This window comes from Ciconia boyciana, chromosome 10 (genome assembly GCF_034638445.1).
Source record: "Ciconia boyciana chromosome 10, ASM3463844v1, whole genome shotgun sequence".
Taxonomy (NCBI): domain Eukaryota; kingdom Metazoa; phylum Chordata; class Aves; order Ciconiiformes; family Ciconiidae; genus Ciconia; species Ciconia boyciana.
This window is the reverse complement of record NC_132943.1, coordinates 9,256,812-9,328,900: the sequence shown is the minus strand read 5'-3', so window position 1 is coordinate 9,328,900 and position 72,089 is coordinate 9,256,812. Positions and strand designations below refer to the sequence as shown.

The window sequence follows — 72,089 nt, the reverse complement described above, 5'->3', positions numbered from 1 at the left end:
GCATGCCAGGCTCTCCCCTTGAGTAGGGACACCTCTCAAGGTTACTCCTCGAGGTTGAGAGATTCCTTGCTGCAACAGATCCTTGGTAAGTGACTAATAGCATGCTAAACTTTGAAACCTTAGCTAAGTGATATAAAGGATTAATTGTGCATATATGATCCTATATAATCCAACATAAACCATTGACCAAGTCTGGGACTAGGACTGGATCCAGCTGCACCTAGACTCCTCTCTGAGAAGTTTAGAAAGCAAGGGGGTCCTTTTCTGAACCTCATGACTCAACGGGAGGGTCTCCCTGACACTTTTGTCTTACCCTGTCCTCTATGCAGTAAATAATCAAGCGTACCTTGCCATCGAATCTTGTTAAACCACTGTCACATTTACCATTGAACCTTGTTAACTCACTGTTTTATGTCAATAAAATATATTTTTTTCTTCTCTCTTACGAGTGAAGTGCATCGCTCCATCCGCGACCCAGGGCAACATTGGTCTCCACCCTCTCTAACCTCCCTCTGCTTCATGACAGTTGTGCAGATCCCCCCTCCTCCCTTTGCCAGCTCCAGAGCTTCACCCTTTACCAAACTGTTTAATTTAAAGTAAGAGACCACTACCTGCTTCCCTCTGCTGGTTTTGCCTTTCTGCAGAAAGCAATGTAGTGATGACCAGAGCAGGTACAAGGCAGGTGGGGAGAGCACATCACCAGAAGCCAAACTCCCCCTTCCTGGTGGTGTGGAGTCATTGCACCTCCTCATCTCTTGAATCGGTATCCTCAGACTCAGGCAGCTGGCCCTCACCCACCCAAGGCACAGTGTATTTCAAGCCAGCACTGAGCTAACCTGAGCTCCATTTTGCACCTATGAAACCCAGAGCAGTGAAAGGTAAGTTTTTCATCCTCCTCCATGTCCCAGAACACAAAACACTTCTCTGTATTTCACATCCTTCCCTTCACATCTGAAGCAGCATCAGCCCACCTAGAGGTTCTGAGTGCATTCAAAAATAAATGTTTTCACAAAAGGCTTATTTGACCTCTGATGGATATTTCCCTTCCAATCATTCCCTTTTTCCAATTGCAATTCAGCTGAGGCTGCATTTGGTCTAAGTTGTTATTTATTGCTCAGCAACAACTCACTTAACAACAGGTGAGTTATTGACTATTGACTGACACCAGATGCAGTCTCATCCTCTTCTGTTAGTCATGCAGCCTGCATAAACCATTTCAAGAGTAACACAGAAAGGAGTGCAGAAAGGGTGCTATTGCATGGCAGAGCATCTTGACTCTCATTTATTTCATATTTGGAAATGAAACAATGATCAAACCAAGTCTGAATGCACAGCTCCTCATAAGAAATCAGTTCATAGCTAGGAGAATTGGTCTTAGAGGATTGTTTTCTGGAGGTCTGAAAAGCCTGCTCAGTGTTGAGGGATCTTTCAGAAAGAATTCCTGCTCCAAGCATATTAACATTTAAAATCTGCTTTCAGGAAAAAAAAAAAAATCACATGCAAAGTTGCATGAAGCTAGCCATTTTTTTTCTGCCATGGATGGATCAACTGTAATTGCAAGACAAGGTTCTCATAAAGCAATAAGCAGTGGAGACATCAAATAAGCGGTGTTTGCAGGGTTAAGATTGGTTCAAATTCTCTAAGTGGCTTTTATGAAGCATCAACTTTCCTTATCACTAACATACATGAAAATCATACACTTAAGAGCATTCACTATTAGGAAACTAGGTTTCAAGTTTTTAGGTACCCTCTTTATTCACATAGGGCAGATAAGCATTGGTGTTGGCTAATGCAAGTGATACATTCTGCAAGAGCTACCTGTACATATTGCACAACTCTAAATTCACGAAGCATCTTCCTGAGTAGCTCAATAAAAATCTCTGCTCCAGGCTATTGCAATGGTCAAAAAAATCTAATCAAACAATTGGATGCCTAGAAAATGTGATAGAAAATACTGAAATTAGAATAATGTTCTCAGATCAATATTACTCTTTCAGAATACAAAGAAAAACTGAAGAGCCTAGCTGCAAAGAAAGGTGAAGTTTTAAGCTTCAATTTTTACTCAGTCTACAGAAAGGCATAGAGCTTGCAGAAAAAAGTGCAAATTGATGGTGCCCTGGTTTTAAAATCGCTTGGTCCCCTCATTACGGCAATCAGTGTGAACGTACGCGAGGAACACAAACCTGAGGCTCTGTCAGCATCTGCAAGCTCTACTCACGCTCTCAATCTTACAGGCAGAACACTTTATGGCTCAAGCTGTCTGAAATAGATACTGTGGACAGCAGCACAAATACAGAATTTGTCAAGAGAGCTGACACTGCGTTCAGCACATCTGTAATTGCAATCTGGCCCCTACCAAAAGTAATTCCAAGCAACCACTTAGGAACAATATTTTTCTCCCCCTCCCTTTCTATTTTTAAAGAAACTCAGTGAAAGTCTCTTCAGATGACTCAGCGCTCCTTGCTGCTGCATCCAACCAGAGTAAGAAGCTGACCCATATATGCACGCACACCCACACACAACTGGAAGATATAGCAGCTGCTGCCCATGTCCCTGCTGGATAAATAGGGTCCTTTCAATCTCTGCTGCAGCACTTGGTGAATAATTTCAGAAGGAAAAGTGTTTTGCTGCAGCGATCTGGTAAACCCCTTTTCCCATTGCAATCCCGTTAGCATCCTGCCTTCCCAAGACTGTTGCACCGCCAGGGAAATGCTAACTGCTTCACCAGCCAGAAGAAGCTACAGAGCTTGTCAGAGGGTATAGATACCTAGGCCATCACTTTCATTAAAATCACAAAATAAAAGCATTTACAGCTACATTTATCAGCAGTCTCTGAAAGCACAAAGAGGAAATGTCAGAAGCTTTTCTCTCCAGAACTGCTTTTGGATGAATATACAATTTTCATTGAAGGAAGAAGAGTCTTACAGGAAAAAAGTACTTTTGCTATCACACTTGGCTAGCACACAATACACATTTATCTGTTAAGATATGGTCAAGAGGGAATTTTGGTATGGGTAACTTAATCGCCGTGTTACTGATAGAAAGGCAATCCCAGGCTATTAAGGCTCAGAGCAGGTGCCAGAGACTTGCTAGCTATCAGTACGTGCTTAAATCCTCCAGTACTCAGTGGCAGGTAGAGGTGTTTGCTGAATTGAGGTCCTCAGTATAATAGCATTCAAATGGTAGCAGACCTTAAACATATCTATTCATTTTAGGATAACATATAAAAAAATTTCTGATACCTTAAACATAAAATCTCTGCTTCCCTTCAACCAGTGAAATTGTAATCTATAGCTTGCATATTTAGATTCATGCATTCTGAAACCTGATTTTATTTTTATGCATCTTCATACTGGGTTTTGTTTAAAACTGCTTATTTACCGCCCCACTGCATAAGATCACAACTGAAGCTAAAGCAAACACTTGATCAAAGCTGAAGCTGTTTTGTAGACAATGGCAAGAACACTTAGAGATTTAAAGCATTTAAGAAAGAATAAAGTTACCCGATTAAAGAAAACAAAAAAGTATAAGCTAGAAAGTTGTTACCAGTTATAGTATTTTCTATTTGAATGGCATCCTGTTTTTTTCAGCTTTATGAAAAGAATTGCTGCCCTGGCCTATGCGGAACTGGGGCCACACTGCAGACACTCAGACCCACAACTTCTGGCACCACAACTGCCACCCTATCATAGAAAAAAAAAATGTAACATTTTTCAGGTAAATTGTTTTGCCAATGTTTTTATTTTTTAAACAAATACTACAAGTTTTTTAAAGACAGAAATCAATGACTACTATAATGAGTTTCAGTATAGCAGTCCCAATGCCAAGAGGTAATCATGGTTTATTAGATTTACTATTTTACTGGAAATGCCCACACTGATGATAAATTGTTACACTACTCTGTCTGGATGCTAGACCACATCCAACATTAGAAGAAATGACGAGTTTAATTAGACTAGCTGTGACATCATGCCGGCTCCTTGCACTCAACGGTACCATCTTCCCCACGATAAAACAGGAAATATCTGAAAGTTTAGATTCCATACAGCTAATGAAATAAATTAAGGTTCCAATTTTTCCCAGATAATTTTTTAATACAAATTTAAAGTTTAAAAGTCTTTATTGCTACCTTTCAGCCATATTTGCTCCACAGTCATTTTAACTGTGTATCTTTCGTAATTATGGACAAGTATATTTGATTCACAAAGATATTTTCTAATCATTTTTGTGGCCTTTTTTTTGCTGAGAGCATGGCATTAGCATCAGTGAGAAACACTGCAGTGCATACAAGTTTGAAACAAGTTGAGCAATCCTGAAGTAGTCACCTCTTCCACAACTTGCAAGCTCTTTCCCTTTGCTATAATGCAGAGATCCGCTTGAAGGAAGGGGTAGAAATGAAAGAGATAGCTATCGGCAACTGGGCATGCTGGCCGTGCCCAGGCCAGCTGCCCCCAGTCCCCCCACACCTCTCCAGTAACCGCACTGTGCGGCCCCTCTGGTGCGCTGCTCTCTCCAGTGCCCATGCAGCAGACGGTGCCGACCCACGCTGCCGTCTGTCAGCAGGAATTTGGTTGTCAGCCACACATGTGGCTGCAGATCTCTCTCTCTCCCAGAACCTTACTGACACCAGAAGGCCACTGACCACTGCCAACAGAAATCTCATGAGTGGCACAGTTCAACATTTGTTCAGAGGCTTTAAGGGGGGAGAGAGGCACCCAAAGCACACACACATACTTCCACCTCTCCATTTTGAGGCAGCGCTGCCATTCCAGACTTGGCTCAGCCCCTGCTGCCGACCTCCCAAGGCCTGACTGCACAAAGCTGCCTGAGAGGGGCCCATAAACCCCCCAGCCCTCCCCATGTTCCCCTCACCTATGCCACCCTGGAAAGCCCCAGTGCTGCTGGAGATGGGTAATGACCCAGCTGGGGTCAGCCCTCATGGGGCAGCCATAACCCCATCAGGGTGTTAGATGGCGTAACTTTAGGGATAACTGGGGAAGAAGAGCCCCAAGCTAGTCACAGCCACAGGCATGGCTGCAAAAGAAGCGTTGCTTTCCTAAACTTAGTTCCCAAAGAAAGGGGATGTCTGAGAATTATCAAATAACTGGAAAAAAAGGAAGTAAAGAAAAAAAAAATCACCTTACAGCAGAGGATGGAGAGGTGGTGACCTGCCAGGGGGCTGCTCCTGGCAACGCCTGGGCTGCCGGCTCTCGCATGCTCTCCTATCACCCTCTCTTTTTACACTTGTGACTAAAAGTTTGAGTCTTTTTATTCAAGCCTTGCACCGGGTGTGCATATCTGGATGCTGGCTGCAGGGGCTCCTCTGTGAGGAGAGGCTGGGGCTGCCCTGTGCCAGACACAGCCGGTTCCAGCCGGTTCCAGCCGGCTGCGCCATGGTCCCACCCCAGGGCACAGATGAGCCTATCAGCAACGCAGGCGGCCCTTAAGAAAGGGCAAAACACCACAGAGGCGGTGAGGAGTGAGGAAAAAAGTGTGAGAAACAGTCCTGCGAGTGCCCAGGTCTGAGGAGGAGGAGGAGGAGGAGGAGGGGACGGGTATTTCCCTGCAGCCTGTGAAGGGACCACGGGGGAGCAGACACCCCCACTGCAGCCCATGGAGGACCCCACGCTGGAGCAGGTGAACATTCCCTGAAGGAGCTATGCCTGTGGAGAGCCCACGCTGGACCAGGGGAAATGTGTCAGGAGCAAGGAGCAGCAGAAAGGAGCTGTCATGGACTGACTGCAACCCCCCATGTGTGCAAAGTACATCTTCAACATTCCAAAATGGTGGATATCTTACCTCAATTCATTGACTGAATTATTTACAGCACAATTTGTTTCATACCCCCCCACACCCCTCCCACCCCCCACTGTTAGAGACACACCGTTTAGGATTATTGGCCCTTCTGTCTTTACAGCAGGCCTTTATTCACTGCACCATAGGCTGCAGTTCTGGACAATTCAGAATGGAGAGGAGCCAGCTCAGAGTGTGCCTGGATGGCAAACCTCCAAGGAGCACATGCATTGTAGTGCCTCGGGGGTAGGAGTATTTCCTCTTATCAAAAACTCTGGCAGATTTCTAAGGAATTCAATGCTGTTAAATAATGCATTTCTGAGATTAGAGGTGAGAAACAGCTCATGCCATAAACTGGTCAAATTTAATCAGAAACATTCATCAGAAGATAACTATGGTCATGGAGGCTGAAATATTTCTCTCTAAACATCTTTAGCTCAGCAGACTTTTGCCGAATCTTCAGCTTGGCTCCCGGAGCAGGGCTGATTTCCAGGCAGACCTTGCCAGGATCCTTAGATCTAAGGCAGATCTGCCACAAGGCAGATTTCCTCTGAAAAGGGTTGTTGTCTCCAAGTCCTGTCAGCCTTTCCAAGAAAAAATGGAAAATGGCCTTCCAGCTCCACAAGTTAGAAAGACCCACGAGTGCTGAATGGAGTTGGGCTCCGACAGCTTCCAAATTCTTGCTGCAGAGGTGGAACTGAGGCTGGAAAGGAGCCTCCTTTATTTGGGTGTTTGGGTTTTTTCCTAGAATTTCCGGTTGGTAGGAAATTTTGAAAGTTTGCAAGTTTTTTTCAGTTGGGATTGAAACTACATATCAAACTCACACAGGCAGAAAAAATCCTGGCAAATCTCTGCCTAATCTGTCTTTAAACCTCAGCAGTGGAAGTCCTACAGCATTTTTCACTGCAGTTCAAATGAAAAACGGACATGGAGGAAGAAGAAAATCCTTGCCCCCTTCACCAAGGGAGAGTGACAGACTAGCCAGTTGCCAGTCTGAGAAGTGTTGAACTGGACTATATTTTAGCACACCGTGATGTATTTTGAGCATCGTCATAAAATCAGAGTGCCCTTGTGCTTAGCTAGCCCAGAAGTACAAACATCTTCCTAATGCCTAGGTCCCCCTTGCTGCAATTTAAGTCCAGCACTTCTTTCTTTACCTGTCATATCCCTGGAAACAGTTTCTTTCTTTTGCAACATTTTTCTCAGCTATATTTCAGGGCTGAGATCTTCCATCGATCCTCTCTCCTCTACAGGACGCAGATACAGCACCTCAGTCTTTGCTCATACATCTCACTTTCAGTAGCTCTGAACTCCCTTGGACAGGTCCACTTCATATTACTAAGGACAGCACTAAGTACACCAGTGAGACCTTCCCAGAGCACTGTGTACACACTACTTCGAACATTTTAAATGCCACACTCCTCCATAAATATTGCAGTATTTGCTATTTTTGGAGGGGAGGGAGAGGTGCAAGAGTATGATGTTCGTGATTTCCCTGACGTAGCAGAACAGCTGGAGGATAACTCAGTGTGGCTCAAAGATCCTTTTTGTAAGCATCGTTTGTCACCTGCTTTCCACTTTTTATAACACTTCCTTTTAAAATCTGAGGTCACTAAAAAGCTCACAGTTTAATGTCCTACCCCCTCTCCACAGCAGGATACTTTGCTCTTAAATTCCTCAAGGAACGGTCAAGCCTCCTGAGCACCTTTTCTGTGTAGATTTTTTTCCCATGAGGAAATCTTACCAATTATTGGAGGGAACCAGTGTGCTGTCTTGAATTCATCCTCTTTATTATTTTCTCCCCCTTTGCCTTCCCAAGAACACTATCACTATCATTTCATGATCACAAGGGTGCCTTTCACCACCCTATTCTTAATAAGTCCCCTGTGCTGATCAGTTCAAAGCTAGACAAGTCCTTCTCCCTGTTTTCTCTGCTTCTCTGTCCAAAGTTGTCTCCAGCTTACTCCTGGAACCTCAGTCTGTGTCCCTGAGCAGTCTGTTCCCTCCCATAAAGTGCTTCATCAATCCCAGTCCTCCCTTCAGGTGATGCTATCTGTTGTGGTTCAGGTCCCATACACCTGATGTGCTACCACTGACACCCTTATCCTTCATTCCTTTCACATTTAACCAGGGACTTTAAGTGGCTTTATTGCCTACTGCTTTCTGGACCTCAAAGTAGCTATACAGCTCCTTTCTTGGTTCTTCCTCATTCCTCATCCCCCAGGGTAGTATGCACATACCTAAGGTGCTTGGAAAATGAACCTCCGTTTTTCTTCTTGTCCTTCCCAATGTTGTGCCTCGACTATGCAAATTCACATCACCACCCCTCTTCCTCTCGTGTCTTTGTCCAGGGATCAGCTTGTCAGTCCCAAATCTCATTTACTAGTTAGCAACTTTACAACCGAAGATACTCATTGCAACATTTAGATTTTAGACCATCTTTTGATTTTCACATCACCTTTTTTCCATAGGCTGAATCACTCTACTCCAGATATTTGATGTAAGAGGGCAGGTTCTCACAAAAGTGTTGTTTAGCAAGAAGCAAACAATCACAGTGTTTTGCAATCAGAAGAACATACTTTAATAATTCCTGTTTTTTTAACATTGATGGAACAAGAACAGAAAACATCTGTCTATATGTATATAGATTTGTGTGTGTGTATAGACAGAGATAAACAGAGAGTTATACATTTATAAATAAAAAAATGTGTTCATCATCAGAATCTATTCCCTTTAGTGCATTTTCCTTTGTCTTTAGTATAGATGGCCTTTCTTTAGATCAAAGTCTAGCTTCCTGGAAGCACATTTTCATAATTTATTAGTTTTAGAAAACAAAATCCAAAAGTACTACAAAACTTCACATACATATCACATGACACTTTGAATACAGAAGACGAAATGCTGCTGATTTTGCAGCAGTAGAACACTCACTCAATGAAGTTACACTTTTGCCTAAGGAGGAATAACAGGTTTCAGTCCAGAATTGTATTTGTTTTGATTTTTAGAGATTTTTTTACTGCAGAATTTTACAGTGAAGATTATTTCTACAACACAAAGCTATGCAAGCATGTTAATCAACTTAAAAGTGGACACATCTCTGTCATAGAAAATCTGTTATCCCTTGAAGGTGAATAACAAAAAAAATTGTTTAACTAATGCTAAGAAAGGATCATGCAGCCCCAAGAATGCCGAGTGTTTTAAGAGAAATGGGACAGAAAAGAGAGAGGAAAGTGATGATCAGAAGTTCACTTTCAAGCCTCTGTAACACCTTATTCTTCACTAGTTTTTTTATTCATCATTTCAACTACACAGAAAACAGTTTCACAAATCATTTTTTGTAATTGAAGTATTTATGCTCATCCTATGGCCCACCCCTGATGCTGTAAACAGAAAAACTCTCCAAATCTCCTGCTGCTGCTGAAACTTTACACACACTGAAGGCTACTCACACCAAATAACCCAAAAGCCAATGCTCAGTGTTGCTAATGCGGCTCTGTGTGACTGAGACTCTCCGGGAGCCGAGGAGCCCCCCAGAGCTGCTCCCCAGCTCTGCAGAGCACTTGCACAAAGGCTTCCCCGGCTGCTCGGCTGAGACTGCTGCCACATCTTGCATGGTTCATGGCAAATGAGCGTACAAAACTTTCCTTGAAAGGTTCACAAATTACCAAGTTCTGGACTGTTTGCAGGACCAGGATGAGCTCTGTAATTGCTGCAGAAGTCAGCCAGATCGAACTGTTGAGATTGACAGCAGCTGAGAATATCAGAGGATTTTTCTCTCATCGTTCAATAGGAAATATCTCTGTGTACCTGCTCGGTAACTGCAGGCATTACACTGGGGCTTGGCAAACTCTCTACGTCTTGGCCCAGACCAGAGAACAGAAAGCAAATCCTGGCAAGAACTGCAGGGCAGCATCATACTAGCCACATCCGCGGGGTTAATGAACTCAAGGAGTGAAGCTCTTAAAGGAATGAATATCCCAAAATTAATGAAATTTTTCATTTCATTAGGAAGTGAATACTCTTTCTTTTTATTCCACATCACTGAAACCATAAAGACAGCCCCTATGGAAAGGGAAGGCTCATCTGAAAAACTGATTTCATCTTTATCCATTATCTTTCTAAACGCAGCATCTTAATGCCTGTGCTTTGAGTGTTCTCCAGAGAGCCAACGGGATTTCTTAATGGACTCTGTGCCAGGCTGTGGGAGGATGGCTCTGGCATTTATTTCCTTGCATAGCTTCACCTGATATTATAAATGTAGCACTGCAGCTGAGGAAAGATGGAAGTTGTCAGTTATTGCTTTGCATGTGGGAATCTCTTTTTCAGTGCATTTGGGTGGGTTTTCTGCCAGAGAGAGCTCCAGTCCAAATTTCTGTATAATATTAAAAACATAATTGTGTTTAACAAACCCAGCAAAAAGTGGCAAGCAATGCAACAGTGAGGTAAAGCCCAGACTTGTTTCCAAACAAGCACTGGGCTAGTTGAGCCAGGCAGCTCTCAAGGGCTGTGCCCAAGGATGTGTCTGGCAGGATGGGGTGGCACAGGGAGCCGCGGGTCGGCTGCGGGAGGTGCGTGGGGCCCTGGCAGGGCCAGGGACTGCAAGAGATAAGGTTTAAGGGGGGTTTTGGCAGCCTCTGCACTTGGTTCCAGCACTGTTGGTCTCACTGCCAGCCCCCATCCCTGGACCCCTCGCAGGAACAGGGAGGGCAGCCTGGTCCCGTTGTCCCCTATCAGCAGTGCGGTTGGGCACGTGGACATTTTGGTGCTGGGAGGAAGGAGGGAGACAAGAGTGGCCTCGCATCTGATTACAGAAGTCTGCAGGTCCAGCTTGGGCACTCATGCTGTGAGTAATTAAATACCACTCTGTTACCTCTCTATTAAGCCCAATACTTTTTGTTTAACCGAAGATGTCCACTCTGGGCTTAAGACAACTGGTTGTGATTTGAAAGCATTGAGAGACTGCGAATCAGCTGCTTCACTTGGTAATTTGTTCCAGTGATTAATCATCCTCACTGCTAAAAACTGTGCTGGATTTCTCATTTGAATTTATTTGGCTTCAGCTTTCTATTCATTCTTTTTATACCTTTTTTTTTTCCCTGAGCCACTTAACTCTATAGTAACCATTACTTTTTCCCTGTGGATTTCCACCGTAATCAAGTTACTTCTCCATCTTCTTTTTGATAATCTAAAGAATTTAAACTCTTTAAGGCTGCCGCTTTCAGATGGAGCCTAAACAATTCTGCAGCCTGAAATTCTGTGTACAGCTTTTTTTCTATATTCCCAATAGTGTTCTTCAGCATCCTTTTTAAAATATCAGTCTCATTAAAATCAGATTAAAGTGCTTTTTTCCCAAATAAGCCCTACCTCCCAAGTGATCTGCATGACTTTAATAGATTTCCCCTTCCTCGTGTTAGTTCTTGCTTTGCACCAGCCACAGGTTTATAAAGCAAGTTGTTATATTTACTTTGATGAAGTGCAGTAGTGCCGGGGGGTGCTCCTCTCTGCCGAGCCCGGGGCCACCTGGGGCAGGTGGCAGCTCTGCATGCAGCGCTGTAGCATTGCACGCTTAGTAAGATCCCACGTGACATCTGCCTTTTTCCCAGCCTGGTTCTGTGAAGCTGTGACCTATCCCTCCCATGACAGCGAGATGAGGGACTGCCTGGGGTTGGACCTAACCCTGCAGAGTGCAGCCAGCTGGGCCGTGTCAGCTGCAGCCCCCTGCACCCCTCTGGATCAGCTCCAGCTGTCCCTCCTGTCCCATGAGAGCCGTTAAGTGTATGTATGTCGTACAACAGTATTTACACTCCTCTACATTTGTCGAGGTATTTTCTATGCAGGCAGCATAATAAATAAAACAAGCAAGGCATGCAACACAGGTTTTTTGCTGATGTGTCTTTGTTGCAGTCAGAGCTCCCATTGCTGTATACCAATACCACTTCGTCCATGAGATGTGAAATGAGCAATTGTAAAGCTGAGATCAACTTCAGCTGTTCAACATTTTACAGATCTCCTTTTTTAAACCACCATAGGTATCATATTTTTTCATCACAGTACTTCTACAGGTGCCTTATCTATTTTCTTTCCAGCAGTGCTGGTGTGTCCAGCTCGTTCAAGATAAAAAGCTCAGAAGTAGTTCCTTGACCGATTTTAATAACCTAGCTAAAATTGCTATTTACAACACAAGAGTGACACCAAGAAAACGAAGGCTGGGGGATGACAGAAAGGTGGCAGCGAAAGCGTTGCTCTCTGCAGCTGCCATCTCTTCTCCATCCCCACTACCTCATGCAATCCTGCCCGCTGCACCTGGAGCCACGGTTTTTGCAGACCTGCTGATGGCCATGGCTACAAGCCCAACCTTCTGGACTTCAACTATGTAAAAGAGGAAATGTGGATTCTACACCCTGATGTCTCCAGGGCTGCAGACACAATCTCGATGTGGTTCGTATTTATAATTCAATGGAATTTTGATTGTCTCTGGGGGAATTAGGGAAAATGGGGTTACAATGAAAGATCTGTTTGTATTTTCAGAATGCTCCTTGTGAAATCCCTCTCAGGATTCACCTTTATGCATTCCTTGAGTCAGGAGCGAGTAATGTGATTTAGCTTCTATGTTTTATGGGATCTGCAGCTGCAGAATTAGAAATCAGAGCCAAAATAAATAATAAAAATAAAACAAGTGCCAGAAGGACACTATTGCCATTCTGAGCAGAAGGCAGCTCCTGTAAACAGGAGTGCCAGGCAGAGCCTGCTGGTCTTCCTCAGGGAAATAACAGGACAGCATCTTTTTATGACTGAAATCATCTGGGAAACAGCCTCTGTAGGAAGCTCTCTACAGCTCCTTGTTTCTGGTGTCGTCTTAAGTTAGGGCAGACGTTACTCAGGGACCTGCTATAGCTTATAATTTGGCAAATAAAGGATCGTGTGTGCACAGAGCCAAGTGGCTGGCAGAGAAGCAGGTACCGACAAGTGCAAAAATGGGTAGTGGTGGCTGGTTTCTGGCCACACATACCCTCCTGTGTGGTGCACAGGGGTCGACACTATGCAAAGCCTAAGTTAATATTTAGGTTTTTATAACTAAAGATAATAGAAGAGCCTCACCTGACCTTCTGGGAGGGAGGGAGTTAATACTTCAGGAGTTATTTTTTTGGAGGCGAACTTAATATCAGAGAAAGCCTCACCAAATGCCAGGTTTTCTTCATTGCATCTTCGCTGGCTGGTGTGATTGCTATGCGGCACAGCGCAGCGGGCGTGGGGTCCATCGCTCCCACCGTGCAGGGAAAGCACTGGTACAGTGCCGGAGGATACACGATACAGCCGACTCAGCCCTCAGTGCGGCAAGCAATTTTAAAGCAGATGGTCTGAAGTACCGTACAGTATTAACACATTTTAACTCTCTTTCTTTCCTTCCCTCTCCCTCCAACCACACATCTGTAATAACTGTACTGTTTTATTTGCTAATGGAATCAAAGCAACCGAGAGCAGCAGCTTTAATGGATGAAACACACCTCCCCTGGAGTGCTGAGTGTGTGAACCCACACAGGGGAGTGCTGAAAGTCAGGTCAGTCTTCCTGTAAGGTACCTGTGCAGCAAACTTGACATCCACGGCTAGAAACGTCCACAGCTAGAAACAGATAATATATTTTCCTTTTTCCTATCACTTTGCAATAAAAGTCTGAACAGTTTTAGTCTTTTGAATACCAATGAAACATATTTTTTTAACACTTTGGAAACTTCTTTCTGGTTTTATTCTTTTTCCCGGACAAGGACTCTTCTTCTGTCTGGTACTTACTGGAATTGATTTTTAATTCAAATTACTCCACCTCTAGGTCATCCTGTCAGCTTGAGAGGTACAGCCATTACATTTCTGCCTTTTCAAGTTTGGAACATATTTTTTATTTTGCAGCTATAGGAATTAGCTCGCTCTGCTCCCAGAAGAGCAGCGGTTACAAGGAATGCACATTTTGAGCAGCAGAAAAGCAAAAAGTGGCATTAAGCAAAGCCCTGGCAGAAAGCCTGGGGAGTGCACCAGTGCCCCACTGCTGTGTTTTGGGGCAGCTTGTTTGCTTGTAGCTAATCAGCCAAAACTCAGGGAGCTCCCTGGGATGGGGAAGATGGCTGTAGTGAGGGGAAAACAGGTCTGTAAAGGTGCAGCCACATTGCAGAGACACTGCTTTGCTGTGATTTTCCTTTGGATGCAAAGATCAGATCAATTCTTTGATGAGTTTGGGCAGATAGTTCCACTTCATTTTTATTTTTGCTTTTTTAATCCAGTCCAGTTTGGATTTTCCATGAAAATCTGATTTACATTTGGGATGGAAATTTCCATTTTCCATCAGTTCTGCTGAACTGATGAGCTTGGAGTTTCTCCCTTTTTTGTTTTTGAATGTGGCCAGAGCGCTGCCTCTCTGAACGCTGCATGCTTTCTCCTGTCTAGCTCCCATTTATTCTCCTGCCTCTGTGCATGCTGGTCACCTTTCACATTTTGGAAATTGCTTTAGATGCAAATAAATCCATTTGTGGCTCCACACTCAGTATTTTAACAGTTACTAGAAAATTCAAAGTAACATAGGACAGATCTGAGCCTTTGCTGCTGATTCACATAATTGTTTTTAGGGGTTTTGGTTTTCTCATTTTCTTCTTTTATTAACAGAAGTTCTCTTCCATTTTAAAGGGCCTCAAAATGTTAATTGTTTGAAATACCAAGCCTGATCATTCTTTATCTTCTCTATGTTTTTCTGCTTTTTCTTTCAGCAAGATCACCAACCAGTACACAGCACATTTAATTCACTCTGTAGACCTCAATTATAGATTAGTAGACTGACTCCTTTCACACAGCATGCTGAGATTTAGAGAAATAGAAGTAAGCAGAAGACATTGGACTTTAAATAGCAGTTCAGACACAAAAACAAGGCTTGGAAAGTTTACAAGGAGCAGCTGGGCTGCAGGAACTGTCTATGTCCATGCTTTTAGCATGAGTCAAACAGGAGGATATTGATTTAGTTTTGTCTGCAAGAGGGAAGGATGAGCAAAGTCCAACTATCTGGTATTTCCAGTGAGCTCAGACCATGCACACAAACCACAGGCACAGCTCAGCTTGGGCATGGCAACTTCTTCATTTATGGTCCCGTTTTGCTGCCCTTGAGCCCCACAGTCAGTGACTCAGAACATTTTGGATGGGCTATAGGGCATATTGACTTAATTGTGTTTTATCATTAAATACACCTTTGTGCTTGAGCTTCCTGTAGGTTTCTAGGCAGGTGAGCACTTCCAAGCTGAACCCAAATGAGAGGCTCTGAATGATCACCTGGGGGGTCCTGGCTCCAAAATATGCCTCCAGCCACAAGGCCCAGAGCCCCAGGACACTCTGCCTAATGTAGAGCCATGGGCAGGTGTCTACACTTGGAAAGGGTAAATATCTTCCCCTTCTCTCTTCAGTTACACTTCCCAGACGCATTCACCAGGGCCAGAGCACAGCGAAGGAGAGGCCACAGGGTAGCAGTTACACAGACATCAGCTTCTTCCTACTTAAGGGTTTTTCTCTAAGTATTCAGAAATCTCATGAAGAAATGATTTTGGCTGTTGAAAACTGTTGAAGGTGGCCCAGTGAGCAGGCACCAGCAATGATACTTTGCCCCTCTGTCTCCCCTCTGCTGCCTTCCCTGCTCCTTGGACACATCTGTCGCACATAGTTGGAAAATGAAGGGAGTTTCCTCACCCCTGCAGGCGTGTTTGTGGGTCTCAAATAAAGGTTTTGCAAGAGTTGCGTGGAAAGCACTAGAGAAATTCAACATCCTGTCAGTGCTGGGGCACAGGCTGACTTAGGCGATGACGCATAGCCCCAGGGCTGCCTCAGGGAAGGGTTTCTTGTGCCCTCATTCCCGTCTCTATCCATGTTGCAGCTCCAGCAAAGAGCCCTGGGATAAACACAACTTGGGCCTTTAATAATGCACAGCTTACAGCAAGCAAGACAGCAACCTTGTGTGCCATTTCCATTTCAAATGGTGCTTCTCCTCTGCTTTCTCCCTCAAGGTAAGGGGCAGAGGCAGGTTTAACGCTTCCCTGGCTGATAGCAGGATGGTTTGGCGATGGAGAGGGGCCAAGCACGAAGGCTCAACCCCCATCACTGGGGACAGCCAGGGCGATGTCAAACAGGGAGTGTCCTGGGAAGGTGGCACAGAGAGGCTTGGACCTGCTTTCTTCAGTTCTGCCAGTAATTCACCGCTCTCATTTCAGTGTAAACAGATTGGGCCTATGATGCACTGGCGTCTTGTCATCTTAGGAGGCTAGTCCATGCAGCAATGATATCAAGGGCTCCCTTCAGCTGCCTGAAGGGTGTTGCCATCTGAGGGGTGATTCAAGGGCATCTGAGACATCCTCAAGGCAGATGCGGCACAGGACCCAGGGATACCCACCCAGCTGAAGGCGTAGCAGGGTGCCCCATGGGGCATCTCAAATGGCACCAGGTACATGTATTTAAGCAACTGACCTGAGCGGCCGCCTTGCAGACGTCTGCCCCACTGGACTGTAACATGGGAGCGCAGTTCCCAAAAATGCACATTTTGTACCTTAACATCATTCAACAGTCATGTTAGGATACAAATTACAGATCCAAGTGATGACTTTGTCACTATTCCCAGGCAAGACCTTTCAGCTGGGCCTGTTAAGGCCCAGCCTGGTTACTGCCTGCAAGTCATTTCTTTTAGGATTTCAGCAATGGGCCTGGCTGCCAAGTGACATTTCTGAGCCCTTTTTACTAAGCTGAGGCATTCTCTGATGATCCAAGCCACTCTGTGAAGACATGAGCAGTAATCCGTTCAAAGACACAACCCTCCTTTTCTCTGAAATGTTGTTGGCGGTTTGTTTGTTTCTGAAAGAAAACAGCAAGAACTACAACATGTAATACAGTTTATTGCTATTAATTTTTGGACATATTATTTAAATAGATTCCTGAGCATATTCTATCTCTTGAAGGTTTTTATTAGCAGGAATAATTTTCACTATTTAAGAAAATCTGCATATTGAATTGTGGTTTTTTCCTAGTTATTTAAACTCCAAATTAATTTCACTGTTAACTTTCCTGATATCCATTTGCTTAGTATGAATAAATGGCACAGATGTCCTGTCAACTGTTCCCTGCTGCTATAAAATATGTGCAGCTTCTTTGTAACATGGACCAACTCACACCTTCTGTAAGGGTGAGGAGATATCCATAAGAGCGTATGTCTGAGTGACTAAAAGCCAAAAGCCTTCAGTAGCTGTCTCTAATCACCAGCACTGCGCTTGGTCAGTGTAGAGCTGGGAAAGAGGCAGGTAATAAAGAAAAGGGGACTTAACCAAGACACATGGTCCCAGCTGAGGTCTACCTTGAGCAAAGATCTCTCTTCATGCATTGCTTTCCAGATCGCCTTTTCAAATAAGTGGGAAAGACCAATGAAACTGCTTAGAGAAAAACCTGGAGGCAGAATAGGAATTATTAAAAATGGCACACCCTGCCCATTACTTGTACCTGCACCTAAGTCAGCCCATGCCACAGGCAGTGGTATCAAATGCTACAGTCACTTCTTGGGATTTTGTGGATGTTATTTCAGCTGGTTGTAGGGAGGGGAGTTCAGAGACAACTTTTCCAAATTCTGGAGGTGATCAGGTGTGAAGTTTGTGTCTGTTTCATAGTTGGGAGAGGGCAGAATAATATACCGCTTTCCATATAATTCTGCATAATAGAATTTTTCTATCTCATTCTGTCAGCTACAGCATCTCTCTTCATTATTACTGCAGCCCAAGAAATCCTCACTTTAAATCTTCCCCCATCACTCTTCTCTGTCATGTCTACACCAGCCTACATGTTATTGTCTCTTAAAGTTTGTTAGGCAGGACTTCATCATGCCTCACACAGTCCTACACATTTCTCTCATACTATCCTCTCATTTTATTTCACATCATTTATTTTGCATTTCCAGGCAGTTGCCATTTCTGTTAGTCCTGTTGTTTTGCATTATCCTCCTGACTTGACTATATGATCATCCTACTGATTACATTTTACCTTTTGCTTTCCCTAGTTCTTATGTTTTCCAACATTTTAATTTATTTTGCTGGCAAGGTTTTGGTACCAATTCACCAAATAATTCTTGCTGCCACCACCTGCTATTAACATCGGTTAGGTGACTACGTACCTTTGAGAACTTGAGCCCTAATTTCCACTGGTTTTAAGGGGAAACAAGCAGCTCAGGGCTGACCTGCCAGTTTGGGAGCCCTGATGTCTTCAAAGGATGCCTGTACTGGACTGGGCAGTAGAAATCTGAAGTATCTTGAATGAAGAAAAGGACAAAAAGCGCAAACATATCATGTTTATTACAACAGTAACAATATCACAGTCGGTATGTGTTGCCTTATTCCAGATTTATAGCTGGGATCTGTGAATGCCCCAGGGCTCGGCATGCAATCCCAAAGACACTTTATTTGCATGTACTCTGCATTCTATAAATAAAAAATGGAAGTGTCAGAGAAGCATTTTAAAACACTGTGTTATTAAGCAGTTACCAGCAGATCTTGTGCTTTTCGGTCATTAGTCTTCTACAAGCTCTCCCTGTATGTTGTGACAAGCTGTAGATGTTCTAGCTTTGGTGCCAGACTGAAAACCAAAGCAAAAGAAAAAAAAAGGAGGGGGAAAAAGTTATCTTTAAATCTGTGTGTCTTAAGATAAAATACTGCCTGCAGACAGACCCAGCCTGGCAGAAGGAGTGATGGCTAAGCCCCATTTCCTTCTGTGAACAGCCACTTCACTGACAACCTTAGACATGCAGCCCTGCGCACCAAAGGATGCTGATGGTCCATGAAATTTGAGCCTGTATCAATGATACATTTAATTTCCCATCCTTCACTCCAGTTCCAGATAGACATAATCCACAAAGGACAGGTTTTGCAGTTAGCAAACAAAGCCAGTGTTAACACAAAAAGGCCAATTTTTTACCCATCCACTCTTTCTCTACAGAGGTTCAGGACCTGAGAGATGATTAAAGCAACACAAGATTATTACTCGGGCAGAAAGCATGAGGATATTTGTTCCCTCTGAGGTGTAAAGCATGCAGAGGAAAGAGTGAGACCTCCAAGGTCTCTGAGCAGGGCCCTCTCTCACACCTCTGTCTCCTTTTCGAGCTGTCTGTGCCCTCCTCAGCCCGGCTAGCTCTTACGTCTGGCTGGGAGACACAGGACCATCATTCCTGCAGCACGTCTCTGCTTCCCCAAAAGCCCTCATGAGTGGGCTGACAACCAGCTCTCCCTCCCTTTTCCCTGACACCAGCAAGGTTGAAGCTTAACATCCCCTTTCATCAGAGCTGCCAGCTTGGAGGCGAAAACCAAGTGGCCCAGAGGGAGGTCCCTGCATTCTCGCTGATGTCCTCCCCATGGTTACCTGCCCCTGAAGCTGCCCACCCCCAGGACCTGTCTTCTACTTTGCTGCCCCTTTTTCTGCTGATTTGTCCCTTACCAGGATCTTCTGATTTCACTTCTGGGCATCACACAGGTTCATGTCAACTAGATGACCCAGGGATATATGATGTATTTAGCCACTACAGTCAGCTCCCTTACTTTTCACCCTCTAGAACATAACTTTTATTTTATTTTTTCTTTTCAGTAGAAGGCAGAGCATTGCCATGTGATGACCTCTCCCGCCCCTGCAAAGGCAAAAGCAAAAATTTAATTTGCTTTCCTAAAGCAGGACTCTTCGCACACCATTATGTTAGCACGCACTTACCCACTGTCAGGGCCACACTGCATAGTGTGAAAGAAAGAAAAGCAATGCCACAGTCACAGGAAATAAAATAATTTGTGCTGTAAGGCACCTCAGTCATTAGGTAATTAATCTGAGTTATTTTTGTCTTCAGGCTGGAATGGAAGGATGAGTCAGTGAGAGCTGAAGGTTTGTGTACCCCAGATTTGTTGCCTGTGGACATTTCACCATTAAGGGTCACACCTAGCACCTACACAGGTAACAACAAACACAAGCCCGTGTCTCTCACTTCCCCACCAGCTCTGCCAGGCTTGGTGACTTGGTCAAGATCCTGCTCTTTACCAAGTGCCTTGAAGCCATAGCCCCCAAAGTTGAGGTGTCAACAGGGAGATGGGTGAGCAGCAAGAAACTTGCCCCTAAGCACACGCTGGCAATCCCTCTGCTGCCATGTCCCATCTCAGAGGGGTTCCATGGTCCGACACATTCATGGCCTCCCCCTCTGGGGATGGGGCTGCAGCTGCCAGCTCTGCCCCAGCAGGTGGGTGGACAGGGCTTGTGGCCCCAAGGAAAAGCAGCTGAACCTGAAAGCCAGGGGCTAGACAAGTTCACCATGCAAACATCTTAGCAAGCTAAGTGCCTTTTTGCAAGCACGCCTGGGACTGGGTAAACATGAGCCAAATCCTATCCCTAAACCTGAGCTAAGCCCTGGGCTTCCCAGAGCAGGAGGTCACCAGGTGGGCAAGGCCACAGAGGCGGAGAGCTCCGACTCCCCATTTCCCCAAAATGAGAAAGCAAGAATTGCTCTTCATTTAAGCAATTTCAGGAGACGGTTTCCAAGGCAGCCCCACAAGCAGTTGCAGAGAGAGGACTGCAGGATTGGCAGCTGCAGCGAGTGGCAGGTGAGAGAGGAGAAGGGGGGAGTTTGCAAACTGCCTTTGTGTTTCATACACGTCCTCACACTCGTTTTTTTCACGTGTCAGTAGAGGGTCCTACCACATGTGCAATTGCCTGCACCCCCATGATCATTTTCCTGATTTACTGTTGGGTCATCCCAGAAAAAGCACCACTGCAGATGAAGCTGCAAGTTTGAAAATCGCTGGCTTGGGCTTTTTGATTATTATTCTGTTTCCTCTGTGAGAGATGAGCTGCACTCCCAGCTCTGTGTTCTTTATTTGCAGGTGATTTTTACTTAACTGCGCTATTGATCCCAAGATGGATAGGAAGCCTGGCAGCTTAAGCCCTGTCCCCCGAAGGTGTGAAAGCTTCATTAGATTTATGAAATCCTCCAGGATATACTGAGGCACTGCAGTCCATCTAGCAAAAAGGCTTTACATTTTACTCACGCTCCCATGATTTGTATTCCTTGTTGAATTATCATTTTATTATTATTATTGTTTAGACTCAAGGTTTCTCCTCTAGCTCAACTGCATGTGAAATGCGGTCAATTAGTAGATGCAGAGAAGAGCAGTCCACCCCCCATGAGTCTCAGATATCCCACCTCTTAACCTCATCCTAACGCTATGATCTCCCCTTCACGTCCCTTCTCTCTGGCAGGACATATTTGGCATTTTCCTCCAAGGGAATGAATGAGGCTTCAGGAGCTCCCATTGTTTTCACCTGGGATAAACGAAAGCATCTTTAGAAATGGTCAGAGAAAAGCAAGAAACAATGACCTAGGGTTAAAGATGCAGATAAAAACTGGCATTCCCTTCTGGCGGCAATGCTGAGGGAGCATCACCCGGCAGCGGGGACAGACTTGTGAGGCAGCACACCGCACACGGGGTTTCGTGAAGCAGTGCTGTATATGCAGTCCAGGGCAGCGGCTCCCCGGTGCCCTGCTCCAGGTCTCTGAGCAGAGTGTGGGTTTTAGACCTCAACTACCTATTTAAGAAAAGGAAAAGGACTGGCAGGCTGAGCTACATCAATATGCTGCCTCCTTTCCCCAGCCCCAAAAAGAAAGAGTTGCTGCTTTCATTGCATCTCCAGCATCTGCCGAGTTCCCACAGAGGGTAAGACATCCCTGGGTTGTTTCATTGCCTCTTATTTAATGCAATAACACTGGCTAAAGTGTTAGCAGGGCACCAAAGGGACCGCTTAGGACCAGAATTATTTAATACCTTCCCTCACCACGTGGCTAGGGGAGTTAGTGGCAGATTCATGACATTTGTAGAAGAGACTAATTTGGAAGCTGAGAAGTCCAGAGAGGATAATGAAGTAGACAGACATCAGCTAAATGAGAGTGGAAAAAGGCCACCTTTTATATATAGGAAATATAATCCAAAATGTGGAATTTTTATTCAGAAAGAAAGTGAAGCTTGGAAAGCAGTAACACAGAAGTAGTCCAAGGACAAGAATGGACAATAAATAAAGTAAGCGTAAGCAGAAACTGGTAGATGTCACCAAAACACGACCGTACCTCGGGGCTGTTCCCTGGCAGGCAGACAGAACCAACACTGCATGGGTACACTGGCAGGATCGGGGAGAAGGATGGCAAGGACTGTTGAGGACCAGCAAGAACAGCCTTGGAGGGGCCACACAGGAGACATGACAGCTACACACCTGAAGATTTTACAAAATGGGAGTATCCAGAGAAATGCAAGCAGGTTTCAGTATAGCTCTGTGTGGAGGGAATGTAAAATAGCCAGCTGGAAGAGCAGGAAACCTCCCTGACAGCCAGGTCAATCTGTCTGTGAAGTCCCAGCTTCCAAGGGGTGGGGTGGGAGCATCACGCACCCATTTTGGACCAGTGCGAGCCGTCTCCCCGCAGGTGCTGGCACCCGGGCATGGCCACAGCCCTGGCCCAGCCACCTCCTCTGGGCTGCTGCAGGGGTAACCTTCCGCCCCCCGAAGGCAGTGCTGCTCCGGCAGTTTCCCACTTATCTCACGATAAAATTCAAACATTCCTGTTTGCCCTTTTCCACAATTTTGGTGAAGCTTCAGCATGAAAAATCCTTACATGCTTTTCTTCACAAGAAACAGTGATTGTCCTCACCATTAAATGGCTGTTTGGATTGTCATTCCGTTTCCTACTTGCAAAAACCATTGGACATGGGCTTTTTTTTTTAAGCTAGCTCTAGCAGTTATAGTAGCAGTAGTAATGAAAATGCAGCTTTAAAAGACCCTCTACAGCTGTTTGATTTTCCTCATTTCTGCCCTTAGAGCATCAAAATTTTTGCTTGTTTGTTTTTTCAAGGCAGTATTTTTCAGGACTACTACTCATATATTTTTAAGGAGACATTTCACAAGCAACATCCCCAGGTCACAGGCAGTATCCATTTTGTACAAGCATAGTTTTGGCTGTACCCGGTGGTACCCCGGAGGAGCCCGGGGTCACAGGGATCACAGCCTGGCCAGAGCAGTCAGATGTGAGATGTAGGATTCATGTTTCCCAACATCAGCCCTCAGCGGGCTGCAGCCAAGGTACCCTCACAAACCAAGCCCCTCGTCCTCCCTTACAGTCGCTTTGCAGGCACAGTGTAAGATGGCTCCTTTAGGATGAGACGAGTTATGCCCTGCTTCTCTCCCTTGGCTGCAAAGGAAGCTGGCACGGGCACCCCGATGTCCCAGCCCCACTGCCGAAGGTGACATTGGAGCAGACAAATCCCCGCCATTGCATCCCCTTCGATGCAACCATACCCTCCTTCACAGTGCACGAGGCCACACAGGACAGTCAGTCCCAGCGCGACTTCATTTAATCACCGGTAATTAGTGGCAGCGCACCGACCTCGAGCGGGCTGTGACCAGGGATGATTCGTTAGGTGGAGAGTTTCTCAAGCTTCTCAGACAAAAAGCACTATCAGATGCACCAAGTGTGACTGTAATTGAAACCCCTTTGCTGAAAAACAATTGCAACAGGCAGTCCGGTGCTAAACGACTGCTTCCAAATGCAAGCCTCCACGTATAATTCTGGCTGACCTTTAAAGGGCCTTTCTGCTGTGCCGTTAATTTTCACTGGTCCCTTAGGTGGGCACTTAAGGGAGTCTTCACTCGCTTTGCACACTGCAGTTCCAGGGTTATGCCGTTCCCAGACACCGTAGCCAAAGACCCGTGCAGGCTTATTTTCTTCAATGGCTATTTTTATACATCCTTTTAATCAAATATTTGGCTGCTGCAATCATCTTGATTAATGAATGTGAGCAGGACCCCTCCTTGTTCAATGACTGGGTCCTTCTCTTCATTTCACATCCACATCACACCATTCCCCCTTTAATAGAGGGACAGATGTATATGGTGTCTTGTCAGAATCTAATTTATTATTTCTAAGAACTACTAGAATTTATTTCTTCCTCTTGAACTAGAATCTGAAATAGTGAATTATTTTCCTATAAGGTAGGCTACCTCAATGATTAAACCTGTGACCATGTTTTTTATTTAAATATATTATTTTTAAAAGCTATTGAAAAAGGTCCCCATCTCTTCAAGACCATTTTTCAAGATCCTGCTTTATTTAAAAGCACAGCCCTCATAAAAACCTCTGAATGAAAACACTACATGTATTTCAAAGCTGTCCAAGAGTTATTTGGGCTGATTTAACAATGTCCATGCATTACAGCTAATCAACGTGACCACTGCAGTGACAAAGAGAGGCCAGCCGGGTTAAGGTCCTGCTTTGGAAAATCACATCGCAAGCAGCAGCCGCTGCCCCCGAAGAGCTCACAGTAATTACAGCCCCACAAGAGGCGTAATGGGACGTAATCCAGTGCAGTTTTTGCAGTTCAAAGTACACCTGTGGTGCATCGCAATTCTACAAACAGCTATGGCAAACATTATATAGCTTTCCTTTGGGGACTAGTGAAAATTATACACATAGGGCCTAGAAATCTATTAAGTATTCAGCAGGTAATAATTCCTGCCAGATCAGGCAGTTACGTTAGCTGCTTATTAGCTGTATTAGATACCCACAGACAGAAGGCATCTGACATTGTTCTGCGGCACAGGATTATCCTTTGATTTGTTTCAAGCCACTTGTATTTGTCACCCACTCCCCCTCAGGAAGCCACCACCTGAAACAGGTTTGCTGTTGGCTTCCGCTCTGTAAATTGATCTGTGTGAATTACGGCAGTACAAGCTGTGGGCTGAATTACACCCAGCTGTCTACCGGGTTGTTTTAAGAGAAGATTGTGCTTTAAACTCGGGTTAGCCAAGGAAGGGATGAGGAAGTTTTGCTGCTGTAGTGCATCATATCCTGAAGGCTTTGTGGTCTTCCCCAAAACAGTGCTGCACAACGAGCACATACAGACGAATGACCCAAGCAGTATTAGCATTTGTATCTGACATAAGACTTAACAGATAAAACAGTCTGTGCTCCTGCAAGATAAGAGTAGAGAGAAGGTGCATCAATAGACATTTTATAGACAGAAAAGGTAAAAAGTAGACTTCTGTAAGTTATGTGGCTCCTTGAACAGTTATTGTGTAGTAATCTTGGGGAGCAATCTGATTTAAATTTCTATTTACTGTTACTATTTTATAGCCACTAAGAACAACAACAGCCCATTCCCTCCCCTCCTTTGCTCCTGACCGCCCTCAAGATTTTACTGTGGAGCTGCTTATCCAAAACTCCGTCTTGAATTCAGCTGACCCGGGAGCCCTTGGGCTGTTTTGGTACCTTGGGTGAGTTACGCGTCTGCTTTGTGTCGGGAAGCTGGTGCTTACCCGCTGGTGCTGGTGGGAGAGCGGAGCAGCAAGCACGGGGGACCCGGGGGAGCTCTCCTTTATCACTAGCGCATCACTGGCAATGTTCCCTAGCTTTTTAGTTAAAAATGTCATCAAAAGCAACAATATGAAAACAGATGAATTGCTGGTGCTAGCGATGCATTCTCCTTGGACAGATCTCCTTTGTAAAAATCTAAAACCTGGTTGTGATGCAGCATAAGAGATATTACAGAAATTTCCACCAGTGCTGCTGGGACACAGGAAAACATGCTGCTATTATTGGAGAAATATGAATTTCCTGGGACCCCTGAAGATAGATATGCAGCACCACTATCCAACCTCTACACTGAACAACCAAAAAGTAAAACAAACAAAAAAAGCCAACCAAAAATCCTACTGAAAAAAACCTCAGAAAGAACCGATGACCTGGTTTGGGCTTTTCCCCACATGCTGGCTTTTCTTAGCATTTCCTCCCAAAAGACCTCACTCAAGGTGCTGTTCAATACCAGGGCCAGGGCACACGCCGAAGCAGGGAGCAGGTCTCCGCTGTCACCCCTGCGGGGTGAAGCTCCTGTCAACCCTCTGGGCGTTTCCACCCCAGGTCCCTGTGCGGAGGCAGCGAAGCAGCAGGTCCTCGGGCAGACCCTGCCGGAGCCGTGGGCCGAGGGGCAGAGGACGGAGGCGTGCAGCAGCCGTCTGTGGGGAAAGCCCCCAGGCACACAGGCTGTAACCCCTGGGCCAAGAGCCGTCCACGCTGCAGGGTTAGCATCCCCACTCGCGTATAAAGAGCTCAGCCATATTAGTGCCATAAGTCACCCAGTCTTCTATTGTATGACTCATTCAAAAACCATACCGGCTTTTAATTACCACCTTATTTCTGTGTAATACCTAACAAATCATGGTAGAGAGTCACCATATAAATAAACATTATGCAGCAAGTCACAGAAGACTCATGCTCATGATGGAAAGACCTGGCTGTTTAATGGTCTTTTCCATCACAGCTTAATTTTTTAATTTAAAAGGGCAGATATAGAGTTATTAGAGTCACTTTTATCTAAAGTCTAATGTACATGATGGGTTTCATGGTGTGTGATCCAGCCATCAATGAGCAAAATGTCCTTTCACTTCAATACTGCCTGTATGCAGTTTTGTTTTCATATCAATATAAAGACAATATTGAAAAGTCAGTTTTGTTTACCTAGTCAACACGTGCATTTTATGTGCTCACTTAAGCCAGCACGCTATTTCAGAGGCAAGCCAAAGCTGTTATTAAGACAAATACTATAGAAAAACTTAATTCAGTTTTTATATCTTTGCAGTTGCCTCTTTTTTATATTCTCTTACTCCTTTTTTATTCCCTGTGTGAAGTGTTGAGCACCGTTCCTCTGCTGAAATACTGACACCTCTAGTTATAATCTCACTGCAGTGGAAAAGGCAAAAGCCCCAAGAAGGCGGCTCTGGATCTTGATAGCGAAGTGGTGGCCAAGAGGGTGGAAGGTGATCAAAGCCACTGGGCCAGGCCGGCGGTGCCACGCTAACGTGCTGTCGGGAAGCTTGACGCGTGCGGTTTGAGCGAGGAGTCTCCCGGATGCACAGTCCCTGCCCTCTGCTTCCTCAGCAGGTATTGATCGTTTCTCGGGTATTGGAAAAGTGCCTTTCTTGATCTACCATCCCAGTCGGGGTGAGCAGGAGCCACTGTACCGTTACCACCTTCCTCTTTATGTCTAGGCATTTGTTTGCCCCCTCAGGACGGTCTCTGGGAGTTCTCAGTCCCCCTCTTCTCTCCTCTGGTGCTCCAACACACGCAAAACAAAATATGTGAAGTTATTCCTGAGATGGGCAAGGAAAAAAACAAAAAAATTAACCAGTACTCAATGTAAATCAGGGCTTAAAGGTGAAGAAAGAAGATCCCAGGGGCTCCCACCGACTCTGCCGAAAGAGGGGGGTGTCTCTGCCCTGGACGCAGGGGTAAGTGTCACCTGCAGAGAGTCTCCAGCTCCTGGCGTGTGCTGCTGCCCCTCCAACCAAACCCAAACTGATTGCTCAGCTGGCATCTGTCGTGGTTTAGCCCCAGTTGGCAACTAATCCCCATGCAGCCGCTCGCTCACTCCCCCCTCACTGCGGTGGGGGAGAGAATCAGAAGAGCAAAAGCAAGAAAACTCATGGGTTGAGATAAAGACAGTTTAATAGGTAAAGCAAAAGCCGCACATGCAAGCAAAGCAAAGCAAGGAATTCCTTCACTGCTTCCCATGGGCAGGCAGGTGTTCAGCCATCTCCAGGAAAGCAGGGCTCCATCACACGTAACGGTGACTTGGGAAGACAAAGACCATCACTCCGAATGTCCCCCCTTCCTTCTTCTTCCCCAGTTTCTATACTGAGCATGACACCATGTGGTATGGAATAGCCCTTTGGCCAGTTTGGATCAACTGTCCTGGCTGTGCCCCCTCCCAGCTTCTTCTGCACCTGGCAGAGCGTGGGAAGCTGAGAAGTCCTTGACCAGTGCAGCAACAACTAAAACATCTCTGTGTTATCAACACTGTTTTCAGCACAAATCCAAAACATAGCCCCATACCAGCCACTATAAAGAAAATGAACTCTATCTCAGCTGAAACCAGGACAGCATCTTAAAAATCCTTTTAAGTGCCCCTTCCTTGGCTCGCAGTTTGCACAGACACCAGCTTTTGAAAGCTGTATGTCAGATATACTTGCATGTACAAGCCTTGCTCCCAGAGAAGGAAATTCTCCGATTTCAAACATTATCCATTCCTTAAAAAAAAGTTTTCACAATGGGGGCAAAAACCCCCCTGCATTTTCATTGATTCCCCTGAAGTTTTCCAACTATAGAAACAATAAAATAATTTTTCCTAGCGGAAAAAAGAGCAAAGAAAGAAGCAAAGTGACTTTCATGGCTTTTTCGCTTTAGCCGCAGGTAGGCAGGGGTCACGCTGAGCAGGCGGCTCTGGGGACTGGCTACAACCATACGGCCCACAGTCCCGCTGCATCATCCGGGCTTCCTCCGCCCAGATCAGGGCTGAGTCTGCCGGAGCAGCCAGCGCTGCCCACCAGAGAGAGAAAAATCCTGCTGATAGAATCAGATAGGTGCAAGTGTTTTCTCCCAACAAAATTTCAGGTTTCCAGTATGTTTTGAATGAAACTTTTAACAGCTTTTTTTTTTTCCAGTCAATATTCCTCAGTTTTTAAGCTATTCCAACTCGCTTAAGTGAGTTCCTAACACCAACCCGTCCTAAAGAACAAGGATTGCGTGAAACTTAATAAATTGTTACTTGGCTATTTATTTCCCAAATTTAAATGCCACTCCCAAGGACCAACAGCCTGCATACATAGCAGAAAGCAGGTATTTGGTCACAAAAGCTGGCAGGCGAGATGCTCTGATGGGCTGAGGAGAGAGCAAGCAAAGCTGCCCCTTCTTCCCAGTAGCAATCATTCCTTGCAACGTCTTAACCTTGCTTGAACTGCTGGGCAAACACTGCCAGGGCCAAGTAGCTTTCTCATTTAAAGGATAATTAACCTTTTGGGCAAAAGCCAGGGGAACCGGGCTGCTGACAGTGGCTGCGGCCAGTAAAAACTGGAAACCCCAGCTGCCACGCTGAAGCAGGGAGCACTGGAGCTGTGCAGCTGTGGGGCTGTCGATTTAAATCCCATTTTACTGCATACCAACCTCTCTGTCTACACAAGCTCTAGCTATATTTTATCTGTCCTTCTAACACACCTGTTTACAACATGCTTAAACTTTCAGGGCATTGGAAAATAGCGTGTCATTCAGTTTATCTGTGTTTTAGAGGCTGGAAAAGCCTCCGCTGCATTTCTCATGAGGGTTGGACTGGGTCACAGCATGTGGTCTCTGATAGCCATTACCCGCAGAAAGTATTTAAATAGCTCTGCTATCCAGCAGGGTTTTCAGCGTGGGTAGGAGGTGGGGAGCAGACATGAAGGGGAACGCTGCATACGGCCAGTGTGCCTGGCCAGTGCCCATGGCCTGGACCTCACTACAAATGGCACAGAGGCCCCCAGTTCCCAGCATCGTCTCTGGTTTCTCAGCCTGGCGCTCAGCTCTGGTGCCATTGCCACAGCAAACCGACCCCGCTCGTTAAGGGACTGATGGGCACACAGGAAAAAGATAAAAAAAGAAAAACACAGAGGAAGGCATTTGCAGAGCACTACAAAATGAGACATCGACCCCACAGGTTGTGGAGTATCGTCTCCTGTCGTCCCTTCAATCATTAATTTTGACCTATTTAGCTCTGTAGGGCAAAGACAATAAATGAGAAAGCCTTTCCCTAGGTACAACAGGAGAAGGAGAGGGAGCGAGGGACTGTAGGTATTTAATGGGCAGTATTTGTGCCAGCAGAGATCTGCTGTTACCACAGTTTCCCAATGCACAAGCTCACTTGTTTTTGCCAGTGCAGCACGTCCATGCAGCGAGTAGCTGAATTAAGAAGTGACTGAGTCCACCAGAAAAACCCCTGTGGGCACCCAGAACCACCGGCATCACCCAGGGAAAGGCATGGGCTGCGCGACGGGATGCAGCTTTGTCGGCACCACGTCCCTGCAACTCCTGTTCGCCCATTCCATAACCCGCATTCAGCCCCTCCAGCTCAGCTGCCGAGGCACCGGGCACTCTCTCACCCTAACCTTGGAGACAGGCCCCTGTTCATCTCCCTTTGACAGATTTTGGCAACTTCCAGGGTGCTGCAGCAGCTGTGTCCTGCAGGAGGACCTGCAGGGCGAGCAGGGGAAAGGGGAGCAGAAGGACAATCGGTTGGATGTGGTGGCACAGATGTAGCAAAATCATACCCCACCTCAAGGTGCTTCATAGCTGAGGGAAGGTGTCTTTTCCAGTTTTGAACCTTGCTGTCAGCTTGCACGGTTTGGCAAATAAACCACGTTTGACATCTTGTAAGTCAGAGGAGTTAATGGAGGTGAGCGAGGAGCAGAAGGTTGTCAGGTCACAACTTTGATTTTATCAAAGTGCATTAGGCAATAATTAGAGGAGGAGTTCTAAAAATACTCAGAGGTCCATTAAAGGCGAGAGGCGCGCACGGCTGCTGCCCAGCCCCAGCCCAGGACCGCTTCCAGGGCGTCTGCTCGGGCTGAGCACTGTGACTACATCAAAACAGCCTGGCTATGGCTCAGCTCCCCAGAGAGGGCTGCAGGGTGAGGACTGTCTTGGCACGTGGCTCCTTAATGCCGCATTTCTTGTTGAGCAAATCCTAATGTAGTTTTGTAGACCTCTGACCCTCCTGCCCTCCCCTGCGACTCCAGTGCCTTTGCTCCGGCTTGGCTCGCAGGCTCGTGTGACTGCAGCCGGGCAAGCTCAGCTGCGCAGGGGCCACCAGCACCGGCTCCCCCTCACCGAGTCTCCTCCCTGCACCCATCAGGAGCATGAGGTTTAGCTGTGGCTTTGCAGCAGCTACGGCAGCAAGAACCTAGAACGGATTCAAAAGCAGTGGGCAGGGAGATACCTGCCCATCCCGCTCATGACATCCTTTCCAGCAAAGATAACTGAGCTGGCTTAGGCAGGCACAGTTTGGATGCATTTACACCACACCATGCTGTTTGCATTTGGGGGAGGCTCAGCACCGTCCCGCTGCCCACCTGCCCCAGGGCTTGAGCAACCCACCCTGCCTGCGGGACGAGCGTGCAGGCAGGCGGGCTGGTGCTGCCCGCCCCACCGGAGGCTCTCTGCAGCCTGTGCAAACCTGCGAAGCCTCACAGCTGCCCCACAAAACTTCTCAGGCATTCAGAGAAGATATTTAGTCAGGAACAGAACAACAGTAGAAATGACAGGTTCCCCACTGTTGCTTGTCAGCCTGGATGAAGAAGCATGGGGTCAGGATCTGGGTCCAGGAGTGCCCTAACCCCAGACCGGGGGCTGCACTGGAGGTGGATGCTGGCAGAAAATTTGACCGAGCACCAGAGAAACCTTCCTGATGAAAACATCATGCTGATGGTAAACTTCTGCAAAAACATTCCTCTTTTACAAACCAACTCTCAGGTAAAAGGACGTTTTGCTCAGAAATGCCTGACGAGCTATACCGACAACAATGCTGTGACATCCGTGCGGTAAGCGTCCTCACATTAGGGTAATACCATTATCTACACTTCGTGGATGACAAGTACAACGCCCTAATGGCACCAAGTTACAACAAATCTCTCTGATAGGGCAGAGCTCTGCCTGGCTTTATCTCTGCTGGTGGGTGCATCAGGTCTTACAAGACAGTGGCGTTGCCCCCAGCATCCCCAGGCTGTCTGCTGTGCACTCCCTATGACCAGGTGCAAGAAAAGGCTGAATTAATTCAGAAGTGAATTGCAATGAGAGTACAAAACCCTCCTCATAGCTATCTCCTGAAGGGGCTTCACACACTGTGTGTGACATCTCCCCATACATTGATTCCTCTCCAACGCATCTCTGACACCCCCTGCGTTGAGAGACTCAGTCCCGCTCAGCGTCCATAGGTAATCTCACACCACTTCTGTTGGCTGGAGCATCTTGCAGGTGTCTGAGCACCCACATCTGCAGGGAGACACCGATTTATTGGCTCCAGATAGGAAGACAAGGCTCTAGTCTTCCTCACTTTGATGTGACTAGAAGGCATCAGCCTTTCCATGAAGGTTTGCCATCAGATGCTTTCAGTTGATGCTTTTTTCCAGGCAGGTTTTCCAGGCTGCAGCCATGCAGGATTTCTTGTGGGAAAGTGCCATCCCGTGGCTAAGTGTGAAACCCTGACTGCATCGTGCCTGCAAACTCGCGGCAGGCAAAGCCTCCTCAGACAACTATACTATAACTACTAAATATACGTTTAAGCGCAGCCATGCTGCAATAAGGCCAATTGCCCACCTCCCATCCCCACGGTGTTTCAGCAGCAAATCTGCATTATAACAGACTCTTCCATCTTCCTTACTTTCTGGCTTCCTTGGAGTTTTACCAGATGCTTCGTATTTGTTATCCGTTAGTTATTATTCTTTGGGGCACAACTTTTGTTATTTTTGGAGAAAAAAATAACATTTTTTGTTATTTTTTGTTTTGGAGAAAAAAATAACATTTGTTATTTATGGTTGCATGGAGAAAACAATAAAAACAAACCAAAACTAATCACCACCCTGCCAGATAGAGCGTTTCAGGGGTTTTCATCTCAAGCCAGAGCCGCTGCTGACAGACCCCTTGCCGTGCCGTGGGCAGCAATGCCCGGCCTCAGGGCTCTGCCACAAGGGAGGGATGGGGAGACCTCTGGTACACCTGCCCGGATACACAAAGCTGGACACCTGAACACATTTTTGTCTTCCCAGCTCAAGCCAATTTAGAAACTCCTCCTCCCCTGGGCACTGAGCACAGCTCAGCAAATACATCATCTTCAGAAGAGCCAGACTGTCTTCACCTTGAATCACTAAACTTTAGACATCAGTATATCAAAAATTCCTCTCCTAAGACACGATACCTCTATGCTGCTGCAGAGTATTGAGCCCACGTCTACAGGATTTCCATCTGAAAGAAGGTCAGGAGGATGTCTTATTTTAATCTGACCTCCGTGCTTATTTAGACCTTGAAGCTACCTATGCTTGGAACCTTTCAACAAGTAAAACGACTAAACCGTCGCAACAGCGAACAGCGCAGACATGCCAAGGGTTCAGCAAAGCCTCCATCAGAGGCTGGCAGGACCTGCTAAAACACCAGTTTCCAGCAGCGCTCTACAGGAGAGAGAGGCAGCATCCAGCGTATGCAACCCAGAGAGGGTGAGGTTAGCCGGCAGGGCGCAGGAGCAGGGTCCAGCTGTGCAAGCAGGAGAGCTACGTGAGGCTCTGCAGCTCAGGAAGGGGGGCTGAGCCCGGGGTACCAGCAGCAGACACAGGCAGAGCTGGAGAGCTGCTCCCACCGTCCGTGTGTTTCATGCCTTGACAGAGGAGCGACTGCAGCGGTGAATGGAGCAGCTGTGGGTTGTTACTGCTCTTGCACTCCTGAGTTCTTAGATGCTGTCCCAGAGGGGAATTTGGATCCCCAAGGACCTGCCCAGGTTCATCCGTCCCCGTCAGCAGTGCCAGGCCGAGGCCCCCAAAGGCAGCAAGCGGAGCAGGGAGGTGCCTGCCCCAGCCAGCTGGGGAAAGGCAGAAGCAGCAGCTGGTCCCCCAGTTCAGCAGTGAAAAGGGATTAATCACCCAGTTCAAAACCAAGGGAGATGCAAGCCTGTGCTCTGAATCAGGAGGTGTAAGCTTTCTCCCAGGATTAGTCACCAAACAACAGGACTAGGGAGAAAACTTATCATATAGCATAGTAGCCAGGGCATTTAGCTGGGAAGGAGAGATGCATTTAAGCCCCTGCTCTAGTTAATATTCATTTATAAAAATTGGAACTGCAATAAGTTGTTAAAGATTTGTCCTGGGTGTCCACGAAGCAAGGTGTCTTCTGGGCTTTGAAGAAGTGAAAATGGCTTCTTCTGTGCTGGTCTCTTTCAAATGATACACCCTGCCTGGCTTTTCTTTTAATTCATGAAAAGAAGGGGGAGAAAAAAAAAAACAACACACACAAAAAAACCTCCACAACCTTGATTTTTTCTTTTCTCAACCATATCAGTGTTACATGTTCTATATCAAGCACTACATCTTCGGTGCCTGTAAACTCATTGCTGTTGTATTCTCTGGGCATCTCTCCGGCATTAAATGCATTTACACTAAAAACCCTGCAAGTTTGGGGAAAAAAAACTGCAGCCACTCTGCACATTACTCTGAATCAGAGCAGATGATGTGGCTTTCCAAACCACTGTGGCAAAACAGAAAACCCAGGATACATCTTGAACCTTCATCCAAAACATTATTCACAAGTCTCCCTCTTGTCCTGCTTCAGGAAAGATGCAGAAAGGCATTTGCCAGTTGGAGTAACACCACTTACGGAAGACATTTATGAGTAATGCACACTACAGTTACCAGAAAATTTATACAATCTATGTAATACAGGAAAAAGCAGCTGGGGTAGCAAGGGCAGAACACCAGAAATTGCCATGTCTGCTGGTACGGGGATTCACATCTGAGCAGCACGCCCAAACACACAGGGCATCGCCTCTTGTGCAAGTGAGGCACAGCCACAGCTAGCACAGGTCAGGCCATGCCTTCCCTTTGGTAATCAAGTTTTTGATAAAAATTTTCAGAGATGAAAGGGACATCTGCAATATCCACATAGCACAGAGCTGCCCAGCTCCTGTTTAAAACATGAAGGCTTATACTAAAACAGGGAGGGTGGCTGGCACTCGGAGCCGATTGTTCAGGCTTTGTTCAATAACTAAATCAGAAATGAAATCTGGACTACAGAACTGCTACCCTACGTCATTTGCTACTTCGGGGGGGGGGGGGGGAAGGAATCAACTAAGTAATGATAACAACTAACGTATTTCTCTTAATTTTACTGCCACAGAAGTTGAGAAAAAAGTTTTCGCCCTGCCCAAGTGACCACACAGTTATAAGGCAGTAAGCTGTAACAGTACTATCCCGCCAGCTGGCAGCAGCACACAGCTCAGCACGCCCAGCAGTTGCCTGTGGTCAGCTTTGCAAGTAATAACTCATTCATCCCAACAATACCTTAATGCTTGGTCACAAGTGTTTTCACAAAATGAAGAGATGAGCCTAAACTGACTTGGCAGTGGCCTTTGATTGATTCTAAGTTCAGCTGTATGAAACACAAGCTTCTAACCACACAGAGCCAGTTAAACCTGGAGTCCCGCTTTGTCTAGTGGAATAAATCAAACTCCTGGAGACCAGTGTGCAAGTTTTCAGTGCTCCTTACAATTTTCTGTGCAGAAACAGCACTGCTCCAGGTCACTGTCCAGTCGCCAGCACAATACAAATCTCCTTTATGCTGCTCTAACATCAGTCCCATTAAATCCTCCATTACACAATAAGCATAGTGTCTTTGCAGTACGTTTGATGATTAAGACGACCGACCAACATGGGGGGTTTGCCACCTCACGTTTCTACACGTGCATTTTGGATGCTTCGTGCCGGACCAGCTCAGTCGCCCGGCGTGTCCCACGGCCACAGCTCTGCCCCGGCTGCACCCAGCTCAGCGCTGGGAGGGGAAGGGACTTACAGCTGGGCACTGCATCCGTCCCCGGCCAGGTTATCCACATGCACTTTACCAAAGAAACGTGGAGAGATTAGGGAAAGGATTTTGTGTATTCTTGGGATGTTAATTACCAACACAACAGGATTTTGAAACTGAGAGAAAAGAAAAAGCTAAATTTGTATGCAGGTACAAATTGTAATTGCCTTCTTTATGTAATCTCCCCAATAATGAGACTTAGGAGAAGAAAAAATATCATTAAATTCTAACCTTCTCCCCCCCCCTTTTTTTTTTAATACTTGCCTTTGCAATTAACATTTTGGACACTTTAAACCCAACCCAGCACAGAACAACAATGGGAGATACAAGTTTAAAGAAAGCAGAGTGTTTTTCTGAAATTGCCTTTTATTCACCCTGTATGGTGTCTGTTTTACGTGATCCCTGGGATGAACCTACCCACAGGCTGCTCAGCCCCTCCATCGCCTCACCAGCAACGGCAGCTCAGATTCAGATCCGGTGTTACAGGAGCAGAACACCGATGTAAACCATTCCCAAAGAGTTATTCCCAGCATACGAGACTGTAATTGAGTGTTGTATCTGGGGTGTTTAAGTATTGACAACTCTCTGTTCAGTCCAAGTCATTAATGGGAGCTGCTCATAGATCTTTAGTTCCCTAACGCACCAGAAATCAGCCGTGGCTGTATAGCTTCTCTGAAATTATCTCTGCAATATATTAAAAAAACCACTAAAAAACAACCCAAAAAAACCCCACATTGCAAAAAACTCCCACTTATTTCATTCTATGAGAAGCTTAACATCATTTTAAATTACAGCTACAAGAAAATGAGTGTTGTGTGAGGGTATAGGTACTTTCCTCTCCTTTCTCTTCTACACAAATGACTAATAGAAGTTTAAAGCAACTTTCCTGGAGCCACGGGAAGATGAACACATATTGGAACAAACAAGTATAATGAAAGACTAAGGTCCTACATCCCTGATTTTGTAATTAACATGCAGGTAGCTAGATAAAATTGTACACGTCTCGCCTGAGCAAGTCAGGCAACGTATGGGCTGCTCAGCAGCACTTAAGGCACACATACACCTCCTCTTCCGAGAGCTGAGGCCCATTAGCGACAGTGAGGCAACGCTGAGACAACACCGCTTCTCTCTGGAGCATGAGATTTCTAGTTGTGCACACGGGATCGAGAGTTTGGTGCAGGAGGTGCCTAAAACCACACTGTCCTAGGCTGCTTAGCTATTCGTATTCTGTTTTGGCAGCAGGTATCCCTCAGCCTAGGAGAAAAACCTCCTGGCCTTACTCCTGAACATACCGAATTAATGATGAAACCCTGGTAGTACCTGCGCTTCCCCCACTGAACACAGCCGGAATGCAACACCCATCCTATTTTACACTCGGCAGCAACTCCTGCTCTCAGCCTGACAGCTTTCACACTCAAATGTCAACTCCTCCTCCCACCAGAGAGCTCATGTACGAGCTGGCCTGCTTCCTTGGCATACAAGCCATTTGCTAATCCCGTTACAACTGAGCCAGATCCACAGCCCAGCTCTAGAGGGCTCCCCACCACCAGGCAGTGCCTATTTCTGTAGAATACCAACCTACACCAGGCAGTGCCTACTTCTGTAAAATGCCAACCTGACAGACCCGCCTGAAGCAGCAAGTCCCTTGGACACCATCCCCGCCCAGTGCAGCCCGGTTCTTCCTGTTCCCACCTCCCCTCTCCTGCAAGAGCCCAGCTGCTGAAACACAGGACACGAGAACCGCCTGTCTCCCTTTGTCACCCACCATACCCAAAACCAGCCAAATTCTGACTATCTGGCTGTCACCTCTCTCTAATCCAGACAGCTCCTTGCAGAGCACATCCACCCAGCACCCAAGCCCTGGGCATCTCAATAACTTACAGCCTGTAAAGGATCTGTACAAAACCAGATTTGCTGAAGACAGCCTCTCTCGCACTGCCTCTCAGAGCCTCCCCAAATCGTCCGTGACCACTCACTCAGCTCCTGCACCCCAACTCCCATCCCTTGGGCTCCTTCCACATCAACTGAATTCCGCTGGTGCCTTTTCACTGGCTGCCCCAGCAACAGAGGCCTGAACGTGACGGCGAAAGGAAATGGGGCAAAACCATGTCCGATCAGTGTTCCACAAGATCCACAAACCAGAGCTGTAATTACATCTCGGACTAGCTGCAGCACAACTTTCAGCTAACATACACCAAGCCTGTCCTTCAGCTAAGAGCTTATCTCCATACCCATACATTCTGTGCATCTTTGCACATAATCCTAGAGATACACATATAGCTGCGTGAGACAGGAACCGGCATTCACTCCCTTTCTTTACATTTCCTCACTACACTATGTATCTATGTATCAGAAATTGAGTTTTTCAAGTGAATTTTTAAGACTCTACTTTCTAGAGGGGAAAACACACAACCTTGCCTTATCCTCAGGCCATTACAGTGTATCAGGAAATCCAGTCACTAGAGCACGACAGAACCAGTTGCAGAACCAGAGGACTGTTGGAAAAGCACAGCTTAAATTAACTTCTTTATTTTACACATATTTGCCTATCGGTCTTTCTTACCACATGAATCAGTCAGCAGTTATGACTCAAAAAGTCACTATTCGAAAAACTCTCAAATATTGTATTACTGACAGGGAGATGTTAATAATATAGTTTTGTAATACAATTATTTAACATTTTCTTGTTTGCACCAAGGTTCTATTTGATTCAAGCATGTGAAGTTTTATAATGCTTGCTGTAAAAATACTTTCCCATATTTATCCTCATTTTGGAGTCTCATTTATCATGCTTTGAAGCAACTAGAAGCTCTGGCAATTGATAAGCTTCTCTGAAAAAAATGTGAGGAATCTTTACAACTCAGGAAAAACCAAGACATCTCCCTCTTGTGGTCTTCTATGTAAACAACCTTAACTACATTTGTGAATTCAGAAGTGACTAAAGAGGAGTTTTCTTTCATCAAATATTAACAGAAATTGTAAGTAATTCCAGTAAATATATGAAGCGTTCTTCCTAGAAAGAATGAGAAAGAGATCGTTTTCACTTTATTTTTATCTACATGGTATTTTCTTGCAGAAAAACCACAGAGATTTAAAACGCAGTGCTGTCTGCTGTATACCACCACTTGAAAGAAAGTGTCGGGGGGGGGGGGGAAGTTACAGAACAAAGTAGATGAACAAACCTAACAATGGAGGTGGTGTTAGGTTTATATAGATAAGTGCTATCTAGATGAACATATAAACTGCAGTTCTAAAATGCTCACACTTCAGTTTACACAATGCACATAATGATCTCTACCTTACAGGCCAATCTTACTCTTCAAAAACCATAGCGGATATGTAGGAACCCATGCTCACAACTTCCCATGTAATGAGATTAACAAGTCTGACACAAACATAAAAAGAAATTTTGTGCCTTTATTGGAATGGTGTTAGGCTTTAAATACACCAATTTTGATAACCTGATTATTTGGTTTTAATTAGAAATGACACTACAGAACTGCAATACTGGTCCAACAGTCTTGTCTTTACTTTTTTTTGTGGTTTTTTTTTTTTTAAAGCAAGAGATAGTATGAAAATGCACCAAGTAATCAGAAAGCACTAGCAGGCATCGGTTAATCCAAGATACTAGCTTCTTAGTTCCAAAAGCACTCGCATTGTATGGAACCCAGGATTTAGACGGGTCATGATTTGCAAGAACTAGTTGCATGAGTCATGACTTTTTTTTAATTTACTTTCAAGTTGGTCACTGGTAAATTTTTTTCCTCAAATATTACAGTTTCTTTAATTCATATTTTTCCTCAAAGTATAAAAAAGTATGAAATATAAACAAGCTCCTGCATTGCACCCATGAAAGGGTACAATGGAAGCATTAGAGAGCTGACTATCTACACACTGTCAAATCCCATCAAATCTTGGATAATTCATTAATATACAAAATATCAGGGCACAGAAAGAACTAAAATCCACTTTTTTTGTTTTGTTACGCACAGGTTCAAATAATCAATCTAAAGAAAAAACGTGATCATTTTGGCTTTCCACTACATCCGCATGTTGAGACGCTTATTAAAATAATCCTGCTTAATTGCGTTTGGTCTTTTTCTTATTGTCAAGTCATGTTTGTTATCTTAATACCAGCCATCAGACAGACAAGTAATCAGAAAGACTCCTCCTCCCCACCTCCCTATCCCTGACCCCTCCAAGGTCAGCTTTAAGACATGACTCCAAACACAGGGTTGTGACGACAGATGCTAGGACCAATCTCTTCATAATCTTTTTTGGTATGGCATACTTGGTAGAATTCAGGCTGTAAAGGGAAGGAGAAAAAGAATTAGTCAATGGTATGTATAGCTTATCTGAACAGTATTAACATTTATGTAGCAAACGGAAAAAAACAAATACAGATAACTTGGAAGTCCTGAAATTAACATTACATCACGCACGGCTAAACATCAATGCAAACAACCTATTTTGCCACAAAACTAAAATGCACTGTTTAACAACTCACACAAAGCTGTAATTGAGCTTTCATTTGCTCTTGCAAATCTTTAAAGTCTAATGCAAAAGCTTCAAAGGGGACAGGGAGGGTATATTTGCTACCTGAGGCCTATCAGAAATCCCCCAACTACATTAACAGAAAGTGAAGGAGAGATGAGAACTCCAAAAGCATATCCAGAATGACTGAAACATGCTCAGTTTTATAGCTAACTTACTGTGGAAGCCAACATTGATCCTCCAAACCAAACAGCATATCTTTGCATATGGTGTGTAATGACTTGTACATCAATGGGCTTAGGCTATAAAAGAAAAAAAAAAAAGAATACATTAAAAGTAACTTTTGCTGGTGAAAATTGGATCTTAAGAGGTGTATATTCCAAGCTTTCTTTTCACAAATTGGTATTTTATGAAATGCTAGGTATGCAAATTTACAATTATAGCATTAGATTTTCTCTTGTACAACCCAGACTAAGAAATAGCTCTTGCTTATAAATCTCTAGTTGCCTACTTTATCAGACATTAAGAGATACTTGCATTCACACCAATTTTCTCCCAAGAACTCCAATACAGTGTTCCTCTCCGATTACCCACATTCTATTTTCTGCTGAATTTCTTGAGGGACTGTTTATTTATGCAGTTGTAAGAACAGATCGATACTACTTACCCCTTTCAAAGAAACACTTCAGAAAGTTAATTTTTAAGTTTCATGTAATTATTTTAACAAAGCATCAGTTGCAGATTGATTGAAAGTTTAACTAGGACCAATACAGTCACAGTCATGCTTTTCAAAACTACAACACTCATTCCAGTTAGCCCCTTTCCCTCCATATCCACACAAACCTTCATTCTTTACTTGTGCTTATCAAAAACAGCAGTGTACATAACAGTTTCAGAAATAAGTAATTTGTTAGTTCCAATACGACCTGCTGAAAAATCTGAACAATTTTAAACAGTAACTAAAAATGATTTGTAACAGATTAGCAAAATCCAAGCCAGTGACTACTTGCAATGCCTAGTACTCTGAAGAAGGAAGAATTGCATCAGATTATCCTCCTAAGTGGTAAAAGTCTAGTAAGGAGAACTAAGAATAAACAGGTTACTTGAACCAGAGAACTGTATATAATTGAAATTTCAGAGTTGTCTACATGGCATATTATGAAGCTATACTGGGGGTTTTAAGGATTGTCTGAGCTCATCTAGCTAGAATACTACTAAAAAAATAAATGAGGAAAATCACTTCAATCTTGCCTTAAAAGGAAAAACCACAAAATTATTTTTATCTCTGCTGGTATCTTTTATGTGTGCAGTGTCAACAGAAAAAATGCAAAGGTTAGATCAGAGATCAAAAGTGGAAAGAACATAAAATAAGGATCATGCAGTTTAGTGAAAACATGCAGTCATTTCATAGGATCATAGGATAATATAGGTGGGAAGGGACCTCAGAATGTCTCTAGTTCAGCCTCCTGCTCAAAGCAGAGTCAGCTACAAGGTCAGAGGAAGTTATTGAGAGTTTTATCCAGCTGAATCTCAAAAACCTCAAAGGATGGAGACTGTACAGCCTCTCTGGGCAGCCTGTTCCAATGCCTGATTATCCCCACGATGAAAAAGTTTTTCCTTTTATCCAAGTTGAACCTCTTTTGTTTCAATTTATAACTGTTGTGTCTCATGCGCCCACCACTCAGCACTGTCAAGGGCCTGGTCCCACTTTCTCGATCATCTTCCCACCTATACCACTGGGCTGCTATTAGGACTCCCAAAGTCTTCTCTTCTCTAAACAAGCTAGCTCCCTCAGCCTTTCTTCACAGGACAAGTGCTCCCGTCCTCTGACTACCCTGGTGGCTCGACAATGACCTTGCTCCATCTCTCTTATTATCTTGAAATTCAAAAGACTGAGGACGATGATTTGCAACTAATCAATAAGCACTAAGCACAGAAAAAAGCTGGGGAGTGACCAACTGCTTTTACATAACAGGCGTAAGTCCCATCCTTTCATTAGGTGAGACTGATTCAGTTCTATAATAATGGACAGGCAGCACAAGTGCATACCAGGGAAGATAGTACTATAGCTTCCTACAATGAAAGGATTATATAAGTATTTTCCAATACCAGCCTACAATTCTCTACAATATAAAAATCTCTGAAACGCTTCTATAAGAACTTTTAATGAAAACAAAGACATTTCAACAAACAAGAATGTCATTGCAATATGTTATTTTCGCATTTTCCAGGTAACAAGGGAGAGAAAGATACTTGGTTAAATGCATTAGCTGCAAGAACTAACCTTCAGTCTGCCACCACTAAGTTCTTCACTAAGTTTCAGTCTGGCATCAACAGTCCTTTTCAAGTCTCGCTGTAAACGGCGACCAAAGTCCCTGAACATGGTTGAGCCTCCAGAGAGGACAATATTCTGTTTAGAGTAACAAAAATTATTAACTGCTTCTGAAAATGTAAGTCTCCAACTTTACGCAGTCCTTAAATTCTAAATATAGTTTTTAAAATTACAGTTAACAGGTATGCTTTAAGGTTTAAATTATCTAACACTTAAGCATGACAGAATACGAATTCACAAAGAGGTTGTCACATTAAAATTGGCCATGCTTTAAAATCCATTTATATCTTAGTACATCTCACTTCTTTCGCTCAGATTTATGTTTCCCTTATTTCTTTTTCTTTTAAATAAGAGTTTGAGTAATGGAATATCACATTCTGAAAAAAAGTGTAAGTGAAAAACATAAAGCCTTCTGCATATTGGACTCGTTTCTAGAAAAATGGTTAATTTTGTTGTTGGTTTTTATTTTTTTAAATAAGAGTTTCAAATACGTATTTCAATATAAAGCACAATCCTTCTAAAATAAGTATTAAAAAAATTAATTATAGCTACTGACCTTATACAGAGGACGTCTAACATCAATGGGACAATTCTGAATAACTTCATCTACTACTTCTGAGATTGGTTGTGTAAAGTCAGGATTAGCAAACTACAATCAAGAATAAAAACAGAGGAGCCAACGTGTAGGATCACATATTGCAAAGGAAAGGGGGTAAAGAGAAAAAGGGAAGAGAAAGAACCATCCTGTTATACTAGAGATGTCATAAAAACTAATAATGGAAATAGTTATGTTAGCTATTTTTGCTGCCATTTATAAAAGGTCTGAAAGAATAATAAACCTAAAGTACCTATTTTGCCAGTTATTCTCTTAGATAGTTTTTGTTAACCATAACAGGTGAAAAAATGCATGACCGTCTCAAATGCTGAGCACCGGAGCAAAAGAGCATAACATGAAAAAAGCTGCAACAGGAGAATGTAGAGAGGGATTCAGGGGGGAAAGAAAATAAGAGGCTTTATTCCCATTTAATTTTTCCCAGCACTGGAAGAGGAGAGACTGAGAGTATGAAGGCAAGAGGACAGAATATTTAGAAACTTGACTTTTCAACAGACAGGTAAGAAAACAGGGTACAATGTGGTGAGACCTGGCAATTCTATTAAAAATTGCAGGAAGAAAATACGGGTTTAGTAACCCATTTACTTTCAAAGTTTCAAATATGTTTTGCTCTGTTTAGATATCAACCTGGATTTGCATAAAGATTACTAGCAATCAAGAATCAAAACCACGTTGACTTACAATAATAACCGATATCTATTTACAAATAAGGAGAAATGTAAGTCGGGATAACCGCTTCTTTAAAAGTTTGCAAATATTGTTTATAATGCTATAATCTAAAGTGCACCTAAAACAAAAAGCGTAGACAATTCAAATGAACATACCTCAGGATGGAAGAAAATCTCTGGCCCCAGGAATCTCTCGTAGCCAACATCAATGGTAAATTCTTTCTTTGAGATAGCATTAATTCCAGTATACTGTTTAATCCACTTTGTACCATCTGTGTCATACTTGTTAAATTCTTTTACTAAGTCAGGGCAAACATAACTAAAGCGTTCCTGAAAATTGAATAGGTAGAGTTACAAGTATCTACTTAAGTACAGCAGAGAAGATGGTATGAACTTTAAAAAAGTGTAGTAATTTAAACCTTTAAGAATAAGAGTTTTAAATTGGTAGATACAGAATAGGCCTCAAAAATGGCTGAACTGACATTTACTGTATACAGTTAGATAATGGCTCTGCTACTACAAACCATTTCTGTGGGGCACTGAAAACAGTGCACCTTGCTGAGCTAAATTACTTTTCATCTATTTTTCCTCTCAACTTCTACAACGGTGAGAAATGAGTTGTAAAGTGTATTGAAGAATTGCCACAGAAACAGGTTTAAGTGTACTTTAAGCTGAACATCTTTCAGAATAGCTTTGTACCACCAAAATAGAACGTATCAACAGTCAGAAAGAATAAAAGAGTAATTAGAGCTCTTTACATTACACATCCCACCAAGAACATTTCCTACTGACTATTACAATAATAATAATAATAATAAGGGAGGGGAGTAGAAAGGGGAGGCTACAAGTGAAGAGTGAAATTCTAGGCCAAAGTGAGTACAACCCAACAGCATACCTAAGGTATTTCATGGTATTGTATTAGAGATTTTTGTATTATTTAGAAACAGAGCACCATTACTTGGAAGGACAATAATTTTAATATATTATTGTATTTTAAAAATAGCTATCAAGCTCTGATCTAAAATAACCTTCACGTCTGCAATGTTCACATTACCTTCACTGCTTTAGCTGTTTCCAAGGATTGTTCAGGAGGAATTCCTACTTCTCGCTCCCTCAGCAACTGCTGAATGAAGTATGTTATATCTCGCCCAGCAATTGGAATGTGTTTGATACAGCTGCCAATCACATATCCTTCAGCCTGTAAAGAAAATTAATCGGGAGAAAGATATTGACAAGAACTCCTTTCAACAAAGCTTAGGAGGGAGAGAAAAAGAGATTAGTCTAAACTCCTATGCACTACCTGTGATTGTGAGATTGAAGCCCTTTAAGACTGGTTCATTTCATTACCAGAAATTGAATTCTTCAGTAGCCTTATTTTACTTGTTAAAGTGTTTCGCTTTGCATTGGTTCACAATTCTTACAAGGTTAGGAGGAACAGAAAGGTCACTAGTACATAAGGCAGACAAATAGCTATACTCACTATTCCTTGGCCTTTATTTTCTCTTCAAAATGAGGTTACTCTTACCAAAAAGGTCAAGGAACCTTGTATCATGAAATATTATTTTAGAATAAATGATGTGGCTCTGCAGTCACAGCCACTGATGTAAGACGTTACAATCCACATGAACCAAAATTAATTTTCTGAAAGCAGGGAGAAAACGCATCATTTCAGCACACTGAGATGGCTTAGAACATCAGACTGGCCCATACTCATCCATCAGCCTACCCTTGTAAGTCACACTCGTCCTGGGGGCCAGTATCAGGGCATTAAAAATATCTGTTCTAAATGCAGAAACCAAGTGTTCAAGACTGGCTTTCAACCTCACCAGACCTGCTACATCCAAACAGGTGAATCCAGGTATCACACTAATATTAAATGCTTAAAATGTCCTATATACACCTTACATTCATATGAAATGTTCCTTCTAACATAGAAAATAATAAAGTCATAAACAACACACCACTATTGTTAGCTTCATCAGAGATAAGCATTTCATTAATTCCTCTTTATCTGTATCTATTCCTCTTTATCTAGTTTGTATATGCTAAATATAGCAAGTGGTATACTATCGTGTATATACTATAAATAAGCAAGTAGTATGCTATTGCTGTGCATTCGCTCAACATGTTTAAAAACTCCAGAAATCAAGCGAATATCACTCTACAACAGAGCTTAATGCTTCAAGTGATATAGAATACCTACTCTTATTTCAATTAAAAAAACCAAACCCACAAATCAGGAAAAGTTCAACTGTTTTAAACAGCAATTTGAACTACTAAGTACAATTTAAAAAAAGTTTACCTAGAAAAGGTCTGAAGTGTCAATTGTTTCCTACATCTTATTAAAAATACATCATCTTGGATGAACAGTCTGAACAAAGATTTAGCCACTATATTCCACCAAGATTAAAACCAAATTGCTACATCACAGCATATGTTTGATCACCACCAATGCTACTATTTGGTATAACAAATCATTTTTAAAAATTGAGGTTACTGTGGCATGATAAAGCTTTGTATAGATTTTAATCTTAAAAATTGCAATCTAACTTCATTTTGAAAAGAAAAATGCGTCTGGTGCCTAGACACGCATTTAACTTCTCAAGGAAAGATGGGCAGACAGACATATTACCAGCCAGTTGAAATAAAGAACATTATTAAATGTTCCAATTATAAAATTTCAAATATGTAGCTTTGTAAAAGGAAATACATACCTACAGCAAAAACAATTCTTTGACAGTTAAGAAACTGCAGCTGTAAGTGTTAATTATTTAATAAAACATCATATGATCATACTAATTCTTACTTTTAGCAACTTCATATATTAGAACAGATATTCAACGTTCATTAACTTTAGGTTTGGTGGGGTTTTTTTTGTCAGGTAGGAACTTTCTTTTTGCATGTATCAGTGATGCATGATAACATACTACTAAACATTGGTCAACAGACGGAGAAAAATTGTAAACAATACTACATCTGCCCTCAAATATTTTGTATTATCTCTATTTTATATATGAATTGACTGAATTAAACAAAAAAATTCCCAAACTTTTTGGACTATTGTAAAGAGCATTTTCACTCTTACCAGCAAAAGAAACTGGAAATATGATAAAGCAATACAATTTCATTGATCACTTAGCATGGCCTTGGCAAATCACCTTTTAAGATAAGCCACTGGGAAACAATATGCCCTGACAAACTCAGGGTGCAGAGAAGTTCTTTGAGAGTTTCTGCACTACAAAATTAACAAAACACCCACAACCCTGGAAGTTCTGACATTTTTGAAGATTTCTAGCTATGCTTCAGTCTGTGTAAGTGTAAACTTCAGAGAAGTTATAGGACAAACTGTTCTCCAGTTAAACTGTTTCTGTAGTTTTTATGTATACTTACAACAGGGATAACATGAGTGACACCATCACCACTGTCTATAACCGTGCCAGTCAATGTTCGTTCTCCTACTTGTCTTGACGTCCAAGATGCAGCTAAGGCAAGGACAGCCTTGTAAAAGAACACACACAAAACCCAAATCTTTATAAAAGCACTGCATTGAAGATCCTGCCTTCCACTACCCCTCTCAACAATACCCAGACTGACACCCTCATGGTAATTTACAGCATGGAAACTGATTTAGTAACAATATATGTGGGTACACAACAGCTTACGAAAAAGAGACTGCATAAACATAGTTTTTTGACTCCTAATGCTTTTTTAGCCATGTTCAAACAAACATCTTTTTTGCTACTTCATATTGAGAAGGATTCAATTCTTGGCCTAATACCATTATTATGATGTGGTGTGTTGGTTTGGGTATTTTTTGGTTTTGTTGGGTTTTTTTGTTTGTTTGTTTGATTTATTTATGATGCAACAGATATTATACTCTACTGCTTAGAGGCCACCTTCTATACAGGTAACAGAGGAACAGTACCTAGCTAACAGACCACAGAATCAATGCACATCAAACATCCAGTGGTGAAACTGCTAACCAAAAGTACATAAAAGTATTCCAAACACCACTCATACAGTTTTCATAGTGAAATTAGTTTTAGCTCAAGGAGAAATACTGTAGCTCTAACATTCAACAGCCCTGCCCTTACCTGAACAGCAATATATAGCCCTGGAACATTGAAAGACTCAAACATGATTTCAGCAGTGTATTCTCTATTTTCTGGAGTATTTAATGGAGGCTCAGTCTGTGAGACAAAAAAACTCAAGCTTTACTTACATTCAAATCAAACACTTGACTTAAAAAAAAAAAAATCACCAAATCCTAAATTTTGAAAGATGAGTCATTCAACAACAATAGCATGTAAAAATATAATGTGCAAAGGGTGCTTTTAAAGGCAAATAGTGCAATTAAGAAACTCTAGAAACTCCTCTGACTATAACAGAATTTATGCAAACTGCATTGCAAAAACATGATGATTAGAGTGAAAACAGAAAAACAGAAGTGCAATAAAAATGTTGTAGCAATTACTGCTTAAGAATTTACATTGATGGTCCCCTTTGCAGGTTGGTTAGCTCATTACAACTTTTGATTTCACCGAAAGAATCAAGGACTATCAACCTAAAAATGTCAAAGGATGCAGTTTAGCACATTTAAAGAATTACAATTATTTGAAAAATTTCTCAGTGATTCATTAAAGAAAAAAGCTGGTTTTCTTCAGAAGGCAATCACTATAAAACCAGTTGATATGATCAGCTGTAGAAATGTACTCAACTGAGAGAAGGTAGCAACAATGTACAATGCGCTTTAATAGTATGCTATAATTTTCATTAAAATACCAAACATACTTAATTAAAGTCCCTCCTCTGAAAGAGCATTTTGGATAGCGCTATAGAATATTTGAGGGGAGGAAAAAAAAAAAAAAAAAAAAATCACACTTCCATTGCATCAACTATGTAATAGGATGGTAAAGAGGAGGGAGCCAGACTCTTTGAAGGTGATAAGGACAAGAGGCCATGGAGACAAGCTGGGAAATCCTAAGTAGGTATGAGGAGGAAAAAAGGTAACATGAGGGTGGTCAAATATTGGGAAAGGGGCCCAGAGTGAAAGGGGCCCATGGCATCTCGATCCTTGGAGATATTCAAGGCTGGACACAGCCTTGAGCAACTGGATCTAATCAGACCTGCTTTGAGGAGATGGTTGCGTTAGATGTTCTTTAACAAGTATGGTCAACACCTCTAATTCCAAACTTGCTCTATAAACAGACTAAAACAAATTGCCTATTTCAATGGCCTTAAATAAAATACTAAGGAATAGCAGATGCTTCAGAATAACGTTGACCTTAATTCAGATCTAATTTGCCCAAATATGACAATCAATCCTTCTGATTTCACACAAAAAAAATTCACTGTCTAGACACACCATCCAGGTGGCAGCATTATAAAAACAAAATAATTGCAATTATATCAAGTCAAACACACAGGTACTTTTTTTGCCTCAAAAACGTAAACATGGTTATTGAATTCAGTGGATAAGTAATAGGAAAAAAAGGGATGGAGCAGATGCAATTTGGAGAGATATAAGAAGAGAACAGAAAAAAGTTTGCAGTTCAGACACTCTGACATCTTTAGAAAACTGAAGAACCTGGATGAGATAAACCAGGTCAGAAAAGCTTCAAATAATGTATAGTTACTTTAGTTTCCAAGATAACCATATTCATATTTAAGAATTATTACATAAGTCAGCACAAACATTCTTACTAGTCATATGCAATTTCATAAGTAGGACATAATTTTACCTACCAAGAGAAAATAATGGTCCTCAGGTTCTGCCCTTAGATACTTAAAGATTACTTGCTCCATAAACCTCTCCATCAAGTCCCAGTCTTCAACTATACCATGGCGGATGGGCCACTGTTGCAGAAGAATATCAAAATATAATTGGAAACAAAGGAGAAAAAAAAATTTAAAAATCAGTGTTTTCAACTGCAGTAAAAGCATATGATCTACATATGCAAGAAACCTTGCATTAGGTTTTCCCTATCCTGATCTGACACCTATTCAAAATTCAGATTCCAACCTTGAATAGCAGAGACAATACATTGTGCTTTTCTCAGTACAACAGAATGGTGGCATGAGGATAAACCACAAGTTCCCCCAGCCCAGCATCCTGACTCTGACATTGCTGATTCAAGATGCCAAAGAACATGAAAGAATGTGGTATTTCCACTTAACATTCTCCCAGCCTCCCTTCACTTCAAGAGAAATATATATTCACATACTTTTTTGCAGATTCCCACAGGCTCCTGAAGGTCAACAAAACTAATACCAAACCTTATTTTCCATTAAAACAAAGTTAATAAGCAAATAAGATTAAAATTAACAAAGCATTCATAAGAAGCTGTTTACTGTATAGCTGATGCTTTCTAAATAGTATTGGAAAATTATTTTAAGCATTTCTCTTAATACCTTGGTTGCGTAAGTTGGTTTTTCTATTGCTTCATCCCCGATAAAGAAGTCTAAATCATCAACACCTTTCAAAACCCTCCTTTGTGCTTGATCGACCACTTTTGCAGATTCTTTGATAGCAATACCTTTAACAGAGAACACAAACAATATTGTAGATCATATATCCTGCACTGAAAAAAGAAAACCCCAATATTCAAGAATAGGAACATACTGTAATTGTATTCATCCTTTGTTTCAGGTATAAGCACAGGAAAGCTAAATAAAACACAGATAATTTGAATTCTAATCATAGGTAAACATAATTAGGATTTATAAAGTAACACAATACACAATACAGATGTAATTGTTAGACACTCAACATGCAATCAGAGAGATAAAACAAAAAGAATCACTAAGGGTATCCCTACAGATCTCATTTTATTCAACAAGCGTGCTAATTTTCTGCACACTCCTCTAATAATAAAAAAGAAAAAGGAATGCAGTTGTAGAAGTTGTATAAAGAGCAAGAAAGAAAACATGTTGCCATTATATAAGTGGTTGTTTTACTTCACTTGCATCAATTTGATTTCTGGACATATTATGAAAATGAGATATGACACACAAAAGGGACTGAATAGCAACTAAATAAGCAAAATGTGTACAAAAGAAGGCAGGAAGGAAGAAGTAGGAGAAAACGTAAGGCATACAGAAAAATAAAATTGGATAGAAATAAAAGGAGTATTTTTAAAAGGACAAATTTGTATGGCCACATGATACACCTTTAGATGCTTTAAAACAGATTTTCAGAAAGTCTATGTTTCATTTCTTCCTTTAAATACTACTCCTATCTTATCATTAAGAATAGAATGGAGAATTTCATTTAAGAAAGACTATAAATCTCTCCTTCACTTCAAGGAACAACTGGCAAAAGTTAAGAGCTTGTACCTTGGCAATTTATTCCTTCTAGGATAATTACGCATCATAAATAAAGAAAAAAGTTTTTATCAGAAAAATACTGGCTAAGGCTAAACACAGGATGCTGGAAAGATGGATCAGTGATTAGATATCACAGGAACACAGATGTTCCCTTCCCTCATCTTTTGCATCAGCCCCCTGGCAACCAGGGCTGCAGTGCCAGCAAGACCTGCTGTATTTTTTCAAGTCTTACTAATTGCCTTTAAACACAATCCTTTACACAAATGAGGAAATTCATATATATAAGAAGCATTCATATCGGCCTCAAATATTCAAAGGTCATGATCCAACAGCTCTTTCAAAGGCAGAATTATTTTGCTAATTCTCACCTTCAGTAAGAAGTTCTGTTTGCTCACAACTAAGATTAAAAAAAAAAAGTTATGAAAACAGCTGCTGCAGGTTCAAGCCCACCAGACACAGGGCGGCACAGCTACAGGATCTGGAAATCAATAGCATGCTAGGGTAAAGCACCATTAGTTCACTGATGCTCCGCATCCTTCTCCCTTCTCTTCCCATAAAGAGCAACAAAAGCAGAGCTGCACAGCCAAAGTTAAATGTTGTGAAAGACTGAATAGGATAAAACAGAAGACATTATTTTGAGCTCTTCAGGAAGAAAACTGAATAATAGTGTAACTTCTGTAGCAGCTTACAGGAGAGCAGAGAGGAAGCAAAAGGCTAGAGGAAGCCAAAAAGCATGGCGGGGGGGAGGGGGGGGGGGGCAGATAGGAAGTAGAAGCTAAAATCATGGGGAAGAAGATGTCGCAAGGGCAGTACTTGCTGCAAGTGAAAGAATCTTGCCAAATATTTTTCAGGTCATCATGTGTGAGGAGCTCACACATTTTGGGAAATTTTTCTGTCCAGATGTGTGTTGTCTTCAAGAATTTTCAAGTAAAATACCATTGCTTGCCACAGGATTACAGAAACTTTCAAGTCAAAGTGGTTTCAACCTGTTACAAGCCTAAAACAAGATGGGAGCTCTCAGTATTTTGCCGACGTTGAGGCTTGCCTGTTCAGTTCTGGTTTTGAAAGTCAGAAATGAGAAGGAAACAACCTGAATCAAGAATCATGTCCTGAAAATACAAACAGGAAAATGTATCTTGCTGAAACCAGAGCTAGGCTATCACGGTGTCTGAAGACAGGCAGCACTCCAGCGGTATCTCAGAGCATTTGCCTTTGGTTTGCTTGGCACAAGAATTAAGAGCTTTTAGCAAAAAGAGAGGACATACTTGCATCAAATCAATTTTTGTGCTTAACCACTATTCAAGCCTTTTTTTTTTTTCTTTTAAAGGTAAAGAAAAAGCCATCTAACATGTAAACTATCATAGATAAACTGAAGTAGATGACAAATCAAGAGAACTACTGGGTAATGGAAAGAAGTTGACTCCTATTTTAACATACAGCAGAAAAAGAGGATTAAGTGAATAAAAATCAAGCTAAATTAATGATCTGCTAAGATCTAAAAAGCAGCCAGGGAAGAAAGCAGTGAACCTAAGTCTCTTCAAAAAATTGGCCCAATATATTCTCATTTACTTCACTTTTCAAGCAAGTACTTGTCATCTCTATAGAAGCATATTCAGAATTAAATCAAGAACACAACATGAGAGGAGTGGGAGATAAAAATTTAAGAGCAGGAGTGAATAAGATAAGCAGCAAGTGAACAAGGCAGAAGGAATGCTGTTCAAACCTGTTTAACAGCAAACATTTTTTAGGGAATCAAATTGATAACATGCAACCACCATTGCTGGAAGTCAAAGGAGAAACCAAGCCATTTTTTCCTCTGTGGATAATATTAAGGAAATTAAAGACAAAGTGCTTTGAAAAGATGCATATTTTTGGGTAACATTTTACTTTGAAACTAGGTGCTGCTATACTCTATTTTTGTTTCTCTAATGTGGATTACACCAGTGCTATTTTATGTCATTTGAGGCAGAGGATTAATGCAAACTCATGCAGTCAGTGTAATTATCTAACTTGGATGACAGTACAAATGAGAAAAATGCCTTTTTCATTAAGGGAATTGCAGTCAAGGACCATTTCAACTGTAGGAGCATCTAGACTAGAGCACCTTTTTTTTTCCTCTCTCTTTTTTGAATACACCACACTATATCAAAAAGCTGCCAAAAAAATCTCGTTTCCCCCCTTTCTCTTCTACTTTAATAGCATCTCTGTTGTACAAACTTCTCTGCTTAATGATCTCACAGGTCATTTCATTCCCAGAATTTGTTTAAAGTGTCATGATCTCTCTTCTCCTTTTTTGGAACAAGTGATTTTAAAATTAAATAAACCAAATCTGAAGGTGCAGAAAAAGTATGTAAACTATTTATCTGAAATTAAATAAAATAACCATTTGCCCATTTTTAAATTTCACAGCAGTCTTTAATTTAAAGAGCAATGTAAGTTTTTTTCAATGGTTCATTAACTTTTTTTAAAATCTAATGTTAAAACTAGTTTTTGTGTGAAAAACAAAACTATAGAGTATATTTTATATGCCACTGAGATAAACCAAACAAAATTCAACTGGAAAACCAAACAAGTGAAGAACTAATAGAAGAGATTTAAAGGATTCTCTCACTTGTATGAAAACAGGAGAATGCCTTAGCTTTCCATGAAAATTGCCTTTTGAAGCATGTTTTCTAGAAAAATTAACATAGAGCCTGAACTATCAAGTTCTATTTTACAGTGACTATGCTTAAGTATTATTAGTTCTAGCTCTTTTCCTGTTGCATTTACAAGGAAAACTGGGTGTACTAATTATTCTTTTTTACCAGGATGTAATACGTGATTGTTTTGGCACAGATGAACAATGACAAAATGCCAAGTGGTGTAGGAGGTCAAAAGGTGAAGCATTTCTAAAGGAAGCTGATTGAGTTCCACTCTCTAGAGTAGAGCTGTATCACTTTAGGTAGGAGAAACAGGTCAGAAGACAGGGATCAAATCAGCAATTTTACATGTAGAAAAAAAAAAAATGTTTTCTTGTTCTATTTATAAAACACGGTAAATTAACATAGCTGTAATACTGAAAAACACCTGGGAAGTAGTATAACATTTTAAACCCTAAGTATATTAAAACATCCAATTCTGATTTTTTTTTCTAGTTACAATCAACTAAACTTTAACCTGAGAAGTCCCTAGTAAAGGAAAAGCCTTCTAAAAAGTAAGTATAGCCCCACTACTGTATTTCAATATGGTTTCAATTTCTAAGATATTAACTTCAAATATTAGTACACCATTTTAATGAATCTATCTTTTCTAAACTGAGGATCCATAGCAAAACAGAACAGAGCCATGCTATCACTCTGTGTCATCACTCAGAAGTCTTTTCAAGTCACTCATTTTTAACTGCTTTTTACATAGCACGTTATAGAAACTCTAAGTGTAACTTCAGCATTCATATACAAGTAACAAATAACTTACATGAAGGGATAATGAACTGGGGCTCAGTATTACCGGCATATCCGAGCTTTGTATACCTATTGAGGCAAAAAAGGTTGGGTTATTATATTTAATACCACAAATACCAAAGATATCTCCCTTTTTTAATGAACATACCTCTCTTCCCGTATCAAAAAGACCCACTGAATTTCCTTTAAAAAAAACAAACCCAAAAAAACCCTAAACAAAGAACTTCTCTTTTTTAAACAGTAAAACACTGCTCCCTACCACAAATCAAGTATCATTGCTAACTTCTACTCTAGTAAAATTTTACTAGAGAACACAAAGTATGTAATTCAATTTATCAATGCTTAGGAGTATAATTTAGAGTCAGAGTAGTTCTTCCATGCTCAGCAGTTAGCTTTTGTATAGAATTATTTTCATATAATAAGTGTTAGCAGTAGAAGTGTTTTTGTAACTGCTAACTATAGGGGAAAAAATTTCCTTGCCCATGGACTGCCAGCTGGGCATGTGGCAGGGCTGGCCATCATTACTTGACAAGCATTTCCCACAATGTACTATTGTAGGTGGCAAGTACTGACAGCTGATAATGACAGTGGTAGCAAAAGAAATTCCATTTAACAAATGGAACACAGTCTTGAAAATGTGTTTAATAAGACTACGGAAAGCAAGAGGAAAAGAACTACACGCCTTTACGCACCCAATTTCCAGAATGTGCTATGGATGTATATACATCAGTTTCATTGTCAGGATGTAAGAAAACTGAAGAAGTTACCAATGTATTCATGAAAAATAACTACAAAACTCACAGTACCAAAACTATTCAGCTTCTAGAAATGTTGTTACAAAAGAGTTAACAACAGCATAGGCAAATTCTAAAGTGTGCAGACCAAATGCACACTACATTCAAGAGTTACAGCCTACACACAATTTTTTAACAAACACAGACATGACAAAGTTCTCATTTTCTTTACACAGTCAGACAGCTGTCCTAACTAAATTAGCACCATCAGCAAAAGCATGAAACATTGTAGTAGCACCTCTACAATTTTCAGCACTTGGATATAAACCTGGAAGATCTTAGGCGGTATAAGGCAATACTAACTTAACAATCCATAAATTTATGTCAATAACACAGCAAAATGTCTGGCAACAAATACAGTAAGAGGTTGGTTTTTACAGGCTAGAAGACGAGTGCTGCTGCAGTAGGTTTTGCTGTGATGCTACTGATGCAGCGGTTCACAATTTGCTCACGTATCCACTAACGCCTACACAATTTCTATCGCTGACATTAATTGCACACATTAGTGCTGGGACAGGAGAAACGGTATCCTCAAAAGAAAGATATTTTTCTCTCTAAATAACAAAGTGGTTAGCACAGGACTTCATCTAACACCAAAAACGGTTTGCAAGAGAAGTATTTTTAAAGCTGTAAAACCCATCTTGTCTCTAACACACTGTAACAGTTGGGAGTAACCATGCAAAAGAACTTGACTTCATATTGATCTACAGTAATATTTACTGAAAAAATAAAACATCACTGGCAAAATAAGATATATAATGGAAAAGAAAAAATAAACCAAACACCTGAAAGAAATTTACACCTCCTGAAGAGATCAGCATTATGCACTGTACATGCCTGAACTCAGGACATGCAACTTGGATTTTGCAGACTCAAGTTATAAGCAAGCACATTTTTTAAAATTTTATTCTTAAATATCTGGTTCCTAAAAGAAATCAAGAATTACACCATCTGATGCTTCCATAACATGTCATGCAGAATAAAACTGTTTACTGTATCTAGAATGTTTTAAGAGGCTTTTAGTTCCACAAGAAAGTTATTAAGAAAACCAGCAAATATTGACTCACTTCCCCTGCAGATCAGGAACTGTGGCATGTATATTTTAAAGCTAAATCTACAGAGGAACTTTGGAGCCTGAAGGCTACATAAACCTACAACTAGATCAGAAGTAAAAAAGTTAAAACCATCTGATTATTAAACTCAGTATTTCAAAGAAAACAAAAGCTAAACTGTTGCAGGTAACAGGCTGCTTGTGGTGTGGGAGACTGCCCAGCGCACACACACACAGCCAGCAGACCGAAAGAAAAACAGTCAAATGAAAGATGCATTTTACATAAAAAGACCATATTCAGACATAAAATCAGCATATCTAAAAATACTAAGGCCTACTCAGCAAGAAGTCTCGACTCATAAAAAAAAGAGTTCCATTTTTAGGCCTCCAAAAAAAGGAAAAAGAAAAAAAGGGGGAAACAACTAGCATGGCTTCTGGTCTCTGAATATTACATTATAGCTGCGAATCTCCAATGTAGTCTCCGACGCAAGGCTTCACATCTCTAGTTGACCAAGACTTCCTTGCCACGCTCTCTTTCTGCATCAGGAATGCCACCACCACTTGCCCATTGGTCAGGGAAGGGACCTGCTGTCACCCCCTGTGCCTCAGACCTGCCCCTCCAGCTCCACGCTCGCAGGCACAGATGGCCTTCTGCAGTATTCATACAGCAACTGGTACTATGGGGCTCTGGACAATAGCTATGGTAATACATGTAATAAACAGTAAGCTTGATTTTCATAGCTAAATGTACATATAGATACTCTTTGAGTTAAAATGGAGTTTAAAAGTGTGATAGGCAAGACAAAAAAGGTAAGTTAAAAAGTTAATAAAAGTTGATAAAAATCTTCAGTTCTCCAAATGCACAATCGAGTAAGTGTTGGGTTTTTTTAAATTAACTTCTGCAAAGATGAGGCTTTATTCAGACTGATCAGATCTATTCTACCACTGTCACTTGAAGTAAATATTTAAATCACATGAAAAAAAGATACCACGGGTAAGCCAGATTTCACAAGTATACAGTTTCCACAAGCAGTTCATACAGGGCAAAGTGTGTCTGACTAATGTATGATTCACAGGGGAACGAGGCACACCCTGTCTTCTTCAGAGCAGGATTCACTGCCACTACTGAAAAAATCCTGATATTAAAGATATCATAAGGCAGTGCCAATACTGGATCACAATTTTCCAGTAAGTCACAGCTTGTCTTGTTTGCTACATAGCACTGAAGAGTGGCAGATGGACTTCCATGGAGACAGGCGGGCACATTTATGTCATTTAATGAGACATTAACTCAGCTTTCCCACAATGAATTTGGGGCACACGGCAGTAAGAGAGCAAGGCACTGTACAGATGAGTATATAAAAGTATAAGCAGATTTCTATTAAAATCTCTAAGACATAACTTATCTACAAAACCCAGAGGTGAAAACCTGAATTCAACCTTGATTGTTCAGATGTTTTCCTTTATTTCTCCACATTCAGCTACCTGAAGTGTTTCTGTAGGCCTATTAGCTCAGTTAAGTAGAAAAGGAAGAAAAAAAAAAAAGAAACAAAAACCCAAACATGGCAAAAAATATTGTTGGAGCATAATGACCTTCAGATTTACTTTAGAGGATAAGCTACAAAGTATCCAAAAACAGTCCACAAAGTCTCGATACATAAGTGCATGTAAGTATACAGAGGACCATACACATACAACCCCTCCATGCTATCTATCAATATACGTTTATATGGTGCTGACATTCCCCAGTGACTTCCCTACAACATCTTCTCCAAAAGGCAATGGGGTGTCACACACCATCCTGTGGCCTATGCAGACATAATGATGTGACAAACACCACACAGTTCATACCACAAATGGGGTGGGGGTAGCAACTAATGAAGGTTCCTTCTAAGTTAACTCTACTAATCCACATCTTAACTATCAGTGGAGAAATATCTCTAGAGTCACATCTACCTCAAACTCACACCCTGAAATTGCAGAGTAGCTCTGTACTGATCTGCCCGAGAGCGCTCTGGAAGGACAGCCAAAAGGCTCTCCACAATGTTCTCAAGCACACTAATGGGATTTCTTATATGTGCTCTCTCACTTAGAATAGATATTTCTGAGGCTATGACATGAAAGCAATGTCACTTGAAGGTTACTTATGTATTAGTCATGCAGACAATTTTAAAGCCAAAAGGAAACAGCACTTAGGGTAAGAACATCTGACAAGAACGTCATTAACAGAACCTCCGTCTGCAAACCTCAAACGAAGACCATGCGCCTTTGCTCCACTTCTTTCCTGTCCACAACAAATGTAATTCTGTATATACTCTCCCAAGTTATACACCCTAGCTATAGCACAGCTGCAATTTTACCAAAAGGATGAGGAATAGGGGGACAACTGCTTTGTGGGCAATGCATTTGTTTAGCTGCTCTGAGAAGTACAACAGAAATGGGGTGGCCCAGCATGAGTTCTATCTTTGTCATTTTGCTGACAGCTCCATGCAAAGACATGAGTTAGCCAAGCACAAGTAGAGAAGAGCACTAGAGGACAAACGTCACCTGATCTTCAACTTCGACAGAGCAAATCCAGGTTACAGTCTACCCCTCAGCTACTCCTAGTGACCTGGACTAAAAGCAATTTCATGCATAGAACACTTTTTTTTTTAAATCCACACACAAGCAGGAATAAGATGTACCTCCAATGCTGGCCCCACTGGAAAGATGCAATGCAACTTTGAAAACAAACAAACAAAAAGAACCACTTTTCTGGGGGGAGGGAGGAGTAACAGGAGTGGGAGTAACAAACCTGAAACTCTCTGGAAAGGAAGTCGGGACTAGGCTGAAATCAAAATGGTCTCTTTCTGGTTTATCTTCAAGGTGCATAAAGTTAGAAAAACAAATATATATAGAAGGGTATTTTTTTCAGAGGGCTTTTTTGTTGTTTTTTTTCATCAAATTGCTGTCTCTTCATGTTGGTTCTGAATTACTGTCCACCATCTGAGCCACAGCAATCCTTCTGTGCAAGCTCTCACTCAAAATGCAACATATTCATTCCCTTGTATCTTACCTTGCAGATGCAATGGGCTTCCCAAGTACAGTAACCTGTACAGCATACATGTTAGCTTGTGTGTTTTAAGTCCTAAAATTCTGCTTTGGTGTATACCACAGCCTGTGCACCAAGCCCAGAAAGGTTTCTCTAACTAAACACACCTCTGCAAAGTCCTATGCAGAACCTGTCCAAGGGGTCATGCTACAAGCAAGTCTAACATTCAGTGATGGGATTAGGCTTTACACAAAGTTAAACTGCATTTATTCTTAAAAGTAAGCTGATACTGCCTCTTTGCAAAGTGCCACACTTGCTCAGGCAGCAGCAGATCTGTACTCCATATCCCCTTCCATCCAAATGGGTTTACAGCCAATCTCCCATTTCCCATAAGAGCCTCTTGCCATTTGCTTATAAACTCCCCTGAGGCAAGAGTGCTTTGCGTTTCTTTCCTGAAACCATGTGGAAAAGACTCCAAGAAACGAGGGCCAAAGACAGAAAGCAAGATGATTGCCCAGTAACCTGAACACACATCTTGGAAGAGGTATGATTAGAGTTTTGATCCCTACTCCAAAGACTGCTTAATTATTTTATTCCATGACCATACAGGCATAGATATGGATACCTTACAGACATGCTACGTACTGCTTCCTGGAAGAAATTTTGAGTTTTCCAAGTGATATTGTGCCAGTGGGAGTCAAAAATTATCACCACATGTTGACAGCTGTGCACAACAGCATACTGGCCACTTAAAAGAAAAAATAACAGATGAGTGGTTTAAAAGAAGTAATCCTTGCTAATTTCCGAATGCAATACTGAAACCAGAGCCCAGGAATTTCAGGCCTGGGAGTCATTATTCGATTAAACTATTTTCCTACAGTTTGAAATCAGATGCCCACGACCTGGAAAATTTAAATGCACCCTGGCATTTCTGTTGTCCTGCTTAGAGAATTCCCACTTACATACTAGTGTCTCCAAATCCTGCGCTGAGCAGCCGAATGCACCAACCTGGATTTCGCCCACAGCTTTATGAAGCTCCTTCGTGGGTCTAACCCAAAGAATTTAACTGAGAAAAAGGCTGCATGGGGACATTTCTTTGGATCAACCAAGAGCAAAGAGAAACTCCAAAAATGGACAGAGGCCTCAATTACATAAAACAAAGAACAGTAAAGAATCTTATGAAGTCTGTTGCCTTTGCACATGAATTGCCTTCATCAGCATGGTCTGCAAACCATCTCACCGTTTAAATCCTATCTCATAACCTCACTTCTCTCAAGACACCACAGCAGTAAATTCTCCATATATACTACTTGAACACCAGCAAGGACTGTTACAACATTTGTACGTGAATCTGCTTGCTAAAATAAACTTTGTTTATGGAGATCTCCTCCATCATAGCTTGACACTTTGCTGCATAACAAATCTTACAGAGAAACAGTTAAAATGATTGCACAAAAGAGTACTTTTCTGTAATATTTCAATTTATGAAAATTCAAGCATTACTTACATCTTTAAATTACTATTAGGTAACTAACATTATTATGAATGGCTCAAGATAAAAGATACAAAACCAAGAAAGGTTATTTTAGGATTTCACAATTTCATAGTTTCACAGCAGACCACTGTGTGAAGGCATGCAAGATAGTACAGATGCAACTTAAGTTTGCTGAAGCATGTAAATTCTTTATTGCAGGCGTGCATAAAGCAGCAAAATTCATTGCTCGCTAAGTTACCTTAACTCTAGGAAAATTGTAATTAAGTGAGCAGGTTGCAGGAAGCACTACAGAAAAGCTCAGAAAGTGGGGAGATTCTAAGGAGGACGCACACATCGTAATATATTCAAAAGGGCATGAAATAAATCAAATGTCAAAAACTCCAGGTTTTCAAACAGAATGGAAAGGGATTCTGCTCTTCATCCCCAGCTCCTTACAGATGGTCTGTCCATCAAAGACTTCATCAAAAAGGGCTTAATATCCTGTTTTAACTGGATAAATTCTACGTAGACAGAATTTATAAGACAGGTACAGTGTTTTTACTGTCTGATGTCTTTAGATAACAAAACTGCTTTAAAAAGAAATGGAAAACTTCTGAAACATGGATAAGCCCTTAGTCTTCATACATAGATCCTCATGTTACTGAAAAGCCTGAACAAGCCTTTGTTTTTATTTGTTGCTTTTCTTCTATCAACCCTTCTTGTACACCAGGTGAGACTGAAAAGCCTAGGGAGTATTTACTTTTCAAATCCCTGTAAAGTGAAATAATGAGAAAATGATGGTGAAAGAGGAAACCCATCCTGCCCCTTTAAAAAAGGTCCCAGCTCTAGTATCAGGTGCAAATTGGTTAAGCAGCAGCAGATCAGAAGTCCCTGAGGGAACTGATTATATTAGGAAAATGGGACTTGTATTAATAAATTAGTTTACTATCTCTTTTCAAATGTCCTTGATAAAACACAAGATAGTAAAAGCCTTTGAAATGAGTCATGCCTTTCATATTTTTATATCTTTAGCTAATATATATACTACCTTTCACACATCACTAGTTTGCATTTTTAAATAGCAACTGCTTCTGTCAAGTTTTAAAACACTTGTTGATCAAAAATGTTTTAAGTAATCAATAGTGAAAGCCAAAGAATTAGCTCTATAAATGGAAAAAGCACACAAGATTAGAAGCGCTCTCAGATGAAGACTCTTGTTAAGCTGTAGATGAGACACATCAAAGGATGGTAAAAGGGGATATTTCAAAAACATATGGGACCCCTAGACACCAGAGATGTTAAAAATCTGGCAGTCTGCAAATCTTGGCCTTGGAATTAATTGCATTACTGCGTATCTGAAACTATTTTCTTACAATATTTCCCCCAAAAAATACCAGCCCACTCGAACAAGAACTTTCACCTTGACAACAAATGCTTCTTCGCCACATACTAACTTCACAGTAGAACAAACCATAAGCAGATTGAAGTGGTGTGCGATTTAAAAAGTGAGCTCAAGAGAGAATTGAAAGAGAAATGCTACTAACAAACATTTATCTCCCAAACAGGAAAAAAAAAACCCTCTACAAAAGGTTAACTTATCTTTAAAAGTATCTATATTTTTGTCTAGAATATTTATCCAGTGCTGCTTTTCATCAGCAGCTATATCTACAACTCAAAGCACAGATGTAACTGTAATCCTTGCTAATAAAATCTAGCTAAAACGGGTGGGGAAAAACCACAAAGTCATGGCCACAAATAGCCAGACCGGAACCCTCCAGGTATGTGACTAAGAGGAACACGGAGGCAATAGCAGCCTGTGCTACACAGCATTGAGAATAAATTCACACGCGTTGTAGTAAGAGTCTCCAGGTGACAGTTTTTACACCAGTCTGGAGAACAGAGGAAGCTACCACATTGTGCAGCTTCTAATTTTACTAACATTTGGATGGAGTAGAACAGAATCTACTTTCAAGTTTGCTCTATGTTTAGTTGCATCAAAACTTTAAAAAAAAAAACCAAAACCAACAAACAGCAGCATTGATAGCTTGACTCTGGAAAAGTTCTCTTCCGCTAAAAGTAAACAGGAAGATGCATTTATTACCAAAAGACTCTAGCTTATGATTGAGTCACTAAAAGCGTACTTGAAAACCAGCCCATATTTAAGTGTTTAAGACTAACAAAATCCAATTCAGGCATTCTGATGATATTACCATCTAAATTTGTAATCCTAGACAATTTTATTTATATTTGTAAAATCCATTTCAAATATTTAATGCTGACATGTACTTTAACACAGAAAATAAAGTTAGCTTTCCTTTGACTACCATTTTCCTCAAAGTAAGAAGAGCAAAGGGCTTTGGATATTATCTTTGTATAATGAAAGTAGTTTGTGTTGGCAAAAGCAGAATGCTCTCTTTTTACTTACTCGTTGCTTTGAGACTTCTAGACTAATTCATTTCATTTAAACAAGTGTCTTAACAGTGCCTCTGTGTTGCACCACACCCACACAATACTAACCTATACTGCTAGGTTTTTTAATAAAGTTATATTTAATTTTTTATGCACATTTTCTGAGCATTTTCCACAGTGCGACTACTCCATGGGTTTTTCCAAATAACAAGGAAAGAATGCCCCAAAAGTTTGGAAGTCTGCATGACTAATTACTTAATAGTATAAATTACTTATTATGAGGGGGAGATTAATTTGGCAACTTTCTACATCATTTGCCCAAAATAAGCTGAACATTTATCATGAAGAAAAAAACCCAATAGATTAACTATACATACTTTTCAACAGATAAAACAAGAGATCAATTGAATCAACAAATACATAATTTCTAAGTAAAAAAAGTCTTGCACTTGAAGAAATGAAATAGGCAAAATCTGAGTCATATGATGCAGAAAGAGCTATAGCTGACAGAAACCTGATGGAACTCGGAAGTTTTTCCAAACAAATGCAATACAGTGGCTAAAACTGTAAAGTTATTCCACATTAAAAAAAGTTGAGCATTTGTGCTTACTCTTTGCACAGTTTCAGCACTTGAGAGCTCCAGCTTTGAACCAATAGCTACTATGCTATCGCCCCAATCACACCAATCTGAGCAGAGGGTAAGATGAAACCAAATAGGCAGAGCATGGAGAGGAGAGAAGGAGCACCCAGCACACACTGCAGGAGACTCAGCACACTTCCCATCTGCCCAGTACACTGGGTACCACTTCAGCATTTCAGTAGGTAACCAAATGTTTTCCATCAAGAATAGGCTTGCATTAAAACACCAGTTTACATATTTATCTTGTTACACCATGCTTCTAATAAAAGACAGCTTCCAATTAGAAACTTGTAGAAAAAAAATGCCCCACTAAGCTGTGGACAAAAACATACCACTGAATTTTGTTTAATATAAAAAGCAGGTCTCATTTAATAAGATCATAGAGATTCTGAAGTCTGACTGAAAATATGCAAGCAGTCATATTGTGAAAGCTCTTGCAGATGATAAACAGCATGATAAATCTAAGGCAAGTAATGATAAATAGAATGTTTATACTGAAAAAATACGTAAGTAAGAGATACTGCATCAACTAAAGAAATAAAATTTGGATTCATTCATTGATAGCAGGGTACAATGAAAATAAAGTATCAACAGACAACCTCCTGTCTGCATCTTGCTCTCTACAGACTGAGAATACCAAAACACATCCTGTGCACAGCTGCAAATACTTGCAATGACCACAAGAGAATAATAAAGAGAAAAGGAAACCCCAGGAAAAAAAAAAAAAAAAAAATCTAAATTTAGCTAGAGTTTTTCCCATGTCTAGTCTTAAAAATGTAAACTCATGATCAGAACAAAAAGAAAAAAAATTGAATTATGTTATACCCTACATTAAGTCACTCAAAAGTCAAATGATGACTTTTTCAGTTTGAGATATAATCCTCCTTGACAACGGTTTGGTTTTTTGTTTGTTTGTTTGTTTTTAAAAAAAGCACTTGGAAAGGACAGATGCTTCATTTTGATGGTTAAAATAATCCTGCTATGAACACTAACAAGTTTGCAACCAAATTGGTATTTTTAAGCATCTACCCAAGGATTATTTTTGTTAGATTGGTACATCTAAATATATTTTAGTTCAGTGATTAAACCAAAAATTAAAAATTAAAGCAATAGAGATTCCTTTTCCTATGCAGAGCAGAAAAAAATTCAATTTCATTGGGGATAAACTGAAATATGATTTCAGTTATTTTACCTTTGAATTTAACATTTTCTCCTTAACATCTTTAAATGGAGAATGTTTGTCCAAAATTACAGTTTAAAAAACAACTTTGTTTGAAATTGTCAAAGCCTTTTTGCATTTCCCAAAGAAAGTCTGCAATGATGAAACTAAATGTTGAAACATTATGTTGAAACTTTTAAATTACATGAACTAAAAGACCAACTGCAAAGTTTCTTATATGTGCCTATAAAAGGACGGATTACTACTCAGGAACTTGTACAGTATTTCTGAACTAGAAGATGTACTTTCAAGTAATTTAGACCAGCAAATGTCCATCAGACTCATGCAATCAACATACTTTCTGGGCAGAACGTTCAAGCCAGGTACTAAACAACGACCAAGAAACATGAAGGGAACCTGCCCTGTCCCACCCATGCACACCCACAGCCCTACCCTCCCTCAAACCTTTCCTCACAACCAGGGCCGTACTCTGGTCTCGGTGACTGTGCAAGCTTCCCCTGCACACACCAGTAGGAGCTCTGCTGTACATAGAAGGTGGCTCATTTACCATTAATTTTACAGATTCAACCCATGGGTGCAAATGGGTTTGTCCTCTACTCAGAAATGCTGCCGCCGCCGCCCGCCCCCGCTTTTATTTTTATATATATATATATATATATATATATATATATATATATATATATATAAAAAAAGCGTTAAGTGGGACACAGGAAAAGAAAAGCAGAAACGGAAGGACTGGAAGGTGCCATGCATCTTGCATGGCTTCTGACACTCATTCCAATAAGACATAAACTGATTCCTATAATAGAATTTCAAAATATATATGTGTGTGTATAGGAATATATATATTCCTAACTAAATTCCTATTAGTCCTAATTATATTGTACACTCTGCATTTAGCATTACAACATGGACTGTGATAGAATCATTTAAGAGACACCACAGGTCATCATGGGTCTTCAGAACCTATTTGCAATTATTAAAAAAAAAGTATATGTATTAAACCACAACTCTCCATCTAGCACAACTCCTTCTTCTGTGTTAAGGATGAAGCATTTCCCCCTCCACTCCTAACCACTTCAGCTACTGGCAAGCAAAAGATACTCTTAAAATCCTGGAAGAGTATTTTTTCCATATTCCATTAAGGAATTATTTTGTTCATGCTTTCCATACTGTAAAATTACTTCTGGGATGACACAACATAGAGAAAATTCATCCCAAAAGAGAATGTTTTTATGAAGACTGGAACCCATGAAAGGTCATTACAAGATACCCAATCAAAATATTAACTGCAAGAACATCACAGTGCTGAAATATCTATACTAGACAGAAGTTATGATTTGAAAATCTGTGGAAATAACCCACATCTGGAACTTTAGGAAAGAAAAATCATTTCAAGGTACAGTATAACATACTAGAAAAGTTGCAGAGCAAACAAAATACAGGCTGTTACTTCCCCTTACCTTGTTTTTATAACACTGGATTTCCCATCTCACATATCTTTGCTGTCTATTGAAGATTATTAGCTTTTCATGGATCTTGTACTCATTTACACTACCAGGTCAAAACCCAGAAGAGAAACAGAACGACGTAATCCTGTTGTAACTTCTCACATCAGAGGACACTCAACCCATAAATACTTTGCTCTACTTAAGAGCATGAAGCTATACAGGTGTTGCATGAAGATTAACTACAGAAGTAGGACTTGTAGAGAAGTCCCCCAATGCAAAGCCCGCTCCACTGTGCGCCAGCCAGGGTTTTGGCTTCTCTGAGGTTTCACGTGCCCAAGTTTATCCTTCCTTCATTTACAGCAAAACTGGTTATAGAAACCAAACAGCCAAGAAACTCCCAGAGACGCGACTCATTCCAAAGAACAGTTTGCAACTTCATGTCAAGAAAGCTTAGAAATCCTGAGCAGCCCAAATTTTCCAGGCTCTCAGCTCAGAGGGAACCAGGACTGCCGTGAGGTTTCAAGGGACTTTCATGCTCCTACCACGAACAGCAGGGCTTTCTCCAGTCAACTCTGAAACCTTTCACTCTCCCCTAGTATTCAGGAAAGACGGAAGAGAAAAAATCCAAATGCATGCATTTTTATAACCTGGGTAATGGAAGTGAAAAAGAGAGCTAGCTTGTCATATGAGAGGAGATATGAGAAAGCAAGATGTGAGACAACAATTTTTTTTCACACAATCATGTAACCAATTTACTCAAGAGAAGGCTAACCAACATACTGACCCTACTGATAAAATGCTCTGGGGTACATTAGAGAAGTTGGTCACCTACAACACTCAAGTATTGATTGGTAATAGAAAGCCTATAGAAAAGGGAAAGTTTAGGTACAGAAAATGCAAATACTTTTCTTTAAATCACTTTCATTGCTAAAATTAAGTTCTCATTTTGGAACTGCAGTAGGTTACACAGCCACTTACTTCAGCTCAGCTGAAGAGCCATTAATTTGAACACTTGCAATTATCTGCCATCCCAAATGAGCTACTTCAGTGTTATACAAGTTTATACTAAGGGAAAAAAAAGAAGAGCATTCACACAGAAAGACACAGCTAAAATCTACTTGTCAACCTAATCAAGCTAAATTCTGAAGTGGCGTAGGAAGAGCTTTTAATCATGACTTGCAGGCTGTGCTGTGTTCGCCTGTAGAAGAGGCAGAAAGAACTATTCAAATACCCAAAAAGGCACAGAGCAAAAGACTGCAGCCTACTGAGATTAAAAAATGAGTAAGAGCCTTTTTCTTTCTTTGGTGTGTTGTTCATATACTTTATGGAAATAATTCCATGTTAGTTTTCTTTTTTTGTATTTTTATTTTAAAATGCATGTAATCCTTAGATACACCAGTCTGAAGTAAGACCTATTCACAGTATTTACCTGCTCTTACTAGGTATCCCTTACATTACCTTATTTTCTAGGTATCAGGTTTGCTTAAGCAAAGAATGCAAATTTCAAGATACAAATGTAACACTGGAAGAATTTTTGCTGCACCCATAATCTGATTGCCATGTCACTGACTTCACCCATTTGCCAGCTCCAGCTGTATGACATGTACTTCGATGATCCCTAAAAAGTTTGACTAACCTGTTAAACCCTCAAACAACAGGGATCACATGATCTCCCCAACTTCTTCTGTGCTTTCATCTCTTTATGCTTTGAAAGGGGTTCTTAAAATTTGTCTGATCTGTGCAGGCTGATGCTGAAAAGCACAACTCTGCCACCCTTAATATCCAACTCCCTCCCCTCAATCTTAGCTGGCAAAAATGAACACACACACACACACAAAAAAAAATCACTCAGATCAACAAACTGAGCCTGTGGCTACACGCACAAGACATGTAGGAAGACATCCTTAATACCTCTCCTACGTCTGCCCTTTTGCTGATTAAGGTAAATTCTCCTTGGACTGTAAATTAATTACCATCCCCTCCCTCTACAAAAACCCTACTTATCGGAAAATTTGTGCACTTTTAAAGCCTTGCCTGTTCTAAACGAGGCAGTTGTTTAGTTCAACCTTTCTGCTTTGGTTGTATTTTTGAAACCTCTTTCTTTTCCTGTTCTCAGGGGCTATCTTTAATTCATCTGCTTTCTTTCATTTTGATAGACAAGACAGTACCTTAGGTGAGACCTCAACTGATCTGCACAGAGCACAAGGCTGACATAATTTATGTGTTGTGTTCTCACTTATACACACAAAATGAGATGGGCTGGAAGGGCTGCACCAATTAAAAAAAAAGCTATGAGCATGATTATGCTATCACATCCTACTGCACTGCTACCCACCTGTTCCTTATCTATCTCAAGTATTAGATTTTTCCTTTGTAAATTCACCACTTTATATGTTTGTCTACTGCAATCAATGAATTCCAACAGCCCCAATGCTCTGCAATGTTTCCAACACTAAAAATCTTTGCCCCCAGTTTCCTGAAGCAGAACTTCAGGGAAGAACAACCTCGGACTACGAAGCACACCAGAAAGCAAAAGCCTGGAGAGCAGAATAGGTTGGGCTGCATTAAAAAAAAAAATAGAGGTGCACAATAAAACAGTATCTTAGAGAGATCTTTGAAGACTGGGAGGAAATAAATAAATAAATAAAACAGGAGCGAGACTTGCTTAACATCATATTCAAGAACATTACAGAGTACGTCCCGTGCACTGAAGTTGATTAATGGAGTACTTACACACAGACCTTCCCCAAGAAGATTTATTTTAACATACAGGACCCTTGGTATACCTCTCACATTAAAAAGAAAAAGTCATTTCTTAGGCATCTATATGCTAGCATGTTGTTCCTGCTTGGCACCACTGAAAGCTCTAAGCAAATCTCTCTACTCCAGTGGTCACAACCTATATTTTGCAAACCTATAAAGACATAATTACTGACTTTAATGGGACTACCTGCAATGCACAAACATGTCGGATGGGAAAAAGCCTCTAGTGGCATGCAGCAGAGTACGTTACAGATCTTTTGTTTTGAAAGATAAACAGTGCATATACACATCATGTTAAACTCACAAATACTTCCATTACACTCAGCTACACATGCTCATTCCTGCTGTGCTAACCTTCCCCCATCCTACAAAATTCAAGGTTTTAGTTTTTGCTCTAACTACAGGTATGACTTCTTCATACAACTGGTAAACATGCACACATTATAGACACATATATGCCTGCTCTTCTTAAAGACTTAATTTATTCATGTCCTACACGAGATAGATTCTCCTGAAGGGAAGATGAGCATGTGCTTTCAAAAAACAAGTGCCTGGATTTCAAAAGAACATGCCCTTTCAGAGTACTGTAAATATTTGTACGTACACTGCAGTCACTGAGAAACTTCTTTGACTATTTTTAGCAAGATGGATGAGAAGTGAAAGAAAAGGACAAGTTAAAAGAATCAGCATGTCATCAGTGCTAGCTAAAGAGGAAGAGTGTTGAAAATATACCATACTTTCCAGTAAAAGCCCAATGCATAATGTCTAAAATGAAACATTTCATCTTTAAAATCACACCGCAGACAGCAGGTCACAAAGCGGTTTTCACTTCCTGAGTACGCTCCTGCAAGTGGTACCACATCACCCTTCCAGGCTGGGTTCCTACAGACACCTCTCACGGCTTGCTCCCCAACCCAAAGCCTCCAGGAGCCATGCCACAGCAGAAAAGGCAGCCTGGATCCCGAGGGCCTTCTCCCGAATCACTTCTTACGCTATTTATCACTGGCATCGCATTCTCTTCATCATCTGGTAGCTGCCAAATAAAAAGAAGAGTTTCTAAAACGGATTTGGTTCAGGTTTGACACTGAAAACTGCCTTATAAGGTATAAAAGCCCGAAAGCAGGAAGAGGCTTTGACAAAACTAAGGAAGTTCCTCTGCGCTTGCTCGCTGGAGGGGGAGGGGTTTTTTTTCTTCCACAGAGAGAAGTAACACAGAATAAATGACATTATCCACACATCAGAAAAAAATAAAAACACAGGAGCCCCCCAGACGGCACCCGGCAGCGCGGTGAGCTCTCTGAGCGAGGGCATTTCAGGAGCTCGCAGGCAGCCCCACACGGCAGCCACAGGATGGTTTTCCCCGCTCGCCACCCCCGGCTCCGGCAGCCGCGCAGGGTCCCCCGCACCCCGGCAGGCACCGGCCGAGGAGCCGAAGGCGGCTGCTCCGAGCGGCCCCGGCCGGCGGGGCGGCCCGAGGCTCCGCGAGGACGAGCGGGGGGAGCGACCGGCGCGGCCCCGGTGCGACCCGGCTGCCGGAGGCGCGGACTGACGGCGGGGGAGCGGGGCCGCGCCGGGACACCCCTCCCCGCCGGGCGGCCGCGAAGGGCCCGACGGGGAGAGCAAGGGGAGGGGAAGGGAAGGGAAGGCAGCCGGCTGCTCCCCCCAGCCCGGGCCGGCCCTCCCGCTACCGGCGCCGCGGCGACTCGGGCGTGGCTGCCCGGCCCGGCCCCGGCCCCGGCCCCGCCGCGGGCAGCGCGACCCCCGCCGCCATCTGCAGCAGCGGAACCCGCCCGGCCCCGCCCCGGGCGGCACCGAGCTGTCAGCGGCCGCCCCGACCGTCTCGCTCACCCCGTGCCGCAGTCCACCACACAGGCCGGAAGCCGTCCTGCCATGCTCCTCGGTAGCGGCGGTGCTAGGGACGGCGGGCAGCCCTGGGCGCGCTCCGGCGGGGCTCAGCGGCGGGGAGCGAGGGCACTTCCGCAAGGCGGGCGCTCCCTCCCCCGCCCGCTCGCAGGCACGGCCCGGCGAGCCCAAGATGGCTGACCCGCCCCTCCCTGCGCGCGGCGGCGAGGGCGGGCGCGACAACCCCAGCCCTCGCTGACGTCCGATCTCGCGGCCTCGCCCCTGCGAGGCGGTACGAAGTGGAGCGGGCGGGAGGGTTCTTACCCAACCCCCGCCGCGGCAGCCGCCGGCCTCCTCAGGGGCGGCGAGCAAACGAGGCCGGCTGAAGTTGTATTTTAATGCTGAAAACCTGCGAGAAGTCGGGGCGAGGGGTTGTGTGGTGTGAGGAGGGCGCTGAAAATGACGAGGGGATGACTTCCTGCAGGCCCTGCCACTGAGGGGCTGAAAGCCCTCCCCAGAAAAAGCATCACCCAAGGAGAAACGCAGGAGGCCATGCTCCTCATGGTGCTCGTTGGTGTTGCCAGACACTAGCTGGGCTGGCGAATGGAACACCTGCTGGGGAAGGTACCAAGTACCCTGCGACACCAGCCCCGGGCAGCTCAGCCTTCCTGAAAACCTCATTCCCCTCAGCTGTACTCAAAGGAAACCCTCAAGCCCCTCTCACCCATAGACCTCCACGGGAGGACCAAACCCACACCTCACGCTCCCCATCCTTTAAAATCCTGCAGCCTGAGGTGGGGTGGTGCGGTGCTGCCAGGCCAGCCGAGCAAGCAGCGTTTCCCAGCCTCCCACCAGCCTGCTCTGCTGCCCACCAGTACGCTGCCAGCACTGCCATCTCTGTGCCGTGGTCCCACGTAACCGGAGCAAACAAGCGTAGCCCTGCCACGATCGGCCATCCCAGCACACCCACTGATGGGATGGGTGCCATCCATCTCTTCTTCGGTTTAGCTGTAGGCCCCCATCCTCCTTTGGAAGGACTTTTGGTCCCAAAGGGGGCAAGGGCATCCACTGTTGGGGCTCTGGCATCCAGGTGGACAAAATAAAAAAATCTGTTTGAGGGCTTGCTCTTTTCTTTCTCTCTCTTTCCACCTCTCACAGCCCTTCAGGCTTTGAAGGACAGACTGCTTTGTCCACCAAGTCTGGCCCAGTTCTTGCCCCGTGGTGTACTGTAGCCACATACTATTTTTTGTTTGTTTTCAAAGTATTTTAATGTTTTAACAGTTCTGGTATTGGGGCTTTCAGGTA

The 72,089-nt window shown here is 42.3% G+C and overlaps 1 protein-coding gene across 1 annotated transcript; it reads right to left on the bottom strand.

The window, feature by feature from the left end:
• Window positions 1-38,296: 38,296 nt before the first annotated feature.
• ACTR3 (actin related protein 3) lies at window positions 38,297-70,997 on the bottom strand. Its single transcript, XM_072874315.1, has 12 exons — window positions 70,791-70,997; window positions 54,163-54,218; window positions 49,795-49,919; window positions 49,129-49,239; window positions 47,478-47,573; window positions 46,774-46,881; window positions 44,438-44,581; window positions 43,540-43,713; window positions 42,659-42,751; window positions 42,055-42,180; window positions 39,989-40,072; window positions 38,297-39,582 (listed from the first exon to the last, which is right to left on the bottom strand). The coding sequence occupies exons 1-12, from the start codon at window positions 70,832-70,834 to the stop codon at window positions 39,487-39,489; spliced, it is 1,257 nt and encodes a 418-aa protein (XP_072730416.1). The 5' UTR covers window positions 70,835-70,997; the 3' UTR covers window positions 38,297-39,486.
• Between the last annotated feature and the right edge of the window lie 1,092 nt (window positions 70,998-72,089).

What these genes read in the sequence shown, in the direction of transcription:
- ACTR3 (XM_072874315.1), bottom strand. Translation starts at nt 70,834, where the DNA reads ATGGCAGGACGGCTTCCGGCCTGTGTGGTGGACTGCGGCACGGG. An exon ending in AACCAACTTACGCAACCAAG is followed by an intron (nt 49,240 to 49,794) that starts GTATTAAGAGAA and finishes CTTCTGCAACAG; the next exon opens with TGGCCCATCCGCCATGGTAT. An exon ending in AGATTTTCTTCCATCCTGAG is followed by an intron (nt 42,752 to 43,539) that starts GTATGTTCATTT and finishes TCTTGATTGTAG; the next exon opens with TTTGCTAATCCTGACTTTAC.